The sequence below is a fragment of the Mytilus edulis genome, chromosome 3 (assembly GCF_963676685.1).
Source record: "Mytilus edulis chromosome 3, xbMytEdul2.2, whole genome shotgun sequence".
NCBI classification, from domain to species: domain Eukaryota; kingdom Metazoa; phylum Mollusca; class Bivalvia; order Mytilida; family Mytilidae; genus Mytilus; species Mytilus edulis.
The window spans coordinates 67,122,082-67,184,177 of record NC_092346.1 but is presented as its reverse complement, the minus strand read 5'-3'; the positions used below and the strand labels follow the sequence as shown (position 1 = coordinate 67,184,177).

Below are 62,096 nucleotides of genomic sequence, written 5' to 3'. Positions count from 1 at the left end.
TTTTCTAAATTAGTCCGACTGTCACTCTTATAAGATTTATCACAGATAAAGATTTATAGATTGGAAGTATATCATGATGAAGTTAAAAATTGTTTCACATCAAGCTTTATAAATTTGTTTTGATATTCATATTGATTATAAAGTTATCAAGCTTATGGTAGGCTGTCATTCCCAAATTACCGAGCCTGTTATCTTTGAGATGGAATATATAATTCGATACTGAATTTATAAATCTAAGCAATATCAAATATATCCATATATCGGCCAGGCCCAGAATTATTACATACTAGTTTTACTTGTGCACACCCCTCAACTTTTGCATAGCCATACAAAAGAAGGCGATGTGGAAACTGTACGACCTTCTACAATGGGTAAAACCCATACATTATAGTCAAATTAAAAGGTAAATACCATTTGGTTTTAACGTATAATAATAATACAGTACGGTGTATACTTAAGAAAGCATGGTCAAATTATATTTGTTAGTACAGTTAGCTGTCGGAAAATATTCATAGAGTAGACAGCAACAACAGTTAATTAGCATAAGAAACAAATATCAGAAGCAAAACCCGAGGTCATCAACCTGTTTCGCGAAGATTCTTTATTTAATCAAATTCAAATAAGCTGTATTTTTACGAAACCTGTAAATATTTAACGAATTCAGAGGGAATTTTAACCGAATAATGATCAATTGTGTTGAAAAATGCAAGAAGGGGGACTGTTGACCTCCGAGGGTAGTATCAGCTCAATAATCAGTGCTTCAGTAATCACATGTGTTTTCATAACATACAATTGTTAAATTTCCCGTAGATAAATTAGAACATCATTAAATATATAAACTGTTGACTGAAAGATATGTCTCGACTGTCGGCATAAAATTAAGAAAAAGACAAGCTGATGGACAGCAACAATTCACTTGACCAACTAATGCGCAGGGCCTCGAAATGATCGACAAACTGAGACGTAAAATGTCTAAATAAATCAAAGTCGCTGGACCATAGCCTAGGGAGTAGGGCTTCATAATTGTTTTTTTTTCAAACTGAAATATACTTTAGTAATGCATCTTTATACAAAATATCAACGATCTATCACAAGTAGCTCCCACCAAGCTAACATTAGCAGTAAACAACAACAATTGTAGACTCCGTCATCGCAGCCGTCGCCAGAAAGCAATCCCTATGTCTCGCTTTCCGCGACTTGTGTCGCAGGCGAGGCAAAAACGAAGGGCCAAACTCCCTCAGGTAAAGTTAACCTTAGATGCACGGAGCTATGCCCGGTACATTTTGGCGCGGCATATAGATCCTAATGTGTCTACGAATTTATACGTGCCTGAGTGACTTTCAAATGTTTAGGTTGGAGCGTTCTCGATGAAGGTAGATTCAGAAGAGCGCTTTGGACGCACACAGTTGATAAAGTGTATTTTGCATTTATTATTAACTCTGTCAGTGAACTGTTAGTCACCGTCCGAGTGTATCACCAGTTCAATAGGCATGGTTTTGGTACTTGCGTGATTTATGAAATACCATTTTAATATTCCGCGTTTAAAATTTAGGAAATTATAAAGAAACTAAGACGCAAAGTTGACTTCAGTTGAACTTTTTTATGTCCGTTTTGTCATATATAGCTTCTAACGCTCATAAGAAATTATAAGATAAATAAGAAAATATTAGAGTGCTTACTAGCTTACTCGGTAGATAGCATTACTAGAAGCCAGGTATAGTAAATTAAAGAGAAAGACTATAAATTTCAACTGTAAAGCATAGTCAATTAAATTAGAAAGATTATAGCAATTTTAACTATAGAAAAACATCATTTTAACAAGAATGACTCGTGATTTTAACAAGAAAGACTCGTCATTTTAACTAGAAAGATTAAGTAATTTTAACTAGAAAAACTAAACTAACAAATATACTAGTTAGAATCTCTCTGTATATATCTACTAGACGGTTTTTTTCATTAAGTAAATTCCATTTTTGACTTAGATCTGTACTTAGTGCCTTTTTGTTGTTGGGATGTATAAGTACACGGCCACCGCGTCCACTTGTATTTTTTATCCATCTGATGAGTTAAGACTTTTTCAACTGATTTTTATAGTTCGTTCTTATGTTGTATTATTATACACTACTGTCCCACGTTAGGGGGATAGTTGGGACCCCGCTAACATGTTTAGCCCCGCTACATTCTGTATGCATGTGCCTGTCACAAGTCAGGAGCCTGTTATTCAGTGGTTGTCGTTTATTTATTTGCTACATATTTGTTAATCGGGTAATTTTTTTGTACATAACTTAGGCCGTTAGTTTTTTCGTTTGAATTGGTTTACATTGTCATTTCGGGGTCTTTTGTAGACGACTATACGGTATAGGCTTTGCTCATTGTCTAGCAAACACACCACTATGGTCTAAACGAACTGAGTTGATAATTACAGTGGTTATGTATCAATTAACTTACCACTATGGTTGGGGTGATCGTGATAGTGATATTATTATATAGTAACTAGCAAATTAAGTAATGGTGTTTCTTTGTTATTTTGCTACAAAGACTCAAGGTCAATGTGTTGTATCCAAATCAAAGACTCAAGGTCAGTGTGTTGTAGCCCAATCAAAGACTCAAGGTCAGTGTGTTGTAGCCCAATCAAAGACTCAAGGTCAGTGTGTTGTAGCCCAATCAAAGACTCAAGGTCAGTGTGTTGTAGCCCAATCATTGCGTATACATTTTTTTGATGAACATAAATTCTCAAAATAACATTTTTTTGGATGAACATTAATTCTCATAATTACATTTTTCCTGCTAAGAAGTGTGAAAAAAATACCCTCTACATTGCGTCTTCACGGCGGTTTATGTTTTTTCATAAAATACACTCCTATGTGCATCCACAAATATCACAGGGGAGTTCCGCCCGATTTTTGTTATCACCATGTTTAGTACTTTGAGCTTGCTATCCGTAGCTGCCAGCATTCTATAATACTGTATATTTATCTTTTTTCAATTCTTACTTGTGCTTTTATTTTCTGTTAATACCGTTTAAATTCTTATTGTTCCTTTTTATGTTTATTTTTCTTTATTCCACTGACCATGCTGACAGACATAAAAATCTTAAAGGGAGAGTGTTGGCATCTCGGAAAAGCAAATTGGAAATAACACGTACAATGCAAATGCTGAAATCCAAATACCAATAGTTTAACATGCCCCATTTCCATTCTCCATTTTATTAGTTTATGCAAAACATTTAGTCAATGATTATGATGATTCGTAGAATGACTGAAGGTACAGGATCAAACAAACTCTGTCGAAATGAGAATTGTCAATGATAATACAACAGCATAACAATACTTATCATAAGTGGTTTACTAGTACTTAATTTAAACTGGCATAAACACAAACTTAAACATGCAAACCGTGCACATATTTACGAAAAAGCATATAAACGATAAGAACAAATATCAACAGAACAGTACCGGGCTCTCTGCATATTAAAAAAACTCCTTTAAGATTGTTGACTACTTCGAGGATTGTTTTTTCACTCTATCAAAACATATTGCCTTTCAATAATATTGTTTGTTTTGCATACATTTTTGTATTTTTTGTCTTATCATTTGTAGATAGCCTCAATTACAGTTCGGAATCCGTACTCTTCTGTGCATTCAGGGCTTCTTTTCTTAAGAAAACGCTTTATGCATAAATGTATGATTTCAAAGTATAACTGAGTGTTTGTGTAGTTCGTTTTTAAAGCCATCATTGCCATATACCTTATAAAAGTTGTCAATATTCCCTGAATGTCGCCACATTTAACGACGACAGACAGAAGCAGCTTTCGTAAAGTAACAAACACCGATTATAATATAGAATTTAATTATTTTTTGTTATATCATTTCTAGTATAAACAAACAGAAATAACAGATACATGAGAAATATTGCAAACTGTAAATTTTGCAAACTGAGTTCGACGATGTTTTAATTAACATTTGAATTACTATATCAAAGTATATGAAACCTTTTTACTATGAACATGATCATTGATGATGAATCATTGAAACATTCTAAAAGCTAAACTGTCATGACTGTACATTTATATATATGTTGAGAGAGATTCTACACATACTTCATCATGTATGAATATATCGATGTTAGTTCATCTTTTATAGCCGTTTTTTTATTTCATCTTTTAAAGCTTTTCTGTCAAGCTTTCCACTATGAGTTTTTGGAAATGATCCAAAGAACAGAAATGTCTTGGGAACATGCAAATTTCCTAGAAAACTCTCCGCATATTTTCCCTTTTCTTTCGTTAGAAAGTTTACTAATTCGTCTACTGTAACTGTTTTGTCTTTCTTTAAGATGATCGCTGCACAACCATGCTGAAACGTCTGTTTATCGTGAACAGGGCCGATGTAAACGTTCGCAACAGATGGATGTGTCTTCAATACACCTTCGATATAAGACGGTGATACTAAAGCGCCACCTATAACCATCATATCTGATTTGCGTCCCGTTACCACTACGCTATTGCCTGGTTTGACATATCCTACATCGTCAGTTTTGTACCAACCAGTCTTGTCACAGCACTGTTCAGCTTTTTGTTTGGCATTCAAATAACCGAGAAATCGGTATCTTAAACGAACATAGATTTCTCCAGTTGTGCCTTTTGGGACAATATGTTCATTTTCATCAACTATTTTAATTTCTGTACCAGGTAATGGTTGCCCAACTTCATAATTTTCGTACTCGTTCGAGTTTACAACAGTGCTACACATAAATCCAATTTCTGTACAACCGTAAGCAACTGCAAAATTAGTAGCTGTTCTGCCGATCACGTTTGCACAAAAAGAATCTACCGGAAGTCCTGCTGTACAGATAACACGAAGGGGAAATACACGAACACTTAATTCCTTTCTGCTTAACAGGTCAGATATACATGGTGTCAAAAGGAAAGCCGAGACACACGATTCAGATTCCAAAACACGGAGAGTAAAATCATTGATCTCTTCTACAGATTTCATTGCGAAAATATCAGTTGCTGTAACCCGCGATCCTTTAGTTGCAAGCCATATTGAAGGATAACTGCCCTGCCAACTGAAAGGTTTGTCGTTGTAGAACTTTTCCCCTGGCTGAACGTCAAGAAGTTTTCCCCAATGGACCCCCATTTCTATCATCCTCATGTGAGTCATTGGTACCGCCTTGGCCAAGCCGCTACTACCGGAAGTAAGAAAGATACCACATACATCATCGGCAGTAATATATGGCAGGTTACATTGACCACTAGGAATTTGTTCATCGTTGAATGCATTCATTGGAAAGACGTTTTGTAATGATGGGATTTTTGAGCTGATAGCCTTGCCATTAGTATCCATTGTTTCTATAAACTGCTTAGAAATCCCAATATCGCTCGAATCTAGGATGATTGCAACACAGTTACCAACTCCATTCAAAAGATTTACCACGCTGTTTGGACTTTCCCTGGCAAAGGCAAAATGTAATGGCACAAGTCCTGCCATTTGTAGCCCAAAAGTACAAATAAGCCATTCTGGGGTGTTTATATTAGCCACTGCAATTATGCTTCCTCTCTCAAATCCATATGTAAGTATTCTTTTAGCAAACAACTCTGCCTTTGTGTACAGTTGAAAGTATGTAATTGAACAACGACCACCGTCTGGTGAACAAAATATTACAGCTTCCCTGTCAGGACATTCCTCAGCCAATTCTTTAAGTTTATCGGGTATAGATGTGTGTAATATATCCACTGTCTCTGGTATATAAATGTAACTTTTACCTAACGTCGCCATATTTATAAAATTGTGCTTTACATCCGGTCAAATTCACCTTTAATATAACCTCCGTCCAGCACACATGTAAACAGGTTATGCATGAAAGTGTTATATATACATTATTGACCTGTATTTCAATCAGAGCATATCTCGATACTAAATATAGAAATTTGAATACACTGAAATATTATTGTAAACATTGTTGAACAGTAGCTTAATTTTATATATTTTGATGAAAATTAGAACAATAGTTTTGGAAGATAAACTGGGACAATATCAAAGTGGATACCCAGATACCCGGAGAATCCTCAGGAGAATCAGTTTTAAGTGAAAACAAATTAGAATTGACCTTTACTAGTATTAAACTATTTTAATAAATTGATTTTACTTTCAATTTGTTGGAGATTTAATATATGTTTTCCCTATTAAATTAAAATAAGGCTAGATATATACCGTGGCTTCATGGTGTGTCACAGTGGCGGATCCAGAACTTTTTGTAGGGAGGGGGCTGACTAATATAAGAGGGGGGCCGCTCCAGTCATGCTTCAGTGATTTTTTATATAATCAACCAAATTTCCCCCACGAATTCCTTGAATGTTTAAAAGTTATTTCTTGACATATTGAATGACATTTTACCATTAAATACAAAAATATCTTTACATTTATGCAATAAATATACATTGAAATATACATTGAAATTTCAGCACGAAAAAATGTATGTAAAGGGAATAAATCTTTATAATATTAGAAATTTCCACTTATAAGAAATACAAATAATGTTATCAATTAATCCCTGTGCCATTATTAGGGCAGAATAATTACAGTGTAATTATGGCTACAAGACATGACTATATGAGACTCGTTGAAATAGTGTGAAATGATGACTACTGTGGATATTTGATAAATTGCATTTTTTTCAAATACCTCAATATTTCATTGACAGATATTCATAAACTATATTTCAAAAAACCTAGCTTTGACAATTAACCAACAATATCCTCCTTGATTTTATACTAATAACAATTATCAATTCTATAGACGATTATCAGATTGTTATGTTTATATACAGTAATAATATTACACTTCTGTATGATCTATTTTCCTGATGATTGGGTAATAAAATGTCCTGTTAAAGCTTTTGGTATCTTCCAATTACTTGACCACAGTCTGGACATACGTGAACAACATCTTTACAACTTTTAATAAAACATGGCGCAATACAACATCCCAGCCAACAACTGAAAGGAAAAAAAAATGAAACTCCATGAAATACTTGCATTCTACAAATATCTTTTGTTCACATGTTTGTTTTCTTTAAAAGTGAAAAGAAAAAAGAAGACAAAGTCACACGTTTACGCGTACGTTTTTCATTTTCCCTTCCATAGCCTTAAATGCCGAGAGACAACTTTTCCGTTTGGACAAATCAGAATCTTAAAGATTTTCAATACGATTTCAGCGAAAAAGGTTTTGGTAACTACCTCGGACATAAAGACATGTAACAACTTCAGTATGAAGTTTTACGCCTTTTACAATGGCTTACTTTTCTAAGACATATATTATTTTTTGAAAGCACTGTTAAACTGAATGGAATTGCGTCTAACATCTAATGAATAAATTGAGCACATTGACTTTATTCATCTTTGTGAGATACCAATCCTATAGATAACACTGAAGTCGCGTCAAATAGTATAATTTCATGAAAACAAGAGTCTTCATGGAGATTTATCCTCTATATTGCCCATACCATTCTTGTAGTATATATATATGGCAATTAATTGTATCTTGATAGTATGCCTTTAATGGGCCCTGGAATTTGGGAAATGACAACAATATTCTATCTTGATTTAATTCGAATTAAAAAAAAAAGATGTGGTGTTTTTACATTTGAAGTGAAGCTTGAAGCATGGAAATGATATGCATATACCTATTGATAAATATATTTGAAGTTCATCCCTCGCAGTCGAAAATAGAAAAATGATTTTTTTATATTATAAAGTAACATATACTTCATATTCTATACTCGAACATTTCAAACGGACTGAATATTTCGGAAACCTAAAACCAATGAGATGTGGTATGATTCCCAGAAACAATGATGTAAACAAATGTTTGAACTTTCTAAGAGACATGTTTTGTATAATTTTGATAACTTGAATTAAAATATGTATCTAATACACAACTAAACTTGAATTAAAACAAAGTAAACCCAGTTTCTGTTTATAGGTTTCTGTCAAACTTACCCTGATAGAAAGAAAGCAAGACCAATTAACCAAGCAAATTTCCCTGCTTCATATTTTAAAGATGTCATTATATGTAAACTGCAAAATCTACATTTTGTATGTATCGAATACTTCGAAAATACAATTATTTCGCATGATGGGATTTCCGTGAATGAAACTCTTCGATGGACAAATATTCCAATGTCTGAAAATACAGAAATAAAGTATCATGCTTTAAAAATATTAAGTCCATATATACACTTTACCCATAAAACAATTGATCCCCTATTCTTAAAGACAAATGACATTTTTCCTACCTTTGCGTTCAACTTCCATGTCATAAACAAGTATAGATATTTCAGTTTGTTACAGTTATGTTAAACTTATTTTCTTAAATATTAATATATATGTCTTTGATATTAACAAACCGAAATAATAGATCAATAATAAACTGGTTTATGTTATAATCACTTTTAATAAACATTGTCCTACAATTACTAATTGAAATACAAATATTTAGAAATGAAACAACAATATGTTAGTATATAAGTAAAAACAACTGGGTTTTTCTTCGCTTCATTACCCCGATTTTTGTTTAAAATACTGATTTTGTATTTTGTTTTTTAGGTTTCGCAAGATGATACTAAATAAGATTGAAATTTTATATTTTCGCACGACGCGAGTTTCGTCTATAAAAGACTCATCAGTGACGCTCGAATAAAAAAATGTTAAAAACTAACTTTAGTCTGTTTTTGATGATAGCCATTTGGCGTGGCTCTGTACTTACATCCCGTCATTGTGTTATTATTCTATGATAATTTTTGTAGTCTTGTCTTTCGTTTTTGCTAATGTGCTTTGTCTTCATGCCTTTTTGTGTTTCTTTAAACATAGCATAGGACGTGGCTCTGTACTTATACATCCCGTCATTGTGCTATTGTTCTATGATAATTTTTGTATTCTTGTCTTTCATTTTTGCTAATGTGATGTGTCTTTATTCCTTTTTGTGTTTCTTTGATACACATGACATGGCTCTGTACTTTTACATGCCGTCATTGTAATATTGTGACATTGTAAATTTTGTATTCTTATATTTCATTTTTGCTAATGTACTTTGTCTATATGCCTTTTTGTGCTTCTTTGTTATATATTTGTTTGTTTTTATAGTGATTAAGATTATAACACAATTTTGACTGCTGTACCCCTATTTGTGACATTTTCACCTAAAATGTCTAAATGTCTGTTTGTTTTGTTCACACATCATTTTCAATATAAGGGAATTTGATGCGACTGTCATACAAGTGAGAGGTTTAGCTTACCCTAAAACAAGATTAATCCACCATTTCTACATAAGAAAATGCCTATACCAAGTCAGGAATATGACAGTTGTTATCCAATTGTGTGATGTGTTTGAGCTTTTGATTTTGCCATTTTGTTAGGGACTTTCCGTTTTGAATTTTTCTCGGAGTTCAGAATTTTTGTGATTTGTTTTTTTTGTATGACAGTCGAACAAAATTCCATTAAAACGCAGACCATTCATTTACTATGTGTGGTCGGAAGAAGAGGGGCATGTTTTTTTGTGTTTGATTGTTAAGTGGATTTAATCTGACAAGTTGTGGTAAGTTGTGTTACACGAATCATGCAATTATGGTAAATATCTTCTGCTATGCATTCATCGCCCGTCGATTCCTAACTTTTGCACAGTATATTTCCGACTAGGTATAGATCAGTAAAAAAACAAATGTCCTGTAAGGTTAAACTTTTAGATGCTTACAATATAAACCCTGTTAAGGGGAGTTAGTAAGTTGAGAGTATCAGCAGTTTTCATATGATATTTCAATACAAGCTCTTGTATGTGGTATCATTTGAGATAGGTACATTAAAATGAATCGTGCTGAGGTTGAAGTTTTGCTACTAGATTAACGGGAAATCTATAAAGGGACACTAGCTACGAATATAGAAAATATCTAATATACGTTTTTTTCGGGTTCAATCATAAATGAAAATGGGATAGTGAAATAATCATTCGCTTTAAGCAGCCAGCATGGTTCAATGTTTGTCAAAATAAGATAAGAAAAATTGATGATTAATTATTCACTTTCAAGTGAATAATTCGACTTCATTGAATCCGTATTCATGTGAACTTTAATTAACCCCTTAGTCTAGAGATGAATAACGCATGAGATGTCTGTGTTCAGCTATTTAAAGGAAAAGAATGCCAACATTGAAAGTGAAACAAAGGTAAATCATTTGATTGACTGGTTCGATCCACAAAAAAAATCATTTTTATACTGGTAAAAACGATAAATAACATATATTTTTTTAATCAATAATATAGAATTCAACAGACCTAAAAAAAAATCTAATTGCACGAAATCAATATCTCTGAATATCTATATTTATGTGTATATCGCTTATATGACCATCGGCGGACTTCAGGGTCAACTTCGTAGTTTATTAAATGGCGTTTTGACTAAAATACATATACGAAATGAAGCTACATATTATACAGCCCACGCCCAATAAAGTGTTCATTTTATACTTTATTTAATTGGAAAAATGTTTTACATTGTTATAAAAATCAAATATGAGAGTTTAAGTCAAATCGTTAAAAACATAAGTTTGATAACTGGTGCTTCTTTAATTGCTTATTTTCATCAATTTGAGGTCGCTAATGATAATTTTCTAGACAAAAAAGGTTTTATTTTTGTTTCTATAGATTCCGTTTTTTATTGACTATAGACTTTAAATTACTTATACAATAACTTTAACAGTATCAATTGTACTGCATCTGATGTGCGTTTTGGCTGAACATCAAAATCTTAGTATAAACTTTGAAGAGCTGATACAAGGGAAAGGGAAACATAGGTGTAGCTAAATCGGGACAATGAAATAGAGTTATACACGAACGAGATACATTCCTTAATTCAAAGTGATTATCAAAATTTCATAACAAAAATTTTAATGAAACACTATCTGTCATGATTTCCGTGCCAGATCTCGCTACTGGCATCCGGGCTGGTGCTACCATTATCGACCCAGAGGAATTTACAATATTAATTAACAGAACAAATTTAACTACACCTGATACGTATTTCGGCAAATTTCTCTTCGGTGTTTCTTGAGACCAAAATATTCGAAAATCCGAAGCTGGCAGTTCTTGGGAATTATTATTATTTTTTTTTTTTTTATATATATATAGTAACCTACTTTGCAGATGGGATCTTTTATTTTTCTTGTCCCGAATATACTGGCATTATTTGACACTGGCGTTAAGCAATCCATCAATCTTTATTCAATACGAAATTATTTGTATTATTGTAAAGGACTGTAAATGAATTTGATATAGTTTTTCGTTATTTCCAATTAGTTTAATTCAGCTGGATGAGACTTGTTAAATAAGGAAACAAAGAAAGTGACTGAGGAAGAAAACGTTTTGATTTCTATAATGTTTGAGATAGCAACATATCACAATGAATACAAACTATAGGTCTGTAAGTCAATAACACTGAGTTATCATGATGAAGTAAAAAACTCGATGACATTGTAAACCTATCTATATGATCGATTTTTATTAAATCAATCTATATTATTTTACATCGTAAATTTTTCATGTAATAGCATGTAGGTTTAAATGCCCAGTACGGTGAAGTTGGTTGCGGTATATTTATAAACACATAAGAAGGTGACACACATATAGTTATGCATTCATAAAATATTACTGTTTAAAAAGTGATAAATATGCCCCAACCTGGTAAGTAGATGTTTACATGTAAATCTTATTTATATATGTGATTTGACAATGAAAATATGAAGAATGCGAAGTTATAGTTTCAGATTCATCTTTTGTTTTGGGTATCCATTATCTTGACTAAAGAAGTCAAGTTGTTGCTTCAAAGATACTTTAATTCGAGTTCTGATCATTTTTTCTATCAAATTATGAAAAAAATATGCTTTTTATTGAAAAATCAAAAATTCTACAAACTAATTCAAATTATATGACCTTAAATTTTGACGAGCTGATTGCAATCAGCACTTTAAATTGAAAAGAATGTGAAATGTTAATTTATATATTAAATTGTTTTAACCCCAAAAAGATTACTACTAGTAATTAAAATAGAATAAATAATTTGTCACACATAAAACATTAAAATTACGCATTTGATATTGTATCTTCTACCGTTCAAAGTTCATTGCCATATGATTTAACATTGAATAACCCCGAACAATTAATACTCTAACAATATGTAATGTATTGCCGTTTCAATAAATATTGATATAATTGCTGTATACTTGGATGTAAGCCATGAATGTTTTATATATATATACTGCCTTGTCCGACTTAAATCTCTTGGTTGAAATATCAACTGTTGATTTTCACTTTTGAAGCAATACCCAATTGTCTCATTTTGTATACTTTTGTTCGGTGCATTTCACCTTTCGTGTCTACCTAAACACGTTACGACTTTGCTTGTATGGTATCTTCAACAGCAATTAATATTGAATAAAGAAAGGCTTGATTTCTTATAAACAAGTTAAATACTATGAGCTTGCTTTCAGTAAGTGCAGGCATACTTTATTACGATATAATGTTTTATTATTATATTTAAAGGTATTATGTTTTCTGGTCTATGTGTCCCGCGGCGTTGGTTCGTTTCCCCGTCTGTTCGTTCGTTCGTCCATCCGTCTGTCCCGTTTCAGGTACAAGTTTTTGGTCGATGTAGTTTTTGATGAAGTTTAAGTCAAATCAACTTGAAACTTAGTACACTTGTTCCCTATATAATCTTTCTAATTTTAATGCCAAATTAGAATTTTTATCCCATTTTCACGGTCCACTGAACATAGAAAATTATATTGCGGATGGGGCATCCGTGTACTATGGACACAATTCTTGTTTGTAAATCATCTTGTATACCATTGAGTTCAGTGCTATTTCCGCTTTGTTTTTGTTTCATGTTTTTAGTTTATATATATAAATCTACTGATCAAGATTAAAACGAGGAGGGTTGACAATTTATTTTCACTGTAATGGAAAAACTTTCGATGCTATACAAGCTCAATGAAATAAATATGGGAAGATGTAGTATGAGTGCCAATGAGACAACTCTCCATCCAAGTCACAATTTATAAAAGTAAACCATTATAGGTCAAGGTACGGTCTTCAACACGGAGCCCTGGCTCACACCAAACAGCAAGCTACAAAAGGCCCCCCAACAAATACTTGTGTTAAACCATTCAAACGTTAAAACCAACGGTCTAATCTATATAAAACGAGAAACATTTATGAACCACATAAACAGACAACTACTTAACATCAGATTCCTGACTTAGGACAGGTGCAAACAATTACAGATATTGCAGAAACATCACTTTAAAGATATAACACGTGTAGATATACTTTCTGCAAACAATTCAATATTTCTTACTATATCACACATTTCTGTGCTTCTGTCAACGCCTTCGCAACCCAATGAAATTAGAAAAAAAGTATAAATAAATAAAAATAACACTTTAACTGAAGAGCTTTTCTGGATTTACCTTCATCAACACTCAAACGCAAAGAGCCAATGATGTTAATTGAATAGCTAAGTATAAAATAGAAATAACATATTTTTTTCAAAAGGTATCCCGGCGTTGAAAAGTTTTGATATTTTGATGAAACTAAGGTACCAACAACATCCTCAGGCAAAATGAACCTTTAACGAATTTATCGTAGTTTCTCACGTATTCATGGTATTCTCCTTGGCTTTCGTTTTTTTGTTGTTTGAATGTCCCTGCATGATGAAGGTTTATTCAGAAAAGCGCATCGCATGCACTCAATCTCCTAAGTGTTTATATTCTGTCATTTTTAGTTGTCCTTCCCTTACATATTCCGTCAATGTCCTTTCAAGTATTTTTGTCCACCTGTAAGGAGGTTAAGAAACAGGAAAAACAGTTTTAACCTGCCACATACTTTTGTGCTGTCCAGTTTAAAGGACTTCATTAGTGATTGTCTCGGGCTTCGTCTTATGAAGCTTACTAGTATTTGATTTTCGAGAACTCGGAGTTGTCCTTTGGATATGGTTTGGTTATTTGTGTTATTGAGACAGAGTTGATATCGCATTGATGAATACCTCAAATCTTCTATTTCCAGTTAACAAAGAAAAATAAGTTATAAGTTTAGAACCTTGCTAAATATTAAAAAAAATTTGAAAAAAGAGATATTTAACGAATTGTATTACTGCCATGTCATGACAATGCTGTGATTCTGTTAAAAGTTGATGGATATTATTTGAATCAGTTCAGGAATTCACACATAATTTAATCAAACAGATTTTTCTGATTTATACTTTTTTTAGATTCATCTCTTCCACCTCCAAATACATTTGAAGTTTCTGACGTTCAAACACACCAACCACACTCAACCGAGCATGCAAAGCGTAAACATTCAACAGAGGTGTCAGGCGGTGACGGAAACAAGGATGGAAATTCAAATAAACAATCAGTTCCTTTACATATAAGATTTGTTAATTTTGAACCGAAACAAATGACTTGTCCACATTGTCATAAACATATAACGACAGAGTTAATATTTCATCCAGGAGAGACAACCTGGTCATGGTGCATTTGCTGCTTTTTAATGGGGTAAGCTGCCTTAAAAAGTAATGTAGTTTCACAAAGTTCACTGTTTACTCCATTTTTATTTATCTGTTCGTTTATATTTCAGTATATTTTGTTGTCTGCAGCTGCCTCTTTTGACGGTATATCGGCTTCGACCAAAAATAAATGAATTGCCGTATCGACAATAAACTTATTATATAGATACCAGGATTGAAATTTTATATTTACGCCAGACGCGCGTTTCGTCCACAAAAGACTCATCAGTGAGGCTCGAATAAAAAAATGTTAAAAAGCAAAGACACTTCCGGCATTATTTGATAAATCATTTCATTTAAAGTTTCGACTTGAAAATGACACATACATATGTGAAATCAATTGTTGTAAGAATAGAAATAGTGTTGAAGGTAAAATATACACGTACGTATTTTTGAAAATAAAAATGAAATAAAAACAACAATTTCGTGCATCAGAATGGCTCTCTGGATTGATAAAGGCTATAGTAGTATACCCCTGTTCAATAGTCATATCAAAATCGATTTAACTGAAACCTTTGATTTACCTTTTTAATAAACGCCAAATTTCTAATTTAAAACTCACGAAGGGCTAAAATGGGACATACAAGTAAGACCAAATTTATCTAAGATCAACTATGCATGAGGCAGATGGAACCTTAGTTTTATGTAAAAAAACATAAATTTTTATGTAATAAGGTGACATAGTAAAAAATGTACATTAAGAAATGTTTGATATCGTATAAGGAATTGTTAAAGTATTAGATGTTTAGCTCGGTTACTACCAAATTCAATTCATCTAATTGTAGATGCGTGCTTGGTTGCTGTTTTCTCCCGTTTTGCATGCAGAGGTGTAGAGATGTGACACATTATTGTCCACATTGTCATCATAAAATAGCTAAATACCATCGTAGTGATCCAACAAATCATAGAAGATTATAATGTTACGTTTATTTATACTTTAGTCTGTTTAATGTGTGGACAACAGTTTTTTGAAAATATTTGTAGTGTATGCATCGTTCCAACATATACTTGTTATTTGTTGTTATTATCTTATTAGGAAGGAATTCCAAGCTAGGAAATATTTCAAATAATTTCATGAAGATGATGGAAAGCGATGGTGCTTTGCTATATAAGGGTAACTAGTCTACTGTTAAATGACAAAAAGATTTAAAGGAGATTCTCATCATTTAAGCAATGTATAAGTTACTAAACCATTTATCAGTTTGTAATGCAATTTATATTACATAAATTGTTTAAGAGTTATATGTACCAGTTGTTATTGAAAAATAAAATAACACTTGATCAATTTGGTACGTCTAGATTTACATTTATTGGGACCCCCCCCCCCCCCCCCAAATTGAAAGCCAATGATAGCCAATGATATATACAAGTTCTTCTAATACACGGGGAGCTGTCTGACTAAAAGTGTCTAAAATAGCGCTATATATCAAAATGTATTGATGGTAATTCAAAAAAGGTTTACATTATTTAAGTACCGAAAAACTGTCCGAAGCACCAGCTGGACTAAACAAAAGAGAGGCAAAATATATTTTAGCAACATTCAGGACACAGCAGTTACCCAGTAATATTTGAATTACACACACACGTTTTCAAGCAGAAACCCAGAGCGAGTTAGATCTTTGGGTTTTTAGAAATAATTTCAAAATATATCACGGGAGAATATTAGAATGGTATGTTATAATTCCAGACAGTACCAAAGATCTGAATACTGAACTGATGATACCCACAGGGACTACCGGCTCAACAATAGCGGACCAGTACTAGAAAACTCAAATAACATTTAATTAATTTGGTGCATTCAAAACGCATTTCTGGATTTACTTTCATCCGGAACGCTCAATCCCAAAAAATATGAAAGCAAGAAATGTATCAAAAGTATGAATTGAAAAAAGTGAATTCACTAAAACTAAACTCAGAGGAAAATTCAAATGGAAAGTCCCTTATCAAATGGCAAAATCAAAAGCTCAAACACATCAAACGAATGTTTAGAACTATGGAGTTATGGTTCTTACAGTTGTAATTTCTTATACAGAGCTGTCAATAAAAAGCAAAAGCAAACCGAGTAACTTTGAGTATCACAACAGGTTATATCGATACAGTGTAAGCTTAAATCTCACATCATATAACCTATGAACCCTTCCGAAAAGTTTTTGGTAGGATTTTAACTTGCAAAGATCGTTGTATGAAATAACACTTAAATTTATTCAACTTCTTGTATCAAGCCGAATGAGACTGTGTATACATTATTTTAAGCTATAAAAGCTTAAGAGTAACCATATTATACATACTCGTATGAAGTCTCATGAATAATCATTGACATAGCCATAATTATAAATTAACTGTTTATAAAAATTTGAACTTTTCGATGAACTAGGGACATTTTACCCGGCCATGAATATATCTTAGCTGTATTTGGTGAAACATTCTGTGTTTTTGGTCTTCAAGGATCTTCAACCTTGTTCTTAATTTAGCCTTTTTCTTTTTTTGATCTGATTGTCACTGATGAGCATTTTGCAGATGAAACGCGCGTCTGCCGTACAAAATTTTAATCCTGGTACTTAAGATGAGTTTTTCTTTAACATACATACATTTCCATAATCTTTTAAGAAGTTCTTCGTCTTTCTTTTATTCTTAAGCGTATTGTAAAACAAATTTTTAGCATTGCAAAAATTTGCCCGTACAAACTTCATCGCATAATTTTTACCTACTCATACGTGTTATCTTTAAAAAATATTGGTAACACATATTGCAAGGAATGCGAGATAACTACAAACTTCCTTTGTTACCTTTATATCAGCACAATATTCATGACTGCATGTAAATCAAACTTATAATCCCTCATAACAATGGAGCGACGTTTGGTGTATAGAACTATCATATTTACTTGTGGTAAACGTATATATGTTACAGTGAATTTGTATAATCAGTGATTATGTAGAATCCCTGAAATTTTCAGGGATTATGTAGAATCACTAGAAAAAATGTTAGGGATTATACATAATAACTGAAATAAAGAAATAGTCTTATTTATAAAGAAAATGAATAAAAGCCAAATAATTTATTCTATAAAATCATATTTTAAAAACATCAATATAAACATAAATTGTAAAATGTTAAGAAAAATATATCAAAATGATAACCCCATTTTGAAAAAATGTTAGGCACAATATATTAAAATGTTCAACGCAATATATTAAAATAATATGCTTCACATTTGTTTCTATCACAATATCCTCATTTAAAAAAAAACTTTTCCTTCAAATATCGAATCAAATTTTTCGGCACGCCTAAGAAAAATAAAGTGTTCAGTAAAACCATCTCAAGGTATCCCGAAAAAAAGGGAATGAGCAACCTTGAACCTGTTCAATCAAAATACCATGTTTTGTGGCCAGGCAATATTCTTTTTCAGACTTTTTGTGAACAATTGCCAATGATTATGTTTTTTGGGTTTCCCTTTTCTTTTTTCCCTGCGGAATTGCTATGAGAATATTACACCAAATACCAGCTTCCTCTAAAATTTTGTTCTATTTATCAATCCTTAGTTCTGCTTGTTTTATCATCATGACATTTAGATGCGTAAGTTCTCTCAGTTTGAATTTTCTTGTTCATTTGACCAAAAAGAATAATTAAAAAACAAAGAAACCCACCACAAATTGAAAACAGATGTTCCATAATCTTCTGTACCACAAATAACAAGCTCTGTGGATTTACACATAGCAACATACAATACAAACTTTATCTCGAAACCCTGTGTTGGTTATATATTTAAGATTATTCTCTGTGTTTTAAAAGCAAAATTATTTCATCTGGCAAGGAATATGAAAGAAAAAATGATAATTTGTCTTACATTATTGATAATCCCTGAAATCATATTAGGGAATATGTAGAATAATTATTAAAATGTTCAGTGATTATGTAAAATCACTGGTCATATTCAGGGATTATATATAATTACTAATGATTTCAGTGATTCTACATATTTCCTGAAAAATCAGGGATTCTACATAATCCCTGATTATACAAATTCACTGTAACATATACGCGTTTGTTTTGATTAAATTCTTGTCTATAGGGTTGTTTTAGCAGTATTCAATGTGTTTGGATAGACATAATGCAATATAATTATAATAAGTTACATGTGTACACATTAATATTAAAGAAAACTTCATTGTAATATAAGGCCGTGTTCACATTGACCTAAATTTGGTGTTGTGTTAGTGTAACTCACACGTAAACTAAACACAATTGCGTTCCCATTGATAAAACTCAATGTTTACATGTAGTTTAAATCATGTTTTACCTACACACAGTCGATAGTCAATGTAGGCCTTGTGTAGGTTAAGTGTACACAAAACTAGGCATTTAGGACATTAGTTTTATCGTGTATATATTTAAGGAGGAAACTATTTTTGATAATTATAAGTTGTCTAAATTTTTACAGATTTTTTTTTGTTAAAAAAAATTAACGTACTTTATTAATCCCTAATCAAGACTCAAAGCAGCATCATTGCCGAACCCATAAGGCAGCAACCAATTGATTTTCGGGGGAGGGGGGGGGCTATTATAGTTGAGTATAAAACATAAAGGCAATGGGGGTGGGGGTGGTGAGCTATGGATTTTGTTTTGGAAACTAACAAAGTTTCCAGTTTTTGGCCCTGAAAAAAAATTGTTTGTTTCACCCTCATCTGCCACTATATATAATGCTAAAATTGATTTCGACTTGTCACCAAAATTTGTCCTGAAAAAAATCAATAGCTCACGCCCCCCTCCCCCTCCACAAAAAATGAAGTAAATAATTGTTGCCTAATTCATTTGAAAAGGTCTTCCCGAATTGACTTGACGTACACAGAAATATTCGCCACTGGTCATTACTCAAAAAACGATTCACGAATAAATGCATGACTAAAACAAGTGTGAGGTAAATGATATGTTTGTCTAGTATCTCAGACCCATTAAATAACACGTAAAATAAATATAAAAAAAAACGCTACCCTATTCCTTTACCAAATACTCCTTGGAGAAGAAATACCATTTGAAACGAACAGAAAAGATAAAAATGTAGTGATCCCTAATATCTCAATCCTTTTTTTTTCGGCTGTAAGCACGCTGTTGCAGCTAACGTTTTCTAATGCGTTATCGAGACTTCTCTTGTATATTCAAACTACTGCAAATTATAAAAATGGCTTTCTAAAAGTAACAACCAATTAACTTAAAAAAAGGGGGAGAGTTATTTTTTTTTATCTGAGTCAGATTTTTTTTCGCGCGTACGTTTTCATTCCTTTTTTTTCGATGCTGGATATCAAAACTTTTTTTTTCAATATTTAACACTATAATGTATGGGGACACTCTTGATTCAGAACATTTTTTTTTTATCATCTGTATGACCATTTTTTTTTTTATCAAATTGGAGATCGGAATATTTCCATTCCCATCCTCCGCCCCCCTTTTGAAGTCAATTGGTTGTTCCCTTACCGCTAGAAAAAATTTCCAAAAATTTTGAATTCAGTTCTACGTAATGAACATTTAAATGACATATAGTTTACAAGTGGGAACAAATCTTATATACAGGTAGCTAAACAAGGTGTATAGATGTGAACAAATGTAATGTGAAACCAGTGTATACTACACTAAACTAATTGTAAACATGTTTACTCTACACGGCGTTTGGTGTGAACACGGCCTTAGATTTTCTCAAACCATTATCAGTAGAGAGATCAACTGTCTTTTATTTAACTCAATATACAACATAATTTTAAAGTTCATCGAGCAAGGGATGTATGCAAAATTTTTACTGGAATCTGTGATATAGCCCATATAAACACATATTGGCACAATCTATAATACTAAAATTACGAGGTCCAATTTGTCAGCCGTCATTACGTAAAAACGATGAATCAAAGAATTCAACTTTATATATAACTAATATATAGTACAATGCTGTTGATTAAAAATTACACCACTCCAGACCCTTTTGTTTTCCACATAATTAATAGTGCCAATAATTAAGAAGTTCCGGGTCGAATCCGACACCGATACCAATAGTATATTCACCTGTAACCTGTTAACTTATCTGTACGTTCCGCATCTGACAGGCGCACCACCAAACGCTGTATTTAAGATTTTGCTATATACACGGGTCGTAATCACAGGGTTGACACAACTAAATTCAATCATTGTCACATTGTTCCCGATTGTAGTATTTTAATCAGTATGACTTTCTAAGATGACAATACGAATAATAAAAATCTGGACTTAAAATAAGGCGTATAGGTACAGCATGTACAGTTTTCAATTTGTTAGCCGGAATTGCGTCAAACAGCGAATCAAAGACTAATATAGTACAATGGTGTTGATTAAAAATTACACCGCTCCAGGCCCCTTTGTTTTCCACGTAATTAATATTGCCAATAATTAAGAAGTTCCGGATCGAGTCCGACACCGATACCAATAGTATATTCACCTGTTACCTATTACCTTATCTGTATACGTTCCGCATCTGACAGGCGCACCACCAAACGGTGTATTTGGAATTTTGCTGTGTACTGTTGAGTAAAAAATACTCCATTCCAGGCCCTTTTGTTTTCCAAATTATTAATATTACCAATAATTATTGATAGGTTCCAGATCGATGGGTTCAAACAGAAAGATTTTGAAAGCAGAGAAAACTGTGCATCTTATAATCGGCATGACTTTATCAGATGACAATACCAATACTAAAATAAGGCATACGCATAGTTATATACTTTAATTCAGTCACGGACCCGCGATATCACGGGTGTGTTCTAGTATAAATAATTATGATAGATATTTACTAGTGTAAATGTTAAGGATGGTTAGCCAGTGGTTTATTTGAAATATTTCTATATATAAGTTTGAACATTATTGTTCAAACATTATAACACCATTCTTGGTCTCAATTCATCCTGTTGTAGCGGCCAATCATTTTATGGCAGCTAGGACAAGTATGGATCACGTCTTTGCAAGCATCCAGGACAAAAGGGATTAAACAGCATCCAAGCCATAACCTGGAATAATACAAATACTATTATTTAAGTCGTAGTAAAAATATTTACCCGATTTGACGATACATCTACAAGACTTAAATAAACGTCAAAAGCATTGCAGAGTTCAAAAACGTGTTTACAATATACACAATATACATATATATGAAAGGTAACACATGGCCAGCGAAAGCTCTTTTTTTGAGAGCCCAGGTGGTCGTGTGGTCTAGCGGGACGGCTGCAGTGCAGGCGATTTGGTTTCACGATATCACAGTAGCATGGGTTCGAATCCCGGCGAGGGAAGAACCAAAAATTTGCGACAGCAAATTTACAGATCTAACATTGTTGGGTTGATGTTGATGATATTAGCGTGAAAGAGGGGATCATTCGTTCTGTTGGTTGATAAAGTCTTACGTCTATGTTGGTCGATTTCGTGTAGATTGTGGGTTAGACTAATTAAAAATGATATGTTATCTATAGAACATATTATGCTAGTATATTAATAGGATTATTTCAAAGACAATCTCTTGTCTAATCTATAATGTTTTAAGACTTCAATAGGAACTGCGTTGATGATATAACAATAAGCCACCAAACAGACCTCTGATGGACGTCAAGGATGCAAGTAACACTTTTTGGTCATAATGATAACACTTAATTCTAAATGAATGACTATTGGACGTCAAGGAGTCTTAAGCATCAATGTACGCAAGCAACACTTTTTGGCCTTAATGATTAAACTTGATTCTAAATGAATGACAAGATATTTATATTGTTCTGGATATTACATACCCTATGATACACATCACACCAGCAACAACCCATGTCATTGTTCCCGTTTCATAGTGAGTTGAAGTTAGGATGTCTGCTCCACAGCTCTGACAATGGGTACGAACAGGTGCCTCCCTGAATTGTTGTATAAGAACTGTCGGCTGCCCAGTGACAACCATGGTCGGGTTGGATTGTTGTGTTCCATACCCAGTGGACTGAGACTGTGGAGGATATCCACCGGGTTGGTTATAATTTCCGGGGTAAGCTGTAAAAAAGGGTTTCTACATAATTCTTTTCAAAACTAAAATAATATATATATTTCAATTTTCTATCTAAATAGTATATATAGTAAATGTATTTTTGAGATCGAAGAGAAATTACATTTTCTTATTTTACAAGTAAATTAAAAAAAATGTTCCATTCTAAAATTTTGACGGTTAGACTTTGTCAAAAAGGATATCATAATACTAGTAATAATAATAATATGTAAAGCAGAGCAATGCAAAGATCTTTTTACATGCGGTTAGGTAACCAAGAAATCGAACATGGAGTGACGGTACAAGTCTAATACATTTAATCGGAAGAAAGACTTTGCCAAACACTACTATCATAGTATTTACTTTATTCGATATTTTATGTTCAACGACAAGTTTTTATAAATTCAAAATCGATGTTTTTGCTGCTACCTTCACTAGTTGACCTTCGAGCCAATCACTGTACATGCTGACCACATTCGCGATAAACATGCTGTAATTGTAGTTTTTGACATGAAAAGGACAATTTATACATAGGTTTTGGTAAACTAAGATATTGGACAAGTTAATATGTTAATCAAAAAGCATTTCACACAGTCCTATTAACATTTTTTAGAACATATTGTTTTGGTAAAGTATTTACTGGTATCTACATTTTAAGACTAGATCTAAAAATAGGGCTATTCTAGGTGATTTTGGCGTTTTGAATCAAATGCTATATCAAATGCATGAAAAAAGTAAAATAGCAAAGAACTCCATGAAAAATTAAAAAAACGAAAGCTCAAACACATGGAAAACAACAGTCATATTCCTGACTTGGTACAGGCATTTCCTCATCTAGAAAATGGTGAATTTAACCTGGTTTTATAGTTTGATAAACATCCCACTTGTATGATTGTTTAATTCTATTTATTCACAACAATGTGTAAGCAAAACAATAAGACATTGTATTGAAAAAATTAAAAAAATGGGGTACAGCAATCAACATTGTGACATATAGTTATCACTTAAAAAAAACCAAACTGCTATGCTAACAAAGATAAACAACATGGCATGTAAACACTTCAAATCAAAGCACATAAGTAAACATTAAAGACAAGTATACAAAAAATACCATAGCACAACTTGGTACACAATTGTGTATAAATACCGTGCCATGCCAAAAGGATATAACCAAAAACGAACTGAACAGTAAAGATGAAATATACTAAGTAAAATAAAAAAAATAACACTATAACATGCAATTAAGATGATTAACAACGTAATGAACCTAAAAATCTATACTTGAAGACGTTTATGTAATATCTATGAAGTCGATACGGAATATTTTGCAACAAATTCATCCGAAGATTTTTTGGTAAAAAAAGAACGAAACGTTCTTTGACATAACCCTGGTTCAGCAACTTTCTGCTCATACATTGGTCACGTTTTTTAAATTCCGAGTAGCACATACAAGCCCTTGATAAATGAACGAGTTTAGAAATGTTTATCCCATATGCAGGTGTATGCTGCGTAGGTGAAATTAAAATCGTCTTGTGTGTCGTAGATTCTGGTACTAAAATGAACAATATCTCCTGTAAATTTTGACCAGGAAATGCTCATTAGACATACGTTGTAAAGTTTTCCATTTGATATAGAACAAATGTTATTAGCTATTATTACCTGGAGGTGGTTCATTGTACATTGTAGAGGACTGTCCATTCTGTGAGAGTGGAGTTTGTTCCTTCGACATTATTTCACAATTTTGTCTAAAACCTCTGTACAACCAAAATTGTCTTTATTGACAAATTATGATATATGATCATAAGTATCAGATAACATTCATGTGACTTTTGATAGTCTATTTATAGTTATTATCATCTGATTTCTATTTTGAATAGATACCCCTTAAATAAATTTAAAAACAGTTTAAACAAAGAATTAACTGGTGAATGAAACGATAAGCAGTTGATGATATTTTAATAGACGAAACTCGCGCCTAATGTACAAAATATAAGCTCGGTATCTTTGACTATGGGTGATAAAAGCCCAGAGGTAAATGTATCAGACATAGCAAAAACAAATGAATTGTAAATCTAATATGTACATCCCACATTCTACTTAGATGAATGCTGACAAATTTGCAATATCACTTGAAAAGGGATATGTTGAACAGGAAAAGTTTCACATTATACCGTATTTGTATCCCAGGGACAGTTGCTAACGTTCACGTTACATGGCATTGCAATAATGTAATTTCGGATCACATATTGCGAGGGATGGAATTAGACGAAACCTTTCTAACTTGACGTAGATGAGTATTTATACATCTTTTATAGTCATTTGGACGTTTGCTTGCCTTGGTTTTACTGTCAGATTGAGAAGTCCATGTACCCATTTATCGTCACCCTGTGAATGTCAAACGTTAACGAGAGCAAAACAGATTATCATTTGTGAAAGACCATTTATTATGGTGAAGTATTAAGGAAAAATGTATCTCAAAAGCTCTTAAGACGCACCAATTCACCAGGAAACAAAAACTGAGATTACTACGACTGTTATCGATAATAGAACTATTTCATTAACAGGAAAACTCCCCCTTTCAGTAACGTTAAAAATGTTTTTGCTTAAAATAAAGTACCTTTACTTCCAAACCGATTAGAATAAGCCTTATTTTATTTACAGGTCCTATGGCTAAGTAACACATTATTTAATTTCTCTTTTAAGCTTGTGTTTAATCGTATCACTAGGTAAAAGTAACATACACAAACCATTAAAAGTTTACCACATGAACGTCTGATCAAGAAATTGGTCGAAATGAGTCGTTGCAAGGATTTTTAACGTGCCGAAATAGTGTCAATACCCCTATATGAAACAGCAGTTCCGATTAAATGTAGCTATATAAAAAAGAAGATGTTGTATGATTGCCAATGAGACAACTCTCCACAAGAGACCAAGTGACACAGAAGTTAACAAATATAGATCACTGTACGGCCTTAGACAATGAGCAAATCCCATACCGCATAGTCGTCTATAAAAGGCCCCGAAATGACAATGTTAAACATTTCAAACGAGAAAACTAACGTATGTACTTCAATATTCAATATTCCGATTTAGACGAAGTGCTTCATACCTTGATCTTCTCCCCAATACTGATACAGATGGACGACTTCACACTAAAATATATGAAAAGCAGGATGCTTTCCAGTTATTAATTTCCCTATTTCTCAGCAGTAACATACCCTCTGCTCCGTGTTTATATCTCAAATGATACGTTATGCTCGTGCATGTTCACACTATACTGACTTCATATACAGGAGTGTGCTCCTTATCAAGAAATGCTCCAACAAAATTATGAGGAGGACAGATTAAAAATGACTCTGTAAATTTTCCGAATTGGTTGATCTATACGATGTGTCTGTGTCTAATCTAAGTAATGGCATTTTTAATTTACCACGTCTTAGATTTTTGTTTAACATTTATGTTGTCTGTCTGATAAGTACCGAACGTGACATATTCCCGAATATAACTGTTATACCAAGTGTGAACTTGCATTGCTATAAGACGTGGTTCGGTATTTTGTACATCCAATATTCATGTATTTATTTATATTTTTGAATTGAAATAATGTGTTATATTTAATCGTTTTCTGTCGAAATAATTATAAAATTGCCTTTCAATACCATCATTGTCACATTCCCGAATATGACATTTATACCGAGTGTGAATTTGCATTGCTATACGACGTGTCTCATTCCAAGTTTATGTTTGGGTTCGTGTTGTTTTTTACCCCTATTTGTGACACTTTGTTAATGCATGTTTGTCAATATAAAGGAATTTGATACGACTGTAGTACAAGTGAGAGGTTTAGCCCTATGAAACCAGATGCAATCCACCATTTTCTACAGTAGGAAATGCCTGTACCAAGTCAGGAATATGACATTTGTGCATTCGTTTGATGTGTTTTATCATTTGATATTGCCATTTGATAGGGGACTTTCCGTTTTAAATTTTCCTCGGAGTTTTTTTGTATTTTTGTGATTTTACTTTTGTCAGTTTAGCAATACAAATTTTAAACATTTTCATAAAGCGGGAGGTTTGGCTATCCATTAAACCAGCTTCAACTCACCATTTTTTCTTAAAATATCTTGTACCAATCCCGATGACAACATTACATAACAGGACTACAGTACATAATTATAAATGCAATAACATCCAGGATAGAGAAATACACAACAAAAACAATACAATAGTACAGGAATATGGCAGTTGTTATCAAATAGATCGTTTCTACGATGTGTCTGTGTTTAAACTAAGTAATGGCATTGTTACCACGTCTTAGATTGTGGTTTTACATTTATGTCGTCTGTCTGCTAAGTACCGAACGTGCCCTATTCCCGAATATAATTGTTATACCGAGTGTGAATTTGTATTGCTATACGACGTGTCTCCAATATTCATGTATTTATTTATATTTTTGTACTCAAATAATGTGATATGTTTAAGCGTTTGTTGTCCAAATATTATAAAGCCTTTCACAACCATCATTGTCATATTCCTGATTGTTATACAGAGTGTAAATTTGTATTGCTATACGACTTGTCTCAACCCCAGTGTTTGGTGGGGTTCGTGTTGTTGTTTTACCCTTATATGTGATACTTTGTCAATATAAAGAAATTTGATACGACTGTCGTTCAAGTGGGAGGTCTAGCGCTATGAAATCAGATGCAATCCATCATTTTCTACATTTGAAAATGCCTGTTCCAAGTCAGGAATATGACAGTTGTTGTCCATTTGTATGATGTGTTTTATCATTTGATTTTGCAATTTGATTGGGGACTTTCCGTTTTGAATTTTCCTCGGAGTTCAGTATATTTGTGATTATATTTTTTTTCTCATCATTTTGTACATCCAACATTCATGAATTTATTTTTGATGTTTCTGTAATTGTTTGGTTTGGATAATCTGTCTGATCGTTTGTATTCCAGATAATTATAAAATTACCTTTCCATAACATCACTGTCATAAAAATTGTTTAGTCGAATATTGAGAAATTAATTGTATAAAATTCGAGATTGCATGTTACTGTGGATTCATTAATATTCGTTGGATACCAGTTTTCTTGGGTGTAAGGGGTTCAATTGAACCACGAATTGAAATGTTTAACGAATTACATATTTTGAATAGGCTTTGTATACAGAGACTAGTAAACGACAAAATCAAATATCCACGAATATGCAAGCTTTCAGCAATCCAAGAAAATTGATACCCACGAAAATAAACGAATCCATAGTAGTTACGTAAGCGGGTCACTGTTTTGATATTCTGTGGTGTTTGTTGTTGATGGAATATGTTTGTTGTTGTTCTGCGGTTTGCATGTTATGTCGACAGTATATTATTTGTTTGTGCGTTTCTCTGTTATGTTCTAGCGTGTGTGTGTGTGTGCTGTATTTTTGTGACGCATCGTTGTCAGTTTAGCAATACAAATTTTAAACATTGTCATAAAGCGGGAGGTTTGGCTAACCATTAAACCAGGTTCAACCCACCATTTTGTCTTAAAATATCATGTACCAAGTCACGATGACAACATTACATAACAGGACTACAGTACAAAAAAATCCAATGCCATCCAGGATAGAGAAATACACAAATAAACAATACAATAGTACAGGATTATAGCAGTTGTTATCAAATAGATCGTTTCTATTATATGTGTGATGGCGTTTGTTTTGATTACACTTCCTTGTGTTCCTTTTTTTTTTCATTAACAGTTGATGTGTTCCCTCGGTTTTGCTTTGTAACCCGAATTTGTTTCCCTAAATCGATTTATTACTTTTGAACACCTGTATACTACTATTTAACAGTTTATTCTGTTATTTCGATTAGAAGAACAATTGCTGCTCGTCGTTATATATACACTTATCGCACAATGACCATGTCCGTATCAATTCGACAATGTTTTCTTTTCTTGTTAACTCTTTGTGATCTTGATATTCTCTTAGAAATTTAGAGTATATTAACTATACCTTAACTGCATCGGGTAAAAATGTTGAAAATGTACAATTTCATTGATACAGTCATTTATGTAACCATGTCCGTATCTGCCTATCAATTCGACACTGTTTTCTTTTCTTGTTAACTCTTTGTGATCTTGATATTCTCTTAGAAATTTAGAGTATACTAATTATACCTTAACTGCATCGGGTAAACATGTTGAAAATGTACAATTTCATTGATACAGTCATTTATATAATTTTGTTGTTTACAAACTATTTAAACTAATAGAAACGATAAGAATCCCGGCAAAAATTACCTTAGCAGTATGTGTATTACCTTTTTGAATATTGTTTTCTTTATGCTTTACAATTTTGAACCATATTCAGCTTTTCAAATGTTTTAATGTGCATCTTTTGAATCAAACATTATAAGCCAGGTATCTTGGATGGGTTGTTTTCATTGCCTCCATTATAATTCCTCTGACCTGACGTGACAGAGGTTAGCAGATTTGAAGCAAAACATATGAACTGCATATGGCACAATTTATTACTACATTACTACGATACAAAGAATCTGAATTAAAAATATAAAAACAATGATTTTTTTCTGTAAAGAAATAATACTTTTGATTATACAATTATAGTAAAGATACTAAATGATAAGGTAAATAGGAATATCACAATCATATCTATATATCTAAACACAAAATAACAATATACGAAATAACAATAATATTAGTGTGCAATCACAGAAGATTTTTATCGACACTATATGTTATTTGTTATTATAGTTGTAATATGTAATGCAGTAGTAGTGTCTGCGGTCATCTACACCTCATTTAAGGTGTGTCATTAGTCATTTTACAACATAAATTAGATGGCCAGAAATCCGGCACCGCTATTAATTGAATATCTTTGGTTTTACAAGACATAACACACATTACATTCTTGAAATTAAAAATAAGAGAGAAAGAGATATCCTACGATTTTGATCAATTGGCATTTTAAAACAGCGTAACGTTTGTAGAAATGTTTCCGGCACTATGGCTCTGATAGAATCTTAACTACATCCGGTTGAAGCGTCCAATACTGTGGCGGCAGGATGGACAGGTATGAACAACATCTTTGCAACCATCAATACAGAAAGGTATCAAACAGCAACCTATCCATAACCTGAAATGAGACAAACACAAGTAATATGATGCTTAACAAAGTAAACATACATAAGAATTGATTCGATAATGCCATTTGTCGTATTTGAAGTAAGTATAGATCATAGTATTGTACAAACATGTCTAATAAAAAAAATATCAACAAAAATATCAACAAAAATATAATTTCAAAAAGAATGAATTCTATTAACCTGGCAAAATTGAACTTCAGACAATTAATCAACAAACTGGAACGAACGAAAAGGAACTTATTCCTCACTTGGTACGTGCAATTTCCGAAGAAAATGTTCGGTAATATTTCACATTTTTAAAGACCTAAGAACTGTTACAAAAATTAACATGATAATATAGAATTGTGTCTATATATGTCCTTATTATTTTTCATTGAGTTTTTGACATTGCTCATGTCGTCAATTCGAAAGCAAAGGGGTGGCAACTCACAGGGTCCAACAACCCACGCCGGGATATTATTAAAACAAATCTTATCGCTTATTGTTTCTGTGTGTTTATACATCCATGGATTTCAAATGGAAGCCTACAATAATTTAAACTGTAGCACTGGATTGTGTAGTACAAATTTGAAATCGATCCATTACATGTGATATAAATTGTTTTGTAATTGAGGAACTGTTTCTAAGGAAATGTTTAATTCTAGCTAAATAATTAACATCATCAATATTGCGAAACATTACTTAAGTTTTATTAAATATCGAACGTCTATTTAAGAGGTTGGGCCGATTATCTATGAATTCAATTCACAATATGTCCGTTTTATCGTTTGTCAACAATTACTTCAATCAACAATAGCCCTGCATTTTGCATGCACTTTGAGGCTACTATAACAGTATGTTGTATTTCTGACCTAGTGACCGAATAAAAATATTTCTTTATTTTGAAATTGATAGTAATATGTTACCACCAAAAGTTTAAAAAAAAAAAAAAGGAACAGAAATTTAATTTGATTAAGTTTTCGAAAGTTTCAGTACTTGATTTATGTGAAGGATATGCAGAAACATAATTGAACAAAACTAAAAGTTTAACTGGTAGTAACAATGTGTTACCTCTTAGATACAAATCCTTGCAATTGTTTCAAATGATTTACAATGCAAAAGTTTACAAAAACATGTAAAATTTTCAGAAAAACCAAAGTTGTCTTCAGTGGCAGCCTCAGTTGATTTTTAATATATGCAATGGATGAATAGAAAATTATTTGATTGGTTTTGGTTTGTTGATATTCTTCATGAAAATTGCGTTGCAGTTGATCGTGTACGTGAAGCAAAGACGGGAAATCGGGATATCATTCACTTTTTTAGCATCACAAACTGTGAATTTTGGTTGGAAGTACAAGATACATATACATTTTCAGTTCAAATTATTTAATAGATTTGTTAAAACGATTAAATATCAGAAGTTTTTCGTAGTAAATCTAGTGTTTGAACCTAAATTCTCCGTTATAAGGTTATATACAAACTAAAAAAAACATTTACCCGACAAAACACAATACTCCAGCGACAACCCAAGTCATGGTTCCTGTTTCATAGTGAGTTGAAGTTAGGATATCTGCTCTGCAGCTTGGGCACTGGGTACGAACAGGTGCCTCTCTGAACTGTTGTATCAATACTGTTGGCTGGCCAGTAACAACAACAGTAGCACTGGATTGTTGTCCGCCATACCCATACTGAGGCTGTGGTTGCGCAGGGTAACCGCCTGCCTGTTGGTTATATTGACCAGGGTATGCTGTAAAACAATAACAGGGCGTGACATCAAAAGATTTTTTTTTCACATTTTGCAGTTGAAACTCTAGATATTTAAACACAATAAAACAATGCATGCTACGAAATGTTTAACTTCATTGGGGGAAAGGAGGCAGGTCAATACATTATAGAACCTATTGCTAAAGAGAGGCGAAAGACGTCAGAGGGACATTCAACTGACATTGCCTTGGCATATATAATATTAAAAAAAAATAGTACACTATATTACACTTGTAAGTTTCAAGTACCAACTTATAAATAATTTTTTATCAGTAAAAACTACAAAAATATTCGGATGAATTAAATGGTAAAAATGAATAATTCTCCATGAATAAATTGTTTGAAGGTTGTTTTTATGAACAAGAAACGTTCTGCTCAAAGTACCAAGGAGCTAAATGATTGTTTGGTGTATGGTCATATAGATTTTTAACTACAATACTATTTTGGTTCACATCATAGTGCTTTCAAAACAAAATATATGGTGTTTGAAAAATAATGACAAAGGAACACTTTGATGTAAAATCTTACAAAGTCATCATCCCCGTTTCCACCACCAAAATACTCAAAAACAATCCCATTGCTTACTATATGCTTACTGCTTGCACATATATCGAGTACTAGCACCACTAAGTCATGCTAAATGACTGAAATCTTCACAATTCTATCATTTTAGTTAAATTTTAGACGGTTTTCGCTTAAAACGAAAGTGGCCGCATTCGTGTTCATCCTTAATATTGGAATGAGAGTTGTATTTTATGATAATACATAACATATATAAAGGTTTAGGATGAACACGGATGCGGCCACTTTCATTTTGGACAAAAACCATCTGAAAAGTGACATTTTTTAACAAATTTGGTAGATTTTTCATTTTGAGCTTGAATCGGATCGTTTTTAATGACTAAATCAGTTAAAATCTTTCACAAAAACTAACTGAATCAAATGAAATACACAATTAAGTGTTTAAAAAGAGGTCAAAATCTTTCGTCAGATGAACCTGAAATTTGAGGCCAAAATCGGTCCTTACCGGACCTACTCCTTTCTGTCGACATTTCTTCGAATAACCTTTCTCTCATCTGATATGTGAAGATGGAATTTATTTGGAAAATCTGCTTTGTCTATATATACCTTTTTGTATTTCTCTGTTACATATTTCTATGTTTTAGAGTGATTAGATAATAACACAATGTTGACTTCTGTATCCCTATTTTGACATGTGCACTTATTATGTCTATTTGTTTACATATTTTTGTCAATATAATGGAATTTTATGCGACTGTCATAAAAATGAGAGTTTTAGCTAGCTAAAAGACCAGGTTTCATTCACTATTTCCTACATAAGAAAATGCCTGTACCAAGTCAGGAACATGACAGTTGTTATTCGTTTGTTTTGATTTTGATATTTGATTATGCACTTTCCGTTTTGAATTTTCCTAGGATTTCGGTATTTTTGCTTTTGTTACAAATGACAAATAGCTACATTCTAAAATCTTTGTTATATTAAGATTAACATGGAAAGACACCGAGAATAAAGTATATATTCATTGTGAATTAAACACATATGCGTCTGTAACATGAGCTGGTTGGATTGAAACATTTTTTTTTTTGCATTTTAATATTTAACAGTTCATGTGTTTATTAAACATTAAAAATCCAATATCAGCAGATCTCAGGTGTACACATAATCCTTACCTGTATACTGACCTATTTCGGATTGATATAATTATTTATTAGTTCTCTCTATATATATACTTATATCTAATGCAAATAAAGTGTTTTGTTGTCTCCATGGTAATACCTTTAATATATTGATCAGACAAGGAAGAACACCTATTGTAATACTACCCTTCTAGATGACATGTGTATATTTATAGACATTGAATTTCTATTTTTTTTTTCAACATGTAGGTACACAGCAATTTTTGACTAAAATCTACTACCTAGAAATGGGTGCGGAATGCTGTTCAATAATTGAAACAATAACATTAAGACTGAGGTGGTCTGCTTTTTTATGAAACGAAAAGAATTGTTTTTTTTTAGTATTGATTGATTTAAGTTTTCAAATAAAACCTGATTGAAATATCTGTTAATAATTGTCAACAGTTAATACTTCAAGCAGTCAACTTTATTTTGATTAATAGAGACTATGCCCGTTGATTTCAAATGTCAAATTAAATAAATATTGAGTCCCAATTATTCACTTGTTGGTGAAAAATTTAAATGACCACCTTAGTTAAGCCCAATTAATACTGACCATAGGTTAAATTCAATTATAGATTTAACGGTAGTCTTAAAAAAGATTTAATTCTACTTACCGGGTGGAGGTGGATTATACTGAGGTGGTGGTGCACCTTTTTCCGTCATCTTTCACGAATAAACAGGGAAATTGATTATTCAATGCTTTAGAACTGTTAATATTGCGAAATACTACCTTTACAGGTTGGTACTGTTTACAGGTAATCGATCGCGCACAGTAGGCTGATAAGCCCAACTTAACAGATCTATAACTTTGAAAGTCCATTTGGTATTTTCCGCCCCTCTCTTTCAATATGCTTCCCTTTTAGAAGGATTTGGAAGAAATATCGTACACTGATCATATTACTAAAAGAGTTATCAATAAAATATGAATCTACAAGAAACATATGTTCATGGCAAGATTTAGTTAAATTCCACATTGTTCTGGTGTAAAATTAAAAACAAGATCAGAACTGAAAAAGGAGCATTTGATACAGATTGATCACAATCATCTTCTAAGCATTTAAAAAAAAATCTACAAATAAACCATGCTTATAATTCTCAAATGGTAAATACTTGTTCAACTAATGTACACATTCAAATGTCTGCTTTTTATTAACAAATGTCGTGTGGTTGAATCTACAAATACAAAAAGAAATAAAACATAAAAAAAAACCTACTACTGTATCAAGATTATCACTTTCTTTTATTTTTTGTCAAAATGCAATGTTTTAAATAATCATCGAACACTATTTACATAGCGTAACTTTCAACAACGTTTTGCACCAATTCCAAGAGGCGGAATTTAGGGGGAGCTACATAATAGTATTTCGTTAATACATAAACTATTTACAAGTCCGACTCATAACGTTGCCTCGCCTGGATCAAAATTAAAATTTCCACATTTTTTTTTTAACTTTAAATGATGCAATGTAACCCAACATGATGGCCGCGACATTACTGTGCTTATGTCAAATATTACCAAAGCCAAGGATTTAAAATGACGCTTTGGAAGGCTGTTAGACTATCTATATACTTACTCAATTAAGTATGTAATACTTAAAAAATATATATATATATATATAAACCCAATGAGTATCTTTCTTTAATATAGACCATATTTTTCTGCAAATATACGGAGGTTAAACGGACAAAACATGTCGTGCAATTGAAGGTTCCATATTAGCCGTACTGTATTTGTGTGACGACAGATATAGGCATTTCGCCAAACGTCCCGTGATAAAATATCGAGACATATTTTAACTGATATACCTATGACATAAATTTTTAAATTTAAATAGGACGTATTCAATAAACAACATACATGTGTACTTGTATATAGTTCGGTGTTATATTTAAATCAATATATTTAAATGTAAATGTGAAAGTAATATCGCAAATTGACATTTTTTAAAACCAAACAGTTGTCTTCGTTAGCTGGTGGATAATCCCAAGAATAAAGGAAATGTAGCGTTTCGTGGTAAATTCGTCAGAAACCAAGTGGGTGTGAGAGATGGCCGATTGTTGGTTGCTTAACGTCCAGTGGCAAATATATAATGGGTGCTCAGAAGAAAAGACTAACAAGAATACAACAGCAAAAGAGTTATTGGTGAAAATTTTGACTCCCACTGAGAATATTGTTTTATTGAGTAGGAACAGCAATATTGTGTTTCAAAATGCCACCTATGAATCTTTTTTCAATGAGTTGTTAACGTACATAGATCGTGGCATTCTCTCTACTCGAGACATTGGATTTAACAAAATGTATTTAACATTTTTTGGTACTGAAAAAAAGAAGTTATACCCCCAAAAAGTCTAAGACAATTTCAACCGTCCTCAAACATCAGTCTTCCAGCACTAACCAATAAATTGATGTTTTGAATCATAGTGAGTTTTGGATCTTTCAAATATGAAACGGAAAACATAGGGATTATGACAGCGTTTTGATTCTGCAATTCCTTTTAATTTCCTTCAATTTTCCATTCATAAATTGTCAAATTATAAAGAAACTTAGGTTTCAACTCCATCGGACGGTCAAAGATAATCTGACTGATTTGGCTATATTTTTTTTGTCCATTTAATCAAATATCTCAAATAGTTTTTTATCGGTTCGTTTACATCCTTGGCTTTCAAATATTCGGTGCTGGGCATAAATAATGAAGATCAATTCAAAAATGCGCTTCGGACACATGCAATTCTTCTTCTTCTTCTACTTCCAGGTAAGGAACCGAATTCAATATTTGAATGTATGAGGTCCCGCGAAAACTAACGCAGTGTCGGACAACACAGAAAGTTTTCTCTTGGCTATTTACAGGATAATACGTCTGCAAACAGTTTGGTCGCTGATGATGTTGCTGTATCTGGCATGTCGGTATGTAGGCCAGGATCAGTAGGGGTCCAATAACTGTTCCTTGAGGAACACCAGAGAGTACTAGTTGGTACTTATTAAGAGACAGCTCCTTCTAGAATAACGCTTTGCATTCTGTTCTGTAGGAATGATCTTATCCACTTGTTTGCTTTAGGATTAAGTCTGCAGTACTCAAGTTAATGTAGTAGGCGATGGTTTGGTGCTTTATCAAATGTATTAACAAAATCTAGTAGGATGATATTTACCTGGCTGTTACATTTTAATTTTGATGCAATATCAGGAATGGTGATGATTTGTCGGGATTCGCAAGATCGTCGTTTGCGGAATCCATGCTGTGCTTTTGTGAGAATTTTTTTATGTCGAAATGGTCCATTGCACTGCTGTGTACAATATGTTCTTGGACTTTGCATGTAATGGAGGTAAGTGATACAGGTCTGTAGTTTGATGCTAAGAGTACGGGGCGCCGAATGGGACTCTTGTGGTTTTGTACAAAATTCAATTTTGCCATAACAAAATCATTTTTGTCTTACAAAACTATGTGATACAGACTTGTTTTATGAGAACTTCAAATTTGTGTTGACAAAATTCATTTTATTCATTTTTGCCATGACAAAATTCAATTTTGTCAAATTGTATTTGTAACACAAAATTGACTTTTGTGTTAAATTTTCACTTCTGTTTAACAAAACTCAATTTTGTCAACACAAAAATAAACACAAAATTGAATTTTATCATGACAAAAATGAATTTTGTCTACAAAAATGAATTTTGTTATTACAAAAATCAATTTTATGTTTATTTTTGTGTAGACAAAATTGACTTTTGTGACAAAAATGATTTTTATGACACAAAATTGACTTTTGTTGCACAACATTGACGTTTGTGTTCAAGTTTCACTTCTGTTTAAAAACCCTCTATTTTGTCTACCCAAAAATAAACACAAAATTGAATTCTGTGACAAAATATCAGTTTTGTATGCAAATTAGTTCACAGAATCCAAACTAAACTAATTTGCATACACAATTGACTTTTGTCGCCCAATTTTCAAATTAGGTAACAAAAGTAAAGTCTGTGTTACAAAAATGAATTTTGTCATGACAAAACTAACTTTTGTCCACTAAAAGATCATTTTGTATGACAAAATTTTAAATTTGTAGTATGCTACAAATTTTGATAAACTGAACTCATTTTTGTTGAACAAAACTCACTTTTGTCCGTACAAAATTGAATTTCTAGTACAAAACCACAAGAGTCCCAATTGGCGCCCCGTAAAGTGTCTTTCATCCTTTTAAAAAAGTGGGACATCATTTGCATCTTTCCAATCTTGAAGGACTTCTCAGGTGTTGAGGAATGCTTGGTACAGTTCTGTAAGAAAACTTCAAAACTTTTTTTGTCACTATTGCAAATGATCTAACTTATTACTATTCTTTTGTCAATTATCAATAATAAATTCGATATGTAGAAAACGCGAAGTTGCATTATTCTGTAAATCATTTATTTCTGGAATCAGCATATTTTTGAATTTATGTTAATTTTTATACTTTTTTTTACATTCTAGCACCCCATTATTCTATTCTCTATTTGATTGCCTTTTTTTATTTTATTTTATTAAATTGGTTGTTTTGGTGGTCACTTTCAGAATTTAAATCGGTGATATTAATATGCTACAACCAACCAGCAAAGCGGGTTGCCTACTATGAATTAAAAGTTTTTACATTTTATATTTTACTGGGTTTTTTTGTCGTCTCACTCTCGTGATGGTTTTGTATATTTATGTTTTTTTTGGACTTTTTACAAATTCTTTTTCAACGACAACGCATGTTACATCTCATCTTTTGTATAAAAATTCTTCTCTCGGTGATAAATTTTCATGAAATATTTGCCACTGTACGTTCAGAAAACAACAAGCAATCAATCATATCTCCTCTAAAATTGCAGTAGATCTATCTGGTTGTGAAATATAGGGAACAACTTTTTAATGATTGTGAAAAGGATGTTGATCTACGTAGGATCGTGTTATATTTTGAAATAGAATTGGATTTAATAGGATTTTCACACCAGATCTTTTACAATCGGATTACTTATTCTTTCACGATTATGTTTTTGTTAATCGGACGAAGGCCTTGGAGTTCGGCCGACGATACAATTCGTATGAAATATCATTAAAAAAATAATACAAAGAAGCACACTAACTGTACACCGTTTTTATACTACAGATAAATGAACTGTTACACATATCTGACCCCCCCCCCCCCCCGTTCCAATCACCTGTTTAATAATACCATTCCATATTTTTAAATTGCTCTGCCTAATTATACATGTTATACTTGTCACTTGAAGAATTAATAGATTTTATAAAATAGCCATATCTAATTAAACCTTTGTTGATCCAATGACGTATAAAAAGATAAGGTTGACGAACTGGGTTAAAAACATATACCTGTATCATACATGTAATTCAGGTAGTAAAATCAATATAAAGCAATACTGTTGGGAAATACTTGTGACAACAGATATAGCAGCCATTCATTGATAAAAGTTTTCTTTTAAGGATAATGTCTACAGGACCACCACCGATATATACCGAGAAAGGAAATGATGGACCATTACCAGTATTCCCAGCACCACCAGGACCAAATGAAGCACCACCAGGTCTGTTTGTTCTGAATATATTTTAATATCCAAAAGTTGACCGATTAACATTTATTTGAACCCCTATTAAGATATATAATTTGTTTTTCAAAATAAGCGAGAGAATGACATTCTTCCTCTTGTAGACATTTTTATTTCGAAGAACTGGATCGTTAATTCCGATTAAAATTTAATGTGAGATAAGCTTCCTGTATGTTATTTATTCGTACATTTTGTCAGTTTGGATTCTTTATCTGGGGTTTAATATAGGTTTCTTTTTGAGATATTTTTCCGTTTGTTTCTTTCCATCAATCTTTTATAAGCAAATTCATTACCCTTTGGAAGCTTTTTTTAAATTTTTTCTGTATTATTTTTTATGTTTTAGGATATACGCAAACTTCACATTACTCACAAAACTTTGTGGTGGTCAATCAGCCTGGTATGATGAGATGCCAATCATTCCTTGAAACACCTGTCCGGACAACATGTCCATCGTGTCGAGCGGATATTCTTACATCTACACATTACGAAACTGGTACTTTTACATGGGTTGCATGCTTAGTTATTGCATTTGTTGGGTACGTTTTAATTTAGTTATACAATCTCACAAAAGTAGATGCTATTCTTTCATTACGTTTGTTTTTTTATTTGTTAGGTATGATGAGTTATACAATTAAAAACTACCATAGAGACACTTAAAATAAAATGAAATAATGGTAAATAACAGGCCGACAAAAAATAAGCATCAATAAAACATTGTTTACTTTAACGCCCAATAGCGAATATTTCAAACATATTCCAGCGAGAAAAAAAATTAACATCAAGTCAAACACAAAAAAAGTGAACCGGAATGACGAAAACTTTTGACTATTAAACAAAAGTAGTGCATGATAGAAAAGGTTACTTATGTCTGTTCAAAGAGTTATTAGCATTGTCCTGTAACGTACAGGGAGTATGCCACCGTCTCTTAAACAGAAATCTTTTTTTCTTTCCTTTGAATCATCGTCAGATTTGAATGTTCCCTTGGTATTTTCTGTCTCTTTTTTTGTTGTTGATCAAACACTTCCTTTCGATCGAACGTGGCTTGGTATTAATTCATCCCACTCAGAGAAACGTACGCTTTTCCAAACGATATTCCTCACTGCATGGGATGTCCAAGTTACCATATTTCAAGACCCAAGTCAACCCATGGGGGCATCGCATGAAGTAAGAACAGTTGTTGTTGATGTTCAATTTAATTTATTAATATATACCACCTACTCGAATGCTTGCTAAACGCATTTTCAAATATAACTCAACTATTTTGTTATAAATTTGCCTAACAGTAACTCGATCTTTGCTCTGACGTATACACTGTACTCAAAGAATATTTACATGTACATTTATGTCAATTTATCACTTGTAGGTTATGGTTATTTTGCTGTTTGATACCGTTTTGTATGAATGCGTGCAAGGATGTAGTTCACACTTGTCCAAGCTGTAGACACACAGTGGGACGGTTTAGCAGAGCTTGATTTACAAGAAAGCTTAGTCGGCAAATAGTCAAAATAATAAATCTTTGCTGAAGGATGGCATAAGAAACGCAGTTCTGAGAGGATTTGCGTTTTTATTTATTGATTATGTTTTAAATTACATTTAATTTATCTTACGTCAATATATTTTACCTTTGTTTCGTTTTCAATCGAGATTGTTAAACAGAGCGCCTTGTGTTACTAATATCACCAAGAAATGTTTTGCATTATGTCTTATAATAATATTGATTCTCATTGTTTCTCATAGACAAAATTTGTATTATACGCATATTTTTAAATTGATAGAAGGCGGAGGGTGACTATAAGAATTTAATCGTCCGAACAAATATCAATAAGATAAATGTCTTTGTATGGATTGTAAAACGCCTATAGTGAACATTTCATCTGAAAAGGTTTTTATTGATTTTACCTGCAAACTTAGCGTCATGGTTTTAGTTCATTTAAAAATTGTGCTAGAGGGTTTAGGAATTTTCTAATTTTTCCAAAATTTGTCTTTCGGTCCCAAAGTTTTAACAAATAAATATCAGGGATGAAGAAAATTTAACCACGGCAATAGTTCTTATCATAAATCATAACCACTGCACCAAATGGTGGTTAATATTCGTCACAATTTTGGTACCTTAATTATTTATATTCGTGTTAGTGATTTATTGTTCAAATTGTAATAAAATGTTGTTAATGAAGTTTCAATAAAAAATATGCATCATTGTTTATTTGTTGTTTATAGGTAAAATATCTGATATTTAAGAATTCAAAAGGGCATTCGAGATTACAAATGTCAAGTAATTATCAACGTATATTTTTTATTGTTTATCATAGGTTTTTAGAAACTTTTACTTATGATCTGATTTAAAAGGCCTGAACTTGTCACATATATAAACTAAACCATAAGCTTAGAAGCCATAATAATGAAGAAAAAAGAAAAAACCCAACTTTGGAATCGTTAAAAGAAACAAGGCAATCAAAACGTAAGTTGAAGACGGACCGACGCCAAAAGAAAACGGTGCAAAGTTATAACCGTGACATAGAGAGGGAGCAACACGTAACTTCCCAAGTAACCGTTCATCAATTCGTATAAACCAGGCGAATAATGCGTTTCTAACAGTTCTTCAGTTCGTATAAACCAGGCGAATAATGTGTTCCTTTTCTGCTTATGGCACCTGTCGATTTGGATGAAGAAGGAATGGTATTGTTGTTTGGAAAAAGGCAAATATCCATGGGCTTTTGAGACAGAGATTATGAAAACGAGGTTTGGGAGAAGACGAGCGCATAATAAAGAGCTCCTGATTTTAAACTTGTTTCAAGTTATTCTCATCTGTAAATACTTTTTTCGAGGTCTTTTGATTTAATACAAAAATAAGCAGTGCATGCAGTCGTTTGGCCTTGGTTTTTTTAATTTGCCTATTTGCCTGCCAACTGTCGGTCATTTTGATGCTGCCGACAATGTACATTTTTCCAATAGTGGTGTATGTAACGCTCTCGCCACATATTTTAACAAATACAAGTTTAAGAAGTAAATAGAGACTTATAATTATGATAATTGAATTTTACGTATCTATGTCATAGAAAAAAACTTTTAAGACTTTTCACAAAAACTAAGTAGACCTCTGGCAGGACAGGGACAAAGCCCTTTACTACTGTTGTGTAATAAGGCTGCAAAGTTCACGAATGGCAAATCAATTCATCCATCCGTTTGACAGAAACATAATATGGTTGTATACTAAATGAAGAACTATTTAACAAGGATGTGACTGGCTTAACAAAAACATGATTGACAAAACAATCTATGTGTAAATCTGTACATTTACGTTTAGTTGTACACGTCACACAACCACAAGTGATGAAAGCAGTTACATACCATTGAGATCCTAGTAATAAGATGCAGCTTAACATTTTATCGGTAGCCATATAACATACAAAATTACTGCACCATATTTAAAAAATCACCTAAAAATGCAAACTTATTTTAACATATTTATTTACAACAAGGCAGTCAAAAATCCAAACCCTAAACTTTTACAGAACAGGGATGTCAACCTCAGAGACAAAGTATACACGTAATAACAATTTGGATAGGGACTCACTTCATTTTAATCATCATGTTTATACAAGGAAACTACTCAAGATAAGGGTGATTTAAAGACTCAGACAGCTGCTACACATGAAGAACCAAGTTCTTAGTCGCACAGTAAGCCTCCTACACCAACAAATGTGAGTGCAACGCCTTAAATAATACCAAGCACATCATATAATACGTTGTAACATAAATTGGATTTTTTCCTTTGATGTTTTTATGAAATAATTTGCTTAAAAAGTGTGGTGAGGGAAAACCATGGTATATTATATGCAAATTTATGTTGTACCATACTTTGCTAATTAAATATGCAACTCGACTAGAATCCAAAGGAAAAAAGGCGGAGCTTCAGCCATGGTATAACATATTCATTTTCATGTTATTCCATGGCTGAAGCTCCACCTTTTTTTTTTAAATGTATCCGCCTCTAAAATATTTAGGAAACTGTAAAACGTACTAAAAGGTCAATATCTTCATTTGTTTTCATTTTATAAGAAAAAGCAATAAATTATGTGTACCACATTTTAGGAAACCCTTTTCAAACTACATAGGATTGTTACAAATTCCCTTAATTTTCGAAACAATTACTAAATGTTTCTTCTTTCGGTTTTGAAAAAAAATAAAATGTAAAACTATCATTTCCTTTGCGAAAATTCAATTTAAATTCGATTTAAAAAGGGGGGTACCTATACAAAAAGGAATAAATATCGGCTACAAATATCTGTGAAAAAACATGATTAGGGGACGTACACTATCTACGCCCCTGAATCCGCCACTGTTAAAATATTGTTTTATCATTAAAATTGTGTTTTAATAAATAATTTAATAAAATAACGGAAGAGAAGCATTTTTCAATTAGATGAAAATTCTGTAAAATATGATACATTGAAAAAAAAACCAATTCTTACCGTCATTAGAATAATTATTTAATCCTTGTCGCTGGAATCCGACACTTTTGTTTACCTCAGTCTGATGACATTATGAAATTACCTGCGCCTACAATCATACACGGGGCGCAAAACTAAAAAAAAAATCGGGGAAAATCCGACATTTTCTTTACTTTCTGCAAATTCAGGGGTTCTATTACATGAAATATACAGACGATCATACACGAAGCGCAAACGTGACTTGCGCGAGCTTCCATTTCATTGGATAAAACTGTAACGTGATCAATTTCCAATATTAGTTGAAGGTCTTGAAGCTGTCAATCATTTTATTTATATTACAAATTTTATATACCATGTGTCTTACTCATTAACATATTTAAACAAACTCATCCTTCGGATTCGTTTGTTTAAATATGTTAACTCGTAAAAACCATGGTATATATAGTACTTAATGTTGGTATCTCCGTCAAAAAACAACTACTTGGTATATTGATTAAGTACTTACTAACAAAGAGAGAAGATCAGCAACGCATCATCACGAAATCATGGTTCCTTGCAAGAGTACGGAAGACACGAGTACGGATCAAAGCCCCCTGGAAAGTTCTAAATTCTTGCTCTTCTTTAGTTTTTAAGCTACATTGTCTTCAAAAAGGGATTTTAAACAATTCCAAAAAGTTTCTTAAAACTAAATCCGTTTGCAAAACTTTCCAAGTTCCTGCCAGACCCCTCGAAATGAAAGTTTAATCTTTATACAATATACAGTACAATATGGTATGTTTAAAATAATACTTAATGAAAAAGAAACAAGTTATAAGTGTGCTGAGATGTGAAAGGTAGGTCAAATGAATCGTATTACACAAATTGGGGGAAAAGAAATCATATTATTCATATCAGAACTTAAGAAACTATAGCAGTTTTTTTAATGGATTTTCAGACACACAAAGTTTGAAAATTAAAACAACTATATAAAGAACACTTAAATTAGTGAATTATGAATATTTACACCACAATAAAGTCATGAAAATAAAATGCATGCATACATTTACAGCAAAAAACAAAGCCATTAAATGTTAATAAATATTGATTTTCAGAGAAAAAAAACCAACACAACTGCTAATTATCCTGATGTTTTGTCCTCCTCTTTCTATATGTTTGTGTTTACATTATCAAAAACAAATTGTTATTAATAACATAGGTATCAATATCACAAGTCTGTCCACTTTCCGTTCTATAGATATTCTTTCAAACGGTTAATACTTTGATATAAAAGAATATACTAGTACCATATAAGAAAAACCTGTAAAATAAATCATGATAGCCATAAAACACAGATATAACATGGCTTGAAGGAGCATTTTCAAAGTTCTTCACAAATACAACATCCACAACAAGTACCACTTTACTTTGTTATCTGTAAGAATAATTAATTCTCAAATTCTTAAAGAATTCCAGATGGTTCTTGGGAAGTATTATCATTGAGATTTTCAATAATGAGTTCTTGCATATTCTCTTTCTTATCATTATCAACCAGTAACTGTACGAAGTTACTACAGGATAGTTGTATCAGATACATAAATGTTCACAAGAAGGAATCTGAAAGGTCTTTCTATAAGGATACACACACATTCGATGTGCGATGAATTCACTATTTCGTGGTGAAAATGCAGATCCCTATGGTTGAAGGTAGAAACTCCTCCTCTTACTGTTGAAGCCACATTATCATATTAGGTGAACTGTGGAACTGTATGAATGAATGGAATGAAGTGAGTCAGCAGGGATTGCTGCACATTAGTGTTTTTCTTTAATCATGTTTCATTGAAACAGATGGTGGTCATAGGTTTTTAACAGCGGTGATTGGTTTTTTTCATCTATGTAAGGTTGAAGTTCTTCAGTAAACACTGCAGTGACGACATCCTACTGAGGGCAGCATATGCCATTACTGGTACAAATGTCTTTCAAAGAGATACAACAATTTCTATTGCAGTCAGCCCCTGGATTTTATTATAAGTAGAGGCCCATCCAACTCGTAGTAGAAGTTGCTTTCTGGTGATATTTCGACCATTTAAAACAACATAAATTGGTGAAATCCTAACAGACAGATTCCTTTGGAATAGACTTTGAAATGATTTTGCGCGTTCCACATATAAGATTATTAAACTTGATATAATCCGAACCGACTTCATCACACAGACCTTTTTTATGCAAGTAATACTCCCAAACGCACCATTTCCGTCATGAATATCTACGTTACGGACCAACATTAACATAACACCCAGATGATGGTATGTAATTCTGTATATGTAAAAGTTTATTATGGTTCCACTTTCTTGGTAAGCTGTCCTGTTGTAGAATGTTTAAAGAATTCTTTGGCTACTGCACAGTCTTGGAACAAAAATAAAATTGATCATCTTTTCATTGCACCTCTTCGAAATGTATGCAAAGTTTCCATTGATGCTTCTAGAACTTCAAAAACTGAAACAGATGTCAATAAGGATAAACATTCTTCAAGAAAATGCGGTCCTTCAGATGTGTTCTCATTGTGGTGAGCAATATTGCAATGTCCTGATAAGATTTTTGACGCATGATTTCTGTTAGTATAACAATTTTTAAGACCGGATTCCAGAGAAAACAAGTGCTTATATTTCTATAAAGTGGCGCTGCTCGGCAGGAGAAAGCTGATAGAAGCCGCTGACTGCAAGAACAGCTTTACTTCTTTGTCTGTTTTATTTTGGATAATCTGCCACTGATATATGTTCATATATGGATAATTCATCTATCACCAGAACGCACAAGTGCACATATTTTGAGCGAAGGTTATTCGGTAGGTTCTCTTCTAAAGTTTTGTAGGACAACTTCATAGCTTGATTGATAACTAAAGCTGAGTGTATTGGGGTTACTTCAATGTATGAAATGCAGCTATTCCAGTTAGTGCTGTAAGAAGAACAGACATCACATTTGGAGTTTCTGCATATTTTAAGATAATTCTATTTATACCTCATGGGATATGTATTGTACTACAAGGGTTTAAATTGGTACCGAACCACCAGATAAGAGAGATAAAATTGTTCTGAAAGTATTTTAATATTGTATCTTTGCACAATTTTTTGATTTCATGAAATATTTGTTATTGTTTCTTGTTCAATTCTTACTGATTTTGTTTTTTTTTATAACTTTTGTAGTCTTTAGAGTTCAATGGAATGAGCGACATGATAGAAGGAATGTTCATCTTAAAATATCTCAAATTGGGGTAGATCTTCACGTTTCTTTGGTATTTTGAATTTCACACATATTATATCCATTTCTATCACCAGCCTTTTTGCTTTTGCCTCTGTCGTAATCTGAGCTCAAGCATCCTAAATATTATCATCCAAGCATTGTCTCATTTATCAGGTCATGCTTATACTTTTTCCTGTTTGTATAGAGATACCGCTTATACCTATAACACTAAATCATCGAAATCTTCTTATATCCGAAACTCTGCTTGTTTAAAGTCAACAATTCTGTATGGCAGGTACAACTGAAGTTAAGACATTTAAAACTGTCCTAATGCTGTTTTCATATTGAAAATTGTATACCTGTTTTCATTTCCTTGCCTTTTTTGTTTAATATATTCTAGGTAATTATGCAATTTTCTTTAGATTTTGTTTTTTGCGTGATGGAATAAATGTTGTTCAATGAACAGAAACCCGCCAAATACATATCATTAAAGTCTTCATCATCTGGATGATCATAATACTTTTCTCTAAATTTTAGTAATCCAAATATGATGATCGTCATCACACCCAGATCTGATTACATAGAAAGACAAGGTTCATTAAATTACAACCTGTGTGTATAAATACAGTATTGCTATTTAATTTGAAGTTGCAAGCTCTGTACACTGTATCCTGAGCAGAAACATCTCTGATGTTCATATACTCCTGTCATATTTTTTCATTGTTTTCTGAAGTATCTTGGTTGTCTTCTATTGCTTCTTTTTCAGCACTTTGTATTGTTTATTTCACCTTCAATCTTATTGGTATAAAATACGATATACACAACACAGGAGTAAAAGTCTGTCACATATTGTCATTTTAATGTTGGCATTCCAATCAGGTGATAAAACACTGTTGTAATTGTTGATCCAAAGTTCTGTATGATTTTTCTGTATGATGTATGACATTCTTGGTTGTGATATTTTTCAGACATTGCTTATAGTCGTAATAGAATCATTTTCATAACAGCTTGGACAATCACAATACTTATGTTGGTAATAATATTGAATCATTACCCTTTAACCTGTTTGTCATTGGCTATCGATAACAGTGAGTTTACGCTCACTCAGTCTGTAAGAGGCCTTCCAATGGGTATTAAGATAGAATAAAAGAGTAAAATACATGCAGGGGCACGAAAAGAAAAAAGAAAGTTAAGTACTCAACATTTATTCGTAATATTTGATTGAGGCGTTTAGAACCTTTGGCGACCACCACAGTTTAAATGACTATAACAATTACGATATGACAAATGAGCGTTACAGACGAACCTTCACCTATTCTGACCCAGTCAATTGATAACCTGAGCGCGCACAGAAATGGTCTTCACCACGCTGTTATGAAAATGATTTTGTGGGATTTTTGTCCGTTTAAGTTTGCCATCCAATGACAAATCTTGTAAGGAATCAGAGGCTGATATGATTATCATAATTTCTTTTAGAAGAGGGGAGAAAGATACCAGAGGGACAGTCAATTTCATAGATCGAAAATAAACTGACAATGTCATGGCTAAAAAATACAAACAGACAAATAATAGTACACATGACACAACATAAAAAACTAAAGACAAAGCAATAGGATCCCCACCAAAAACTGGGGTTATCTCAGGTTTTCCGGAAGGGTTATCAGATTCTGCTCCACATATGGCACCCGTCGAGTTGCTCATGATATTACAAACCCGGTATATAGTCTAATTCGGTAGGTCATAGAACATGTGTATATGTAGAAAATATATTTCAAGCGGAATGGCACATCCTAATTTTTACGGTGAAGGTGTGTGCCGAGCCTGGAAATATAGAAACGATTGAAGGGGGAAAAACGTAAACAAAACCAAAAAATACACAAAAAGAGAAACCTCTGTTCGATATAGATGCTGCTCAAAACAAAACACTCGAAAACGCGAGGAAAGAGAAGATTACATTCAGAAGGTATATATTGATTTGCGGCAAAGTTAGAGAAGTATTCAGAAATAAAGTTTCACTGGCATGAAACTAAAAATAACAACGAGAGATCCGTAGATGACCTGTTGCAATGCCAAAGTTCTGTCTATATCCAATATACCATCGTATTCAGGGACATTCCACAATTCCCTGGACTTCATTCCGAACGGCCTCTATTACAGGACATACCACTTTTCAATTACTTATTCTCGTCCCAAACATTCACGATCTATATGATACTGGACGTTACTCAACCAAATATCAATCAATCGACATATTCAGCTTTGTGATGGCTCCCGATTTTACAACCATGATACTTGATGCATAATGTGTCAAACAGAGATAACATAGTTTCATGGTTAATATATAAATTTGTGTGAATTAACATTGATACAGTTAATGTTAATTACTACAGTTTCATACCACAACAAATACTGTATTGATACATGTATCAGTTATATTTGTATCCATATAACAAACAAAAAATGAAAAGGAATAATTTTGCACTACCTTTTGAATACTATAACTTTTTTTTACATATTTAAACATATTAAGACTAATTAAGTAGATGTTGATATTATAAATATCCACTTGACATGCTTGAAATTCTATCAGATTACTTATGGAGCAGTCGTGAGTCTTTGAAGCATGCTCACAAAGGTTCTTTTGGTGAAATCATCTTCATATTGGTCAAAATTGTTCTTTGCTTCGACGAGCTTTGGAGGAGATATAATCTAAGAATTAATAAAAATCAGCACAGAAGTTTACTTCCTAGCTCATCTAGCCCCAAGCATCATGTCAAGCATTGTCATTCCTAAAAACCAATAAATGTATTCTAATCTGAGGGAAAATTTGACATTTTAACAAAAACAAATTCTTATGATACTGTCGATCCACCACAAAGTAATATAAATATAACCATACAAATAGTAAGCAAATACATATAAAAAAGATGTGGTATGATTGCCAATAAGACAGTTCTCCACAAGAGACCAAATCGACACAGAAATTAACAACTACAGGTCACCGTATGGCTATCAACAATAAGCAAAGCCAATACCGCGTAATCAGCTATAACAGGCCCCGAAATGACAATGTAAAACAATTCAAACGAGAAAACTAATGGCCTTATTTATGTTAAAAAAAAATAAACGAAAAACTAATATGCAACACATAAACAAACGACAACCACTGAATTACAGGCTCCTTATATCATGTTCTCAAATCTAGATATCATCTCCCATTTAGAAAAAAACATGTGAAAAAATGAATCTATTATATGTTGATCTCCTAGCTACAAAATGTATCCAAAATCAAAGATTTAGAACATATTCTATCATAATCATTTGGTAACTAATGCAATTACTGTCTCCTCCATGCCCGTCTTTAACATAAAAAAAAAATAACACTCGTAATGCTCAAATTGGTTGTCATCGTGCAACACAGTTAATAACACCATATAGGAAAACATAGAACTCCTTTTGTCATAAGACACCGTCAAACATCCAAACATACTATCCACACTCATCTGTGTCCACACTTGTTTCATGGTTAAAATAATTATCACACAATGTACTTAAATAACACTTTTTACCACTGGACGTTAGGCAACCAACAATCAATCAAGCACACCATTGTATATAAAAAGTATTTACATTTATCACATAATTCATTCATTTTCCATTATTACAATTGTTAACAATTGTATAATCATAAATGTTACTTCCATGGTATAATATTGATTATTATGAAGGAAATTTTGCTTAGCATTAAATCTGTCTTTCGACTAAGATAAGAGAGTGTTAGTGTTGACCACCAATTAGTTAATATTTTGGGTTTGCTTATAATGTAATAACTACTTGGTGGGTTTTTTAAGACAAAAAGTAAACAAAATAGTTGTGTGTCAGTTTGAGCAACAGCTGTTTTGGTCGATTCTTCATTTTTAAAACTAAAATGTTGCCTTTGGTTTTGTTGAACAGTTTAGGCTTCAAAGTAAAAAAAAAAACATGTCCGATATCCAATTTAACAAGACGGTGCTGTCAAAATGTAAAATCACAAAAATACCGAACGCCGAGGAAAATTCAAAACGGAAAGTCCCTAATCAAATGGCAATCAAAAGCTCAAACGAATGGATACCAACTGTCATATTACTGATTTAGTACAGGCATTTTCTTGTGAAGACAATGGTGGATTAAACCTGGTTTTATAGCTATGTAGACCTCTCACTTGCATGACAGTCGTATAAAGTTCTATTATATCGACAACGATGTCTGAACAAAACAAACCGACATAATAGGTAAAATAATGTCAGTCAACATTGTGTTATAATCTTAATCACTATAAAAATAAAGAAATATGTAACAAAGAAACACAAAAAGGCATATTGACAAAGCACATTAATTTATTAAAACTAAGACAAGAATGCAAGAATTTACAATAGCTCAATAACACAATGGCTGGATGTATAAGTACAGAGCCACGTCATATGTAACAAAGAAACACAAAAAGGCATATACACAAATAATAGTTAACTTAAATAATAAAAAACTGAAATTTAACTTCATAAGCTGGTTCTGTCTTGTTGTACTATGGTCTGCACACTTAATGTAATGTTGCATTATAAATATTATAACTGAGAGATTAGACTTTTAAAAAATAAAATATTGGATTGATTCTGGTTTACGCGTGCGATAGTTTTCAAATTAAAAAGTGTTTGAATGTCTGAAAGTTCACTTTATCCTATCATATCTTCCTACTGTAACCCGGCAATTGGGACATGTATGCACTACATCTTTACATGAATTAAGGCAAAACGGAATCAAGCAGCAAAACATCGACAAACTGAAACAGAAAGAAGTTACACGTTACAAAAAACAGTTTCTTTTACAAAAAACAGTTTCTTTTACAAAACTTATACTGTTATACACTTAATAGAATAGTACATCGTTTAGATATGTTCAGGAACAAGACATTAATGTCCCTAGAGTATCAGCGTCGACCATTACAAAATCCTTAAGTCAAAATTTGAATTTATCATAATCAATTATCATTATTGCCGTTTTGTTTTAATCTATGTTCCGTAGTGATCCATGCTAAAAGCTTACCTATACAGTTATTAAAGAGGATCCAAAATAATGTAAAATAATATTTTCGAGGGCCATAAGGTGTACCAAAGCTTCTTAAATCCGGTTTGTTCGAAGTCTGTTGAATAGTTTTCTCTTTGACAATCTTACCAAATTTCCTAATTGTATATAACGAGTGCGTACAGTTACACACTTACACTTTGCATCGAACCGCTTGAGAAACAAATAGGCCAAGATTGAAAGAAAAAAACAAAATAAAAGCTAAGACAATAACTAATAAATCTTAGTTACATACCCAACAAATACCAGGAAAATACAGGCAACCCAGGCAAATGTTCCATTCTCATAATGAGTATTAGTTAAAATATCAGCTCTACAAGATGTACACGTCATTCGAACTGGAGTTTCGCCAAAGATTAGGGTCTGATATAAAACATTTGGCTGATTATGTATGATAACTGATGACTGAGTGGCTATGTTATATGCTGAAACAAATATGGTACATACATCAATATCAAGACTTAAGAGCAATTTAATAGAAAAACCTTTGGAATTTAACACCCTAGACCCTTTAAATAAACCATGAAATCAGTGCAGATATAGAAGGTATAATACGCATTATTTTGATACTAAAAAGTAGTATACATAGTTTAAATTTAATCCCGCAGACATTCACAATACATAAAATTTTCAGAAATAAGAATTGGTAGTTTTAAATTTTCTCTTGAATATTTTGAATTGTGCCTTGAACTCCTACGATAATGACAAAAACATGCCGTAGACTACCTAAATTTGAGATCATGATATTAATGGTTAGGTGTGTGCAACAGCATCAATTACACAAAAAAGTTGATTGTAAAGATATTTCTTATTGAAAGATTTTGATGCAAGTAAAATTCAATTTTTGGTAAGCCCGTTGCTGAAATTTATTTGTAGTGACTTTTTACTCTTTAGCCCATTGCTAATGACAAATTGTTCAGGCGAAGCAAGTGCATTGTATAGTACAAACTAGTTTTCCAACCTATTCTAGTGTTTGACATTCCGTTGTCTGACAAAGGTTACCTACAAGTAGAATGAAATTCAAAACAGTGTGGCTGTGGCCATTGATTGACACATTAAATTCATACATTGACTGGGACAATTTAGGTGAACGTTTGTATGTAACGACCACTGCTCACTATGTACTTTTTAAAGACACTTAAACTATGGGGTCACCAAATGTTCTCAACACCTTAATAAAGTAATTAGAAAAATTAATCAGAAATAACACGATGTTTTGATTTATATCAATTATATAAGTCAAAACATAAAGGTTATTCCTGATTAATTTTTCGAATTATTTTATAATTAAAGGCGTTAAGAAACCTTTGGTGACCCCACAGTTTAAATGTCTATCGTACAAAAATGTAGGTACGTCGTGAACAGTGGTCGTTACAGACAAACGTTCACGTAAATTATCCCAGTCAATGGATGAATTTAATGTGTCAATCAATGGCCACAGCCACACTGTTTTGAATTTCATTCTATTACACATTCCAAACTAAAAGACAAATTGAAAGCGTTGGTATTGCTTTGTTTCATTAAAAACAATGGCCAACGTAGATACAAGTATCTTGTCTTAGGGAGGGATATATCCTACTTTGTAAAGAATCACTCTGATTTAAACAAAAAAGTGTCTGAAACTGACATTGTCAAGATGATTGATTTCTTGATTGAAAACATGTTTGATACGTTTGGAGGATGTGTTTTTGAACAGACTGTAGGCATTCCATTGGGAATCAATTGTAACCTTCTTCTTGCCAACTTGTTCCTTATTACTATGAGACTGACATCATACAGGAACTTCTTATGAAGAAAGATAAGAAGTTAGCAATATCCTTTAACTTTACTTTCCGCGATACAGATGATGTTCTCTCACTAAATAATTCAAGATTGGGTGACTATGTTGAACGCATCTATCCCATCGAACTAGATATAAAGGATATAACAGATATAACTAAGTCAGCCTCATATCTTGACTTTCATTTAGATATTGACAATGATGGTCGGTTGAAAACAAAACTTAACGACAAAAAAAGATGATTTCAGCTTCCCAGTTGTGAACCTTTCTTTGTAGCAACAGTCCAGCAACGCCTGCACACGGAGTATATATCTCCCAATTGATACGATATTCCCAGGCTTGTATTTCCTATCACCGTCCCCTTGATAGAGGGTTGCTGTTCATAAGGAAGCTATAAAGCTAAGAGTTTCAAAATTTAAGGACGCCATCACGAGTTGGTTGACCGTTATGGAATACTACATTCACTGGCATTGGTAATAATATGTTTTAACACTTCACCTGCTTCACATCACCTACATTTACTAGCAATGGTTTATAATTCTTCACTACTAGAAGATGCCTGCGAAATTGCGGTACCATTGGGCAAGTGTTGAAACAAAGAGTTTCAAATATCGCAAGCAGTACGTCGACTGAGCATGATGCACGAAAGCGTATATGACACATATCGATAATGTTCTCTGAATTTGGATATTTTCAAAAATTTTGGCGTTTTCTGTGGAAAAAAGATTGTTTCAAAGACAAATTTATGAAGTACAAAACCCTACATTTATACATCATATCGCAAATATTTCCGACTTTGTATTGTTTCAGAGGAGTTGTGGCTCAATGAAATTGGTCTGAGGCTCTCTTCCTTTAGTAGTATAGAGAGTTGATCCGTGTGAAAAGATAAATTCCAATCAACTGCAACGTGGGAAACATTATGGGCAATTGGTATACTTGGGCCAAGGTTTTCCATAATGACAGTAAAAGAAAAACTTGCATGTTCATAAATTCGTATAAAAGAATTGATTAGACAACGAGATTTTTGTAACGCCTAGTCAAATCTTACCTTGGTAAAAATCTAAGTCACTGGCAATACCCCGAGAAAAACTGATATCAAAACCAAAATGATAACCCCAAATAAAACTGTATATTATGGTGTTCCTAGCACAAGACCCTCACGAAATCAGAGGCGGATTTAGAGGGGGCCAGGGGCCCCGGGCCCCTCTTTTCTTGGAAAAAAATGGTTTATTATATAGGGAATCACTGAAGCATGACCGGAGCGCGGCCTCTTTTAGGCAGTCAGTGGGCCCCACTTATGAAAACCTTCGATAGGAAAACTGACATTCCTAGTCAATTTAGATTGGAGTCGAGTGCACCTTGTGTTGTATTGAACAACCTAGATATATTTAAACTTTATTTGTCATAATTTTTTTCCCGGGTTTTTCATCATCACTTTGAGATACTATGCCTTATGATCGTTTACGAGAATTGAACTTTGATAAACTACCTAGAGGTATAGGGGGAGGGTTGATATCTCATAAACATGTTTAACCCCGCCGCAATTTTGCGCCTGTCCCAAGTCAGGAGCCTCTGGCCTTTGTTAGTCTTGTGTGATTTTTAATTTTAGTTTCTTGTGTATAATTCGGAGTTTAGTATGACGTCCATTATCACTGAACTAGTATACATATTTTTAAGGGGCCAGCTAAACGACGCCTCCGTGTGCGGGAGTTTCTCGGTACATTGAAGACCCATTGGTTGCCTTCTGCTGTTGTCTGCTCTATGGTCGGGTTGTTGTCAATTTGACACATTTCCTTTCTCAATTTTACCTTAATGTATGCCATTTTAGAAAAGTCAGAGAGCTTTGGTTCTTGGGAATTTATTTCGCACAATTTTGGTTCCATCTTTTATTCAGACAAACGTTTTACCCTCCCTTGGACGTCATTTGTTTTGTCAATTGTTTGCGAAAACAGGCATTATGTTGTTTGTAAACTCAGAGTACACAAATCTGTGATGGTGTGGATTTTAGTAAAAGATTGAGAGATTTTTGCAAATGACCCTAGTGTGAAATGAATACAGATGATGTTGGTCCTATCTCTTTCTCTGTGCTAGATATTAGCGATCAAAATATCGTACTTCCTTTGTATAAAAAAAAAGAAATCATCACATAAAATAAATTTAAAGAATTAAATAATACAAACAACGGTCATGCTTTAAAAAATTAAATATTATAAACCTATGTTATGTTTGCCATAAAATTTCACAAAGTGAATAATGTGAACTGAACTGATCAAAAAGTAAAACACGGAATTAAGATATAAATTTAAAATCAATAATTGACCCGATCATGGTCATTTTGTGGCAAGATAGGTCGGACTTTTATACCGGCATATATGACTAACATATAGTGTGAACATATATTTACTTTTTCATTTACTGATTATGCAAGGTAAAGTATATAAATTGTCTGACAATAAATATTCTAAATATAATACAAATGTTTATGATAGCCTTAATGACTACAGGACTTTTTGTGTACCATTGCCGAATAAATACAGATTTAAAAATATCAATTAACAAAATAGATAGTAAAATAAATGTCCTTACCGGGTGGTGGTCCTTGTGGTGCGCCTGTGTTTGGATCATTGTATGTAAATGGTTGTGGAACTTCAGTCGATTTTGGATCATTCATATTGTTTCTGGTAATATATATGTCGTGAAATGCTTCTACCGACAAACATGTTTTAAAGGGATAAAAAGGTAATAGAATATATAATTGTATCGAATTTGTCATGCATGAAAGTCGTTTTGTAATTACTTTTTATTTCAGTAATATTACGAAATCTAGCATTTCAAATGACCGTTTGTTAGGTCAACAAATATGTTTTGTACATAAGCACGGCCGACACTCGGCTAACCGATTAACAGACCAACCGCCGATATAGCCGCATACTCAATATAGATTAACCGACCAAACTCTCGGTTAGCCGAGTGTCGGCCGTGCTTATGTACAAAACATATTTGTTGAGGGATAGACTCAAGATTAGTGGCTAGAATATATGGAAACAACACAATCATGAACAAGTTTAGACAATGGAATCTGAAAATTGATAGAAATGGTTTCAAAAAGTGTAATATCAAAGTAATATTAATTTTATCAAATAATGGTCGCATATATCATGTGGATTCTGTTTCATTGCTATGAATGGCACCAATTTGTCATTTACATAGGTAACAAGTATATAAATCAGAGATAAACTTCGTAATGTTACAAAACATCAGTAAGTAAAATTGGTTTTTTTTCTTCTAAATTTCAGTATTAGTTGTAAATTCCGCTCCACAATCATTCTTCTCACATTTACTAATGTCAATTTCTTGATTAGAACCACGTCTTACCAACGATTAGAAAACAACGGTCATTCCGTACTTGATACATTTAGGCGGCAGAAAATCAGAATGATGACTTGGTACAAAAGACAATACATACCGGAAATAAAGTCCTCATAGATACCAGGATTGAAATTTTATATTTACTCCTTATATTTATGCCAGACACGCGTTTCGTCTACGAAAAAGTCATCAGTGACGAAATTTTTTTTTAAAATGCCAAATAAAATACGAAGTTGAAAAGCATTGAGGAAACACAACTAATACCGGCGTCACACATCAGCGTATAACACTGGCGTGTTCAAAATCATTTACGCTGCCAATACGCTAGTAATTTTGGATGCATTTAACCTGTCAATCATATTTGTAACGTGTGCAAACCGAGCTTTAAACGTGTATTGGGCGTATACTAGAAACGTATGTTGGCGTATGTTGTATGCTTTTATGCTGCATACAAATTTCCTGGGATTGTAGCGTTCTTCAAGCGTATTTACCTTCCTTCATTGGCTAGAGGAATAGGAGGAGGGTTGATATCTCATAAACATGTTTATCCCCACCGCAATTTTGCGCCTGTCCCAAGTCAGGAGCCTATGGCCTTTGTTAGTCTTGTGTGATCTAGTATACATATTTTTTAAGGGGCCAGCTGAAGGACGCCTACGGGTGCGGGAGTTTCTCTCTACATTGAAAACCCATTGGTGGCCTTTGTCTGCTCTATGGTTGGGTTGTTGTCGCTTTGACACATTCCCCATTTCCTTTCTCAATTTTACCTTTGTATTTCGACGTACTACAAATTTATTCAACGCGCTTTGAACGATTGCTAAGCGTTCCTTTGGCGTGCAACTAACGTATACCGACTTTGTCAATTTTATTTTAATTCGAGCGGCCAATCAGTCCATATAACGCTATATTGAAGTGACACACCCTTCAATGAAATGCAAAGAAATAAAATTAAAATAAAAGTTCTCTTTCTATAAGGATACTGTTGCACCGTATTGTAATTTTTTCGTCACAAGTACATCTCATTTTTTCAATGTGAAAATATAAACTAAAGGTAGTAAGACTATTGTCGTGGCTAAATAACTCTTAACTGACACGATTTAAATTGTCCAACCCATTAACAGACTGTATTCCCCTAATATTCATTAAAATGTGGTATTACTCAACTTATATAACAATTATGAAATATTTTAACTATGACAATTATTTTTTTAGAACCAAAGTACTATTTTGTGTCCTTTAAATCATATATAAAAATGTTTTTTAGCCTTTTATCCAAAATATTGCTATGCGTACAAGCATAAAAACCACATACTTGCGAGACGCCTTTTCGTTTTACTTAAAACTGGGCAGGCTATGCATTTTTTTTACTGGTGGAAAATGTTCTATGATAGATATCATTTTGTCAGACACTTTTCTTTTTTTGATTTGGTTCTTATAATATGCCAAAAATCTGTATATTTAACAGAGTTTAACATTAAATTGTGTGTTTTACTCTTAACAGACGTATAGCCAACCCGATTAACAGACCAACCGCCGATATAGCCGCATACTCAATATAGATTAACCGACCAAACTCTCGGTTAGCCGAGTGTCGGCCGTGATAAGGCTATGTATATTAACACAAGGTTCAAGGAGAGTAAATGTAAGTAGGTATATCTTGTCTCCATGAAGAATTATCTTGGAATTTCAATCGCATTGGACTGTGGAGGAATTGCAAGCTCTCGAATAGCATTTAAACTGTGAGATATAAACTCCACAGCTGTAACAATTTTGCTGCTTAGAAATGGAAAGTTCACAATTTAAAAGCTAGTTTTTAACGAACCATCATTGTAATTTCTAAATGTAAGTCAAGATAGGAAAAAGATTTATCTGGGTTTCCTTTACTTAAAGTTTCATACGGGATAGATGTGTTCAACATACAGTTATCAAATTTTAGATCATTATGTGAGAGTATAGTCAAATGTTTTATACCATTGTACACACGGAAAGAGACGTGTATTGTTATTGTGTACAACAAAAGATGTGGTATACGATTGCCAATGAGACAACTCTCCACAAGAGACCAAAATGACACAGAAATTAACAACTATAGGTCACCGTAACCATCGGCCTAACTATGACCAATAAATAACATTTTTCTCCAGGTAAAAAAAAATTAAAACCCGAATGTTTTACATTAATAGAATTTAGTAAATATTGCATGTAATTTGTTGTAACGGAATCCTTGATTAGATAATTTACCAGTAATACACATATTATGTTCATTTAAAATCAAAACACCCTACATAAATAGGCGTACCGAATGAGTGGGGATACATTGATTCTATCAAATTGTCTACAGTTAGACAGTAAGATGCCTCGGCTGAAAGAAAACCAATGCCTTCGTCAAATAGGGATGTTGCAAGCATATAGTTGACTAAAAACGCTGTTTTAAGAATTTGTTTGAATGAGAACCTCGTTTCTAGTTTTTATATAGATTAGAGCGTTGGTTTTTTCCGTTTGAATGGTTTTACACTAGTAATTTTTGGGAACCTTTATAGCTTGCTGTTCGGTGTGAGCCAAGGCTCCGTGTTGAAGGCCGTACCTTGACCTATAATTGTTTACTTTTATAAATTGTTACTTCGATGGAGAGTTGTCTCATACCACATCTTCCTATATCTACTTATCTTAGAACGAATGCGTTTTATAATGCCTAGCATCCAATGGAGACCGTAGTTTGCCGTTATAACTGAATTTCATTTGGCATCAACCCACATTTTGAACAATGTTCCATAGGCATATGTTCGTTCCCTTTTAGGTCCCTTTTAATCATGTAACACCGTCAACGTGTTTATGTACTTACATATTATTGACTTACAAATATTTGGCTATGTGCTTTCATGATGAAGGAAAATCCAGAGCTTTGGACACATAAAAGTGTTTTTTTTTCCCAAAAAAAAAGGTCATTGTCATCAATGCGGGCCTGTATCAACGCGAAAGAAAAATTATACGTTTTTATATATATGAACATGTTTGGACCCCGTGGCCATTTTCACCACTTACTCAGTGAGAATGAATCAGAGTCAACAGAAAGATATCGGTTGATTTTGTAACTTTGACAACTGAGACCTTTTTATAATTCATTATTGTAACATATACATATGGAAAACAGTATTGCAACACCGAATTGAAATTCAAATTAAAAATATAAACACTCTATATTGTTTTGTGATAAAATTTATTGAAATAGAACTAGTTAAACATTATTTATATCTCAACAAAGTATAATCAATAAATAAAATTGAGAATGGAAATGAGGAATGTCAAAGAGACAACAACCCGACTATAGAACAGAGAACAGCAGAAGGTCACCAAAAGGTCTTCAATGCAGCGAGAAATTCCCGCACCCGGAGGCGTCCTTCAACTGGCCCCTAAACAAATATATATACCAGTTCAGTGATAATGAACACCATACTAAACTCCAAAGTGTACACGAGAAACTAAAATTAAAAATAACACAAGACAAACAAAGGCTAGAGGCTCCTGACTTGGGACAGGCGCAAAAATGCGGCGGGGTTAGACATATTTATGAGATCTCAACCCTCCCCTATACTTCTAGCCAATGTAGAAAAGTAAACGCATAACAATACGCACATTAAAATTCAGTTCAAGAGAAGTCCGAGTCTGATGTCAGAAAATGATACCAAAGAAAATAAACAAAATGACAATAATACATAAATAACAACAAACTACTAGCAGTTAACTGACATGCCATCTCCAGACTTCAATTAAACTGATTGAAAAATTATGTCTTCATCGTATGAATATCAGACACAATCCTTCGCGTTCGGGGTTTAGTATCATACCATCATAACATATATGAGAAGAACATAACCCGTGTCATGCCAACAACTGGTTTTTAAATAAATGTGTTTAGTTCTGATGCAAAGACCCTATAAGTGAATCAATATTAACGTCAAAATATGCAATTTTTAATTAACTGACAACATTATCGTAACTATATCCCTTCTTAATAAGTCTTTTTAAAGGTTTTTTAAGCTTCTGAGGTGAATACTGACATTTTTGTGCTTTTCAAAGAATATTTCTATAAAAAATTGGATGTGAAATACCAGAACGTATAAGAAGTCTGCATTTTGAGCTTTATTTACGAATGATGTCCTTATACCGATGAGTAAATTTAGTAAATGTATTGACGATATCGAAAACTTGTGGTTTTTTTAATTCGTGTTAATGCAAATGATATCATTAACAATGCTTCAATATCATTACACTAATATTTTTTCATATTCTATCCAAAAAAGGAGGCTGATTTTCCCAAGTTTTAAAAAATCTAGGCCTTGCAATACTTTTTTCCATGTGTATATACTAGTACATCTATGTTGATATCGTGACTAGAAATCGAAATATAAATTGAAATATTTTTAATTATTTAATCATGGACAGTTTATATTTTCCATTTGTAAACCTTTATAAGATAATATATTTGGTTGTTTCTAGTATGTTGCAAAAAAATTTGTTGGCAGACCTTGTCCCTTAAATATAAACATTACCTTTTGAACGTATTTTGCTTGGCTAATGAGTATCTGTACAATTTTGATAAAAACATCATGTTTAAAAACGGAGTTATCTCGCTTTTCGCGTTAAATAAAAAACAGATCGATGGTCAGCTTGTTTTTTTTCCCATAACAGTGATCCAAAAAAAGTCATTTCAGAATTAAAAATAAAACTATAACGATAACGATAATAAAATCAATTAAAAAATAATCTTATAATGAAGCTAATTATGCAATTATGAATCTGCTTGGGAAAAACAATTGAACCTCTCAAAACATGTGTGCAATTCCTCTGTTGCTTATTTAACCAAGATGGTAGTTTTAATTCGGAAGAATTTTAACAAATACTCTTCACTAGGTTTTAGTCACGGAGACGGGATACTAGTTTGTTCTTTGTTTACACAGAAGATTGACTTTAGATAAATAACGTATGAAAAATTATTCTCGATTGTCATAAAATTCCAACTTTTTAAGCTGTATCTCCACGTGTTACACATTTATGGAGAAGCGATAGCTATCTTATCACACATTAAAAGGAATAAAAAGATTACATTTGTATGATTTTCACACTCTTTTGGTTGTCAATGTCCCCTACCGCGAATTAAAAAGTGCTTAGACATTATGCTTAAAAACTTTACTTATACCTAAAAATACACATCGAAACGTGTTCCAATTTAGAAGAAGTTGTCAAAGTTAGTAGTATTTTTTCAGCAATGTCACAATAGAAAAGTCTCGCATAGTGCTTAAAGTAAGATGATTTTTTATTGGTATACTTCACTAAAATTACATCGTGCCGGGA

The 62,096-nt window shown here is 32.7% G+C and overlaps 5 protein-coding genes and 1 long non-coding RNA gene across 6 annotated transcripts; 2 read left to right on the top strand and 4 right to left on the bottom strand.

Annotated features, from left to right (window-relative positions):
* Positions 1-3,832: 3,832 nt before the first annotated feature.
* LOC139517194 (medium-chain acyl-CoA ligase ACSF2, mitochondrial-like) lies at positions 3,833-8,183 on the bottom strand. Its single transcript, XM_071307918.1, has 2 exons — positions 8,000-8,183; positions 3,833-6,997 (listed from the first exon to the last, which is right to left on the bottom strand). The coding sequence occupies exon 2, from the start codon at positions 5,775-5,777 to the stop codon at positions 4,137-4,139; it is 1,641 nt and encodes a 546-aa protein (XP_071164019.1). The 5' UTR covers positions 5,778-6,997; positions 8,000-8,183; the 3' UTR covers positions 3,833-4,136.
* Positions 8,184-11,607: 3,424 nt separating this feature from the next.
* Positions 11,608-15,899, top strand: LOC139517193 (uncharacterized). The gene is made up of 3 exons (XR_011663103.1): positions 11,608-11,729; positions 14,314-14,599; positions 15,396-15,899. It is a non-coding gene; the product is annotated as an uncharacterized lncRNA (long non-coding RNA).
* Positions 15,900-21,438: 5,539 nt separating this feature from the next.
* LOC139517192 (LITAF domain-containing protein-like) lies at positions 21,439-24,463 on the bottom strand. Its single transcript, XM_071307917.1, has 3 exons — positions 24,299-24,463; positions 22,404-22,647; positions 21,439-21,635 (listed from the first exon to the last, which is right to left on the bottom strand). Exons 1-3 carry the CDS (start codon positions 24,366-24,368, stop codon positions 21,524-21,526), a joined length of 426 nt encoding a protein of 141 aa, XP_071164018.1. The 5' UTR covers positions 24,369-24,463; the 3' UTR covers positions 21,439-21,523.
* A 4,680-nt stretch (positions 24,464-29,143) lies between these two features.
* Positions 29,144-34,008, bottom strand: LOC139517190 (LITAF domain-containing protein-like). Its single transcript, XM_071307916.1, has 3 exons — positions 33,853-34,008; positions 31,271-31,520; positions 29,144-29,784 (listed from the first exon to the last, which is right to left on the bottom strand). Exons 1-3 carry the CDS (start codon positions 33,899-33,901, stop codon positions 29,676-29,678), a joined length of 408 nt encoding a protein of 135 aa, XP_071164017.1. The 5' UTR covers positions 33,902-34,008; the 3' UTR covers positions 29,144-29,675.
* A 4,438-nt stretch (positions 34,009-38,446) lies between these two features.
* On the top strand, positions 38,447-41,012 carry LOC139517189 (lipopolysaccharide-induced tumor necrosis factor-alpha factor homolog). The gene is made up of 3 exons (XM_071307915.1): positions 38,447-38,792; positions 39,157-39,349; positions 40,177-41,012. Exons 1-3 carry the CDS (start codon positions 38,696-38,698, stop codon positions 40,283-40,285), a joined length of 399 nt encoding a protein of 132 aa, XP_071164016.1. The 5' UTR covers positions 38,447-38,695; the 3' UTR covers positions 40,286-41,012.
* Positions 41,013-50,836: 9,824 nt separating this feature from the next.
* On the bottom strand, positions 50,837-56,110 carry LOC139514928 (LITAF domain-containing protein-like). The gene is made up of 3 exons (XM_071304511.1): positions 55,965-56,110; positions 51,834-52,023; positions 50,837-51,296 (listed from the first exon to the last, which is right to left on the bottom strand). The coding sequence occupies exons 1-3, from the start codon at positions 56,047-56,049 to the stop codon at positions 51,185-51,187; spliced, it is 387 nt and encodes a 128-aa protein (XP_071160612.1). The 5' UTR covers positions 56,050-56,110; the 3' UTR covers positions 50,837-51,184.
* Between the last annotated feature and the right edge of the window lie 5,986 nt (positions 56,111-62,096).

Excerpts from the sequence above, each read along its gene's own strand:
- LOC139517194 (XM_071307918.1), bottom strand. The coding sequence starts at position 5,777 with ATGGCGACGTTAGGTAAAAGTTACATTTATATACCAGAGACAGTGGAT.
- LOC139517192 (XM_071307917.1), bottom strand. The coding sequence starts at position 24,368 with ATGTCGAAGGAACAAACTCCACTCTCACAGAATGGACAGTCCTCTACA. Across the intron at positions 22,648-24,298 it reads GTACAATGAACCACCTCCAG|CTTACCCCGGAAATTATAAC; the intron begins GTAATAATAGCT and ends CCTTTTTTACAG. Across the intron at positions 21,636-22,403 it reads GGTGTGATGTGTATCATAGG|GTTATGGCTTGGATGCTGTT; the intron begins GTATGTAATATC and ends GTATTATTCCAG.
- LOC139517190 (XM_071307916.1), bottom strand. The coding sequence starts at position 33,901 with ATGACGGAAAAAGGTGCACCACCACCTCAGTATAATCCACCTCCACCC. Across the intron at positions 31,521-33,852 it reads GTATAATCCACCTCCACCCG|CATACCCTGGTCAATATAAC; the intron begins GTAAGTAGAATT and ends ATTGTTTTACAG. Across the intron at positions 29,785-31,270 it reads GGAGTATTGTGTTTTGTCGG|GTTATGGATAGGTTGCTGTT; the intron begins GTAAATGTTTTT and ends GTCTCATTTCAG.
- LOC139517189 (XM_071307915.1), top strand. The coding sequence starts at position 38,696 with ATGTCTACAGGACCACCACCGATATATACCGAGAAAGGAAATGATGGA. Across the intron at positions 38,793-39,156 it reads ACCAAATGAAGCACCACCAG|GATATACGCAAACTTCACAT; the intron begins GTCTGTTTGTTC and ends TTTATGTTTTAG. Across the intron at positions 39,350-40,176 it reads TTAGTTATTGCATTTGTTGG|GTTATGGTTATTTTGCTGTT; the intron begins GTACGTTTTAAT and ends TATCACTTGTAG.
- LOC139514928 (XM_071304511.1), bottom strand. The coding sequence starts at position 56,049 with ATGAATGATCCAAAATCGACTGAAGTTCCACAACCATTTACATACAAT. Across the intron at positions 52,024-55,964 it reads ACCACAAGGACCACCACCCG|CATATAACATAGCCACTCAG; the intron begins GTAAGGACATTT and ends TATTTGTTTCAG. Across the intron at positions 51,297-51,833 it reads ATTTTCCTGGTATTTGTTGG|TTTGTCGATGTTTTGCTGCT; the intron begins GTATGTAACTAA and ends TTTCTGTTTCAG.